Raw genomic sequence first — 72,089 nt, 5'->3', positions numbered from 1 at the left:
TAGAGCTAGGCTCAGATAAATTAAGAATTAAATGGGGTATAAGGGCTAGAAGGTTTGAGGAAAAAAGCTATGGAGGATTACAGATGGGTTAAACTATGTTGGAATGAGAAAAGGAAATTTGGTTGGAATGATCTATATGGAAAAGAGAAAGAAAGATATTATAACAGGAATGGATGGAGTTCGCAGGCTTTAGAAGGTTTAGATGGAGATGTAGATAGGAAAATTGGCAAGGAGTTAGAAGCCAGAGATAAAGATGTACAGGTACAGGAATCGAAAAGTAAATTAAGCGAGGCGAGATATAATAAGAGGTATGCAGTAATTTTGGATAGGAAAATACGGAAGCCAAAGTATATATATATATATATATATATATTTATTACTTCAGCAATTACATGCCAAGAAGGGGACTTGGTTTACATAATATTTCTAACACATTCATTCTTTCATCCGTCCATACATTGAAACCTAACTCCTAACTTATTAAGATTTACATTCTTATCCTAATATCACGGTTTCATCACAGTTGGTTACATACAAACTATTTCCTTAATTTACTTATACCTATAAAAATTCCTTACCTACCACATTATCTAATCTTTTTTTTACACGCTTTAAACGCTTTTTTCTTCTCAAACCAAAATTTTAACAACACCTTTTTTACATCGTCCAAATCATCACATAGTAGCTTATCTATTCTTTCTCTCCTATTTCTGCCTAAGGTTACAAACCATGACCTCGTAATCTCACACTCATCCACAAAATGATTTAAATTATCTTTACCATTGCAACAAAATACGCATTCTCTATCTACCTCGCTTAACCAATATTTATTATCTTCTTCCATGTTGCCGCATCTAAATCTAGCTAACACTCTTATTTCTATACCATTCCTACCGTTATCTACGTGTTTCCTACTTAAATACTTTGGCTTCCGTATTTTCCTATCCAATATTACTGCATACCTCTTATTATATCTCGCCTCGCTTAATTTACTTTCCAATTCCTGTACCTGTACATCTTTATCTCTGGCTTCTAACTCCTTACCAATTTTCCTAGCTACATCCCCATCTAAACCTTCTAAAGCCTGCGTACTCCATCCATTCCTGTTGTAATATCTTTCTCTCTCTTTCCCATACAGATCATTCCAACCAAATTTCCTTTTCTCATTTCAACAAATTTTAACCCATCTGTAATCCTCCATAGCTTTAATTTTTTCCTCAAACCTTCTAGCCCTTATGCCCCATTTAATTCTTAATTTATCTAAGCCTAGCTCTAGCATCATAATATACCCTGGCATGCAAAAATCTATATTGAAGACCCATCTTACGTAATCTAACATTACTTTTTCTAATTCTTTCTTTTCTTCCCAGCCCCAAATTTCTACCCCGTAAGACATAACGCTTTTAATCAAGTAGCAAAATAACATCCATCTCCTACTAAAATCGTTCTTACAAATTCTTTCTCCTAAGCCCCATACCCTATTCGCGGCCAGTCTACCCTTAATACTTAAGTCCTTTATATGATTTCTATAATCCCCTTTTCTATTAAACACGAAACCTAAGTATTTAAACGAACTAACCTCTTCTAATTTTCTACCTTCCCATAACCATTTACCAATCTTTTCCTTTCCATTTCTGTTAAATATCATGACCTTTGTTTTCTCTATATTAAGTTCTAAACCTTTCTCTTTTAGGAATCTTCTAAGCGTATCCATCATGTCCATTAATCCAACTCTATTTTTCGCTAATAACACCATGTCATCTGCGTACGCTAACGACCATATCATATCATTTCTTAATTTAATACCACCTATTCCTCTTTTACTCATATACTTAGCAATGTCCGCAATGTATAAGTTAAAAAGTAGTGGACTCATCACACATCCCTGTCTAACTCCTTTGCACGTGTGGAATTCCTTCGTTACACCATCTTCTGTCTTCACTACCGCCTTCGTCACCTCATACACCTTCTTAAGTCTTCTAGTTGTTTGCTTCTTTATACCGATTTCTTCTAGGATGTGCCATAATTTTTTCCTTTTTATATTATCGAAAGCCGCTTTCAAGTCCACGAATAAAGCGAACACCTTATCCTCCTTCAGTTTCTCTCTTTGTACCACGTGATTCAAAATAAAGATGTTTTCCATCGTTCCTCTTCCTTCTTTAAAACCACCTTGACTTTCCGGCAGCGCTTTCAGCTTCATTGATTCCTCCTCCAGGGATCCTCTTAAGACCGTTGCGTAAATCTTATACGCAGAACAGAGTAGGGAAATACCTCTGTAATTTTCCATTTTTTCCTGATCCCCCTTTTTATATAGAGGTAGGATCACACTTTTCTTCCAATCTTCTGGAATACTATCTCCTAGCCAGATCTTCTTTATTAATATCGTTAATCCTTTCCTAATAGCAGCTCCTCCGTATTTCCATGCCTCCATAGGAATTCCATCCAATCTTGGTGCCTTTTTATTTTTCAGTTTGTCAACTGCTCTTCCTATTAACTCTTCGTTGATCAGCACTCCCTCCTCTTTCTCATTACCCTCCTCTGTCTCCACCTCTTCAGGAGTAACTTCATTTCCTCTTCCGTCCGAGCCCTCCAACAAATTCATGAAATGCCTTTGCCATTCATTCTTTCCTATATTATTTTTTATCTTCTTTCTCCTTCCTTTTCTTTTGTTTATATACTTCCACACCTCAGTTGCATTCCTCAGGTTTTTCAGCTCCAGTTCTTCTTCTTCTTTCCAAATAGCATATCTATTATCCAGGAACTCTTTTAAATTGTTCTTGCACTCCAGGTAGACATCCCTCGTAATTTTACCTTTCTTCCAGCTTTTCAGAGCTCTATGAACTTTTCTCTTCTCCCTAGAGCAGCTCTTGTTCCACCATTCTTTATGTCCTATTTTCCTTCTCTTTCATCTTATTTCTTTTTTCACCAACGTCTCCAGAATCGTCTCCCTTAGATTTTTCCAGATTTCTTTCACAGAGTCATTTTCCAAATTTTCCGTCCATTCAGCTACCTCGGTTTTTTCCTCGTACAGGTGTTTCGATTCCAAATCCCATAGAGTTTTTGTCCTCCTTTCTCCTAAATCTTGTAGATCCTCCTCAATCCGTTCCTCTTCTGAGTCAATCTTCACTGTCAGGGGCATGTGATCCGAGTCCACTCTATCCACTACTCTAAAACTCTTTATCCTATCAATACAATTTTCACATGCAATTACACAATCTATGACCGTATTACCTCTAGCGCCAATGTACGTATATTCTCCTTCCCTGTCGCCTTCAAACGCTCCGTTCAATATATAGCCACCTATGTCATTTACAAACTCTACGAGATCTCTCCTATTATTACCTATTGTCTTATCCTTATTTTTCCTACCTGACTCTAAAGCCTCTTCTTCTATACCTAACTCTCCAATGCTTATATTAAAATCTCCACCTATTAAAAACATATCATTCCTATTCTTTTATACTATCTCTACTATTTTACTTTTAATATCTTCCCATTTACCTTGGTTATAAACTGTAATTATCCACATGCTTTTTTCTCTAAATGCTTTCTCTATCCTAGTAGCTATCCACCCATCACCACTCCTATCTATCAATTTCTTATCCTCTCTCCCCCAATCCTTCTTTTTACCTATTATGAATCCTCCTTTGGCTCTGCCTCTCATTTTGTTCCTCTTTGCGAAACAACATTCCCAGGTATGTGATCCAGGAAGCATATCCTTTATATTATTCCAACCCTTTTCCTCTACCCAAGTTTCACTTAGTCCTATGTAATCATATTCTTTCACAAATTCCCAAAAGTCCCTGTCCTGTCTTCCTAAGCCCGCTACGTTCCAAAATATCAAATTCCTATCCAAATGAGTCCTATGTCTTACATTATTACTAACCTTACTCTTGCCTTTCTTCTTACATATCCTATTATATTTACCATTGCCTTTACCATTAACTATAAATTTACTTCTGCTATTCTCTCTCTTTTCCCTCCCTTCTTGGCACTCACTTAGTTTTCCTTATCTCCTACACTAATTCCTACCTTCGTATTCCCCTCCTCTTTATTCCTATCCGCACTAGCACCAGTATCCTCTCTACCTAATCTTAAATCCCCTGTAACTACCCCTTCTCCTAACTTCCTTCTGGGCAAGTCTACTCTTCTGTCTGTCATCACATTCTCCCACTTAAGCCATATTCCATTAATTTTTACCCTGCCTATTCCTATTTTTACAATTCTACCTCTGTCCTTCTCTTCTTTAACCCACCTTGCTATGTCCCTTTGCGTATTCCTTTCTTCCCATGTCAAATCCTGCTCAATAAATAGCCGTTCTCCCCTAAGTTTATTCTTGTTACACATTATGTCCTTTTTCATATCCTCAGTTTCAAGACTTCCTATTATCACCGACCGCTTATCCACCACTTTGTCACCCTAATTTCCAATCCTAGCTTTTCTCTGATCGTCTCCTCTATCCATCCTTCTTGTATCCTATCTAAATCTTCCTTTCGCAGACCTCTAATTACTATGTTCTTTCTCCTCTCCTCCTTTTCCCTATTCTCTACCCATTTCTTTAATTTTCCTACCTCTCTGTCACTAAGCCCTCCGCTACTATTCTCAAAACTATATCCTGAGCTCGCTCTACTGTATCTACTTTCTCTACTCTCACTTCTCCTTCTTCCTACTGCCACACTTCCTGTGCTATCGCTTTCTTCTGTCCTACTAGCCCTCCCCCCTTCTACTTCCCCTCTCTTTACTATTTCTCCTAATTCTATTATATCTTTTTCCACCCCTATGCATTTAACCTCTAATTCCTTCATTCTTTTCTCCCATAATTCCTGTTCTACCTTTAAAACTCTTAATTCCTGCCTTATCTCATCTTTAAATTCTTTCATTTCTAATGCTATTGCTTTTACTTCTTTCCTTAGCTTAGCTAATCCATTCCTATCTACATTCTCTTTGCCTACCTCCTCCTGTTCCTTAAAACTCACTCTTTTTCCCTGTTTACTACCATCCATCACCAATTTCCTCTGTCCTTCCTCTATACTCCTACCTTTTACTCCTCTCTCTCTTATCTCCTTGGACATTTTCCCGCTCTTTCCTACCCGTGCTTCCTAACCTCCTAACCTATCCGTCTGATTTCCTCTATCTACTACTATAACGCCTTACCTCTCGATGCTTCCTCTAATTACCCTTTGCTCTCGCCTATCTCGCTATCCACCTGACACTAACTATCGCCTCTATCTTACCTCTATTCTCTAAAATACAATATAATTATTCTCACTCACACACCATGCGTCCGCTCGCATTCACACCACTTAACCAAGTCCTACGGAAGCTAAAGTATTTAAGTAGGAAATACGTAGACAGCGGTAGGAATGGTATAGGAAAAAGAGTGTTAGCTAGATTTAGATGCGGCAATATGGAAGAAGATAATAAATACTGGTTAAGCAAGGTAGATAGAGAATGCGTATTTTGTTGCAAAGGTAAAGATAATTTAAATCACTTTGTGGAAGAGTGTGAGATTACGAGGTCATGGTTTGTAACGTTAGGCAGAAATAGGAGAAAAAGAATAGATAAGCTACTATGTGATGATTTCGACGATGTAAAAAGGAAGGTGTTGTTAAAATTTTGGTTTGAGAAGAAAAAAGCGTTTAAAGCGTGTAAAGAAAAAATTAGATAATGTGGTAGGTAAGGAATTTTGTATAAATAAATTAAGGAAATAGTTTGTATGTAACCAGCTGTGATTAAACCGTGATATTAGGATAAGAGTATAAATTTTAATAAGTTAGGTGTTAGGTTTCAGAGCATAGACGGATGAAAGAGTGAATGTGATAGAATTATCATGTAAACCAAGTCCTCTTCTTGGCATGTAATTGCTGAAATAAATAAATATATATATATATACTATATCGCCAACCCTTGAAGTTAAAATACACAAGAAAAAGCAAATAATTAGTGAAAAGAGCATGAGACACATCTCACGCATCACAAAACTCCTATCCGGAGAAATAAGAGCCTCACATGTAAATGGAAGAGTGCAAGGAATTCAAATGAAAATCATAATGGACACAAGAGGTGAGTTCAATGTAATCACTAAAGGAGCAACAAATAAGATAGAAGCACTTACCGACACGTTCAGCAGAACAACGGAATCAAGGAAATACCTGCTTACCTGAAACGAGAAAAGTGGACAACAATCCAAGCTGTAAAGGTAGAAGCGGAAGTTTTTCGAACGAAGATATCAATGGAAGCCATGGAGCTAGACGGCGAAGAATCATGCCTGTTATTAGCGCGATACGCGAGAAAACAATTAGCGAGCAAAGTTCGCGAATTAGCAACGAACAAACCCACGTTAAAAAGATGGGGCAAGACAAAATCAAAAATAATAATGATGCAAATGCAAAAGCAGATATCAATGCTAAATGAAAAGATTAATACTCAAGAAACAATATCGAAGATCAATGTAACCGGAAACGATCGACAAAACGAGTCAATCGACCAATCAAGTTCAATATCTCAAGTGAAAACCAGAGTAACCGGAAACTAACCCGTGGAGGTCAACGTAATGACAAGAGTGCCGAAAAGCAGTTTACTCGACTCGACACACCCAAAAATCCAGAGGTTGTGATAAACAGCGTACTCGATGAAAAGAACCAACCGGAGAATGGAAGAAGGCGAAGTGATACCAGAAGCATCTCATCAGCTGAAACCCTGAAAAACATAAACGAAAAAGGAAAGGATATATCCGACGATGTGATAAGCCTAACAGCAAGCAGCTTCAAATATGCGAAAGAAACACAAAAGTGCAAAGAACAAGATAAAATTACACCCCGAGATGCAGATACGAAGATATCCAAGAATAATGCCAAGTCGGGAAAAGTTGACACAGAAATAACAAGAAATGTCGAAGATTCATGGAAACAAGTCATAAAATGCGATCCGAAGCAAGACGCGTATAAATGGTACATAACGAACAAGAAATATGACCAAAATAACTTACCAAATACCAAAAAGCACATAGAAACGCATAAAACTAACCTAAACGCACGAAGTAACTCCAAAGAACGTGATTCGTCGAGCCGACAACCGACAATCGAAACGATCGACCAATCAAGAACATCCAATGAGAATTCACTAGGATATATAAGACGACATCGAGTTTTCACTCTACAGTCAGAACAGTCTGAGTCTCTCGATCGTAAACACGGCAACAGACAACGCGTACAGTCCGCGCAAGCAAACGAGGCGATAAAACGAGGCAAGAAACGGATCATAGAGTTAGAAAGTGACAAAGAGAAGGCAATGGACAAGGCAATGGCAAGCGTGCTATATGAGAAACTGGCAGACAGGAAGAGACAAAGAATCGAGTTCCTAAAGAGTATTACAATCAAAAACAAAGCCTCTGAGGAAGGATTCGACGCGGATTACGTGCAGCAAATGCTCAATAACAACCGGAAGGAGCGGAATGATATCATGATTTCAATGCTGCAAAACAATTACCAGAGTCGAACTTGGCCATCGAGACGTCACAAATAACCGACGAACAGGGTAAGCCATTTGCTGAAGTTAAAACCATGGTATCGCTTAGGATGTGCGAGCCACATAAGAAAGAGAATCTCACGCCTGTTAGAATCGTGATAGATATTATAAACGGCAATATTAAAGTAACCTCGAGAGACAATGTGGACCTGAGTTGTTATCACAGCCGTCCACAAGTGCAAATACTGTTACCGAAACACAATTGGAAGCAGTCCAGTTGCACTAAACAATCTCGACCAAAGAGCAGCACGAAAACCAATGTCCACCAATCAGAGACCAGTTCGAAGATATCGAACCTGTGGGCGAACCTAAGAAACTAAAGCAGAGCAAGTAAAAAAGCATCGTGTGCTCTCGGCTTTTTTACCTATTTATGTATTATATTATATCAGTTTTGTTATTAACGACGATATATACTACACGTAAATTGTAATTTAAATAGACATAATATCAGAATTTTCAAATTTACATCAATAACACAGGCACACAAAAAAAAGTGGTTGGTCCGGCGGACTATAAACTAGTCAATCCTTATGTATTTCGACCAGCTGAATCCGAATCCAAGGTCAGAATTGCAAAGTTAGCTCGCATTTCCTAACCTCAAAAAAAATTTTTTTTAAATGTTGGTCCGGCGGACCAAACTAGTCTATCCTTATGTATTTTGGTGCCTAAAATACATAAGGATAGACTAGTTTGGTCCGCCGAACCAACATTAAAAAAAAATTTTTTTTGAGGTTAGGAAATGCGAGCTAACTTTGCAATTCTGACCTTGGATTCGGATTCAGCTGGTCGAAATACATAAGGATTGACTAGTCTATAGTCCGCCGGACCAACCACTTTTTTTTGTGTGCCTGTGTTATTGATGTAAATTTGAAAATTCTGATATTATGTCTATTTAAATTACAATTTACGTGTAGTATATATCGTCGTTAATAACAAAACTGATATAATATAATACATAAATAGGTAAAAAAGCCGAGAGCACACGATGCTTTTTTACTTGCTGGATCGCTTGCTCGCGCCTGTGTTGGCAATCTTGCTGACTGTCTTGCAGGATTTTAAATACTTGCTGGTTACTGTGTTGGCTGGTCTGCTGGATTTCCATGATAGAACGAGTGCTATTTTTCCTGCATAATTTTGTGCTTGCTTATAGGGAGGGCCAATCAGGATGCAGTCTTCGCTGATTATGTTTTATGGTGTGGAGCATTCAAAGTAGATCAAGTTGATGCAAGTTTAATCTCGTTAGCAGAGGCATTTGTGTCGCTAACTAAAGAGCACTCGTGGTATACACATAAGAAGTGAAGAAAGATTCCGCGTATTTTCTTTAGAAGGGTTATAACAAAAACTCATAAAAAGCAGACAACAATAAGGACCAGTTGTATTGTAAATATTTTTTTATGTAATATTTTATAACTATAACTTTATTAATAACTTATTCATAACGTATTATTAATAACTTATAATAAATAATTATTAACATTTTTATAATTATATATAAAATTATAATTTTTATAATTATTAATAAAAAATACAACATTTATAACCTTTTATAACCTTTTATTTATATATATTAGAAAAATAAGTATTGTTCATTTAATATGACAACGTGCGGAAACGAAAAGAAAAAATGGACAAGACAAGCTATACTATGCCTTATAGAGGCTTATAAAGAGGAACCTTGTTTATACGCCAAATTATCATAACAAACAACTTCGAAATAATGCAATAAAGAATGTGTGTACTGCTGTTTCAATGTTTCGACCTGGAACTACAGAAAACGATTGTACACAAAAATTTCATAGTTTGCGAACTCAATTTAACGTCGAAAATGCAAAAATAAAATCGTCGATGAAATCTTGAATTGGCACTAATGATGTAAATATAAACAAAGCATTATCCTCCTCCTCTGATTTATGCGTTTACAACTTTAATTTTTTTTTAATAGTTTTACTTTTTAATAGCTTTTTCTTTCAAAATTAATTCTTTTAATATATATATTCACAGGTATATGAACCAAATCTGTGGTACTTTAATAATCTAAAATATTTAGAAACTTATTTTAAACCTCGAAAAAGTCGAAATTCTATAGAAAGAAATTTTGTAGAAGAGTCATTAATTTTAAATCAGGTAATTTATAAATTTAATCAAATTAGTTTAATTGTTAATTCTTTAAAATTGAAAATTGGATAAAATAAATTATTTTTATAATTTAAATTAATAGAATTTTATTTTGTATTTTTTAATTATAATTATTTTATACGCAATTATGTGTTTTTATTGTATTGTAGAATGAAGAATTGTCAAGAACTGAACAACTATCTGAAATGAATGATTATAAAGAAGTTTCTTCTCTTTTGAATGAAGAATGGTTAGACGAAGAATATTTAATGGAGAATTCTACTGATAAATCCATAACTGAATCACATACAACTTCATTTCTTAAACCATCAGAATCAGTTACATCAGTCGATAATCAATTCTCATCAAACAGTCATACTGCTACATTTAAGACTCATGACAGAACGTCTATCTCTACAAATATTCCTCGTCCATCTCCTTCTATTAATCCAGCATCTTCTATCGCGTTTTCATCAGGAAGTAATAACATACGTCGTCCACCGCAAGTCAACACCACAAGAAAACGTAAATTAAGTACAAATACTGACAATGCTTATGCTGAAGCTATTGAAGCATTGGCAGATTCATTAAAACAACCCGTAATCGTAAAGTCAACTGATGCATCTGCAAATAAATCTTTATTATTCAAAAACAATAATGTATCAGATTCTGTGGATGCTTGTATGACGTTTATAGGATTATTATTAAAACAGTTTAAAAATGAAAAGTTTAAATTAGAAGTAATGAATACATTAATTCAAACGGTTATAAATGCTAGCACTGAAAATGTAGAGTAAGTAAGGCATCTAATTTTTTTTTAACAAAGTTTATAAAAACAAGACTATATTTTTAATTTTATAAGTAATAAATTATAAAAACTTAGTTTTCAAAATATATAAGGTAAGCTCCAATAATTATCTTACTATTTTATTCTTTGCAATTTATTAATACATCAAACTTATAAATATAAATTTTGTTCCACGTACTAAATTTAATATTATAAAGTTATAATTAGTTTAGCATTATACGTTCAAGTTAGTATTATATATGTACATTATAAGAGTATCGTACTATGGTATTGTTTGTTTTGTCTGGTCTGGTCTACTCGGAGCAAACCCAAGCAGACCAACGCACTCTAATAGGTTGGCGTCATCGAAATCAACCTATTAGGGCCGATTTCACCAAGTCCGGTTACCTTAACCGGCCGGTTATTTCATTGGAATTGACCAATCGTATTTGTCATTAAGCAAAATTAACAAATGCAATTGGTCAATTCTAATGAAATAACCGCCCGGTTAAGGTAACCGGAGTTGGTGAAATCGGCCCTTAAAGTGCGTTGGTTTGCTTGGGTTTGCTCCGAGTAGACCCAGAACAGACAAAACGAACAAGGCTAATGGTATGTAAGTAAATTACAGTTATTACATTAAGATTTCAGAACGAATTACTAATTGCAAATATCGAAGAGATGCATTCAGTTTTATTTGAGGAGATATTGTTTCTCATTATGTTATTTTTCTTTCCAATGTATGAATAAATAAGAAATAGTTATTTATACTGTTGTACCACATTATGCTGTATTCAACTATAGTCAGAAATATAATTAGTCTTATGTGACTATAGTCAGAAATAGAAGTAGTCTTATGTAACTATAGTCAGAAATATAACTTTCATAATTTCTGTGCAATTACAAAATAAATTTTTCTCACAACTTCTACAAAATTTTATATTTATGTTATAAAATATAATTTTATATCTATTCAAAATAATTTTATGTTTATAAACAAAATGTGTAATTTTACAATTCTTTAGTATATAAGAACATTCTTTATTAAATAAAAGCAAAAATTAAAATGTAGTTTTAAATTAGATTTATTTAAATATAATTAACAGTTTCCTCTGTTCACAGCAATATACTGCCATGGGACATTACCAGTTGTATTAAAGTATGTGGTAAACATGTCTCTTATTTCTGTAGCTGCATTACATGAACGATTTCCACCTTGTTGGCACACACTGTGTAACCCTGACTCATATGTTTCAAAATTTTCTGTTCTATATTGAAAAGGGATATAATATTGTATTCTTTTACTCAAAAGAAAATTATGAAGAAGGACACATGCATATGTTATAATCTCTACCCAGACAACATGCATGTCTAAAAGACATCTTTAAGACGTCTTAAAAGAGACGTCTTTGAGACTTTATTAAAAGACGTCTTTATGACGTCTTAAAATCGTCTTATTTTAGACGTCTCTCTTAAGACGTCTAAAATACGTCTTTTTAAGACATATTCTTTGAGACGCCATTTAGACGTCTTTACGACGTCTGAGAAAGACGTTTTTAAGACGTCGAATGACGCACATAACCAAATCTGCCGTGTGATGCGATCAAGTCGATCGACGTGCTTATCCCGTATCAATTTTTGAACTCTTGCACGTATCGCGTGTGTGTTGGGACGTTTTGTCCCGGTTTGCTGTGTAACGCAGCCGAGTGTGGATACGTTAATACAACACAACTTTTTAACTCTCGTACGTATCGCGTGTGTAGGCTGTTATTGGAAATAATTAACCTTTCTGACAACATTTCTGACAACAGTTTTTGACAATTAATAAACCGGACGATAATAGTGTTGCGCTTAAGTTGCTGTAAAATATGTGACTGAATCCAGTATCTCTGTAAAATTCTGTAATTTCCAATCACGAAAACATGAAATAAAATTCAAATATATAATATAAAATTTTTTATTTATAAAAAACTTATCTTAATAATAAAATAAAAATAATGAAATATAAATATAAAGTATTTTGTTTAAAATAATAAAAAATAAAAAATAATAAACCTAGCTTTTGGAATCCTTGGTGGAAAAATTTTCTACAAAATTCTAAAAAACTACAAAAATTTACAAAAGTGTGTTTCAAATTTAGCATTTTTCTGTAAAAACTACAAAAAAATGCCAGAATTGGAATACTTTTGTAAATTTTTGTAGTTTTTTAGAATTTTGTAGAAATTTTTTTGCCAGGGATGTCTAAAATAATTTTTATATAAGACGTCTCAAAAACGTCATAAATAAAAAAAATTAGACGTCTTTTAGACGTCTTAAAAACGTCTTAAATCGGGTCATAAGACGTCTTAAAGTCGTCTAAAAGACGTCTTTCTGATAGTTTTATAAGACGTCTTATAGAAATATAAGACGTCTTTTAGACGTCTTTAAGACGTCATAATGTTCTCTGGGTACTTTTTCTACAGAGAGTGCTATAGGATTTAAAAGAACTCTAAATTTATTAGCAAGAATACCAAATGCATTTTCAACATTTCTTCGCGCCCTGCTTAATCTATAATTAAATATTCGTTTGTTTTGGGTTAAGTTGCGTTTTGGATACGGTTTGGACAAGGTGGGAGAACAAGAAATTAAAAGAGAAAGAGAGGAAACTTGAAGAAATTTGGAGTGACATAGAAAACAAGGACGATGATAATATTGATTTATTAATAACATTGTACAAATTATCCCAAGTTGTCGATGATAAATGATTTAAAAGATATTTTTTTATTATATTTTTTTAACCAATTACAGGTATCAATATAATCATTGATATCATTATAGTTTAACACGTTGTTTTACCAATTAATAAAAAAAGGAATTTAAATAAAATTATTCGTATCTCTTTTACGTTACATTCCGTTTAAGCAACGAATGACACGTTTCAAATAAAAGCAAAAAATTCCTCGGATGATTGCTTGTTGTCCAGCGAGCGCAGGATCATCATGAGAGTCACGAATATGTATCTGTCGTATGAAACTGCCTCTGCAAGATCGATTAATGGTTTGTATAGAAATAAACTTTAAAAAAATTAATAAGATAATTGTAGAATAAAAACAAAAGACCATACCCGCTAGAATGCACCGAGGAAATAATTCTGAGAAGGTGACATGAATCCTACCACTGGTGACATAAAATTAATAAGTCATCTTATTTACAGCTGTAAATGTCTGGTCTTGCACACAAATATTCCTCCTATTCATCATCATCCTCAACTTTATTGTCTATTTCACCTTCGTCTATAATAAAACTACCAAATATTATATCCTTTTTCTTCTTTTTCCTCGGCCTGTCGTCATCTTCTTCCATCTGCAATCATACAGTACAGGTAAAAACATTACATCCCAGATAGCACAAAATATTTATAAAATATTTATAAAATATTTATAAGAAGAATAAATATTTATGATAAATATTTTGATGTCTGACATATTTTTATGTCAGAGTTTGTCAGATATAAAAAAAATTATGATACACATTTATGAAAATATTTAAAATAAATATTTATACCATTATTATCAAAGAATATAAAAAATATTTCAAGTTTATATACCATAAATATTTTTCAGTACATTTTAAAAATATATTCTATATATTGTTGATAATAATTTTTGTATCATTTCTAAATGGTTTATGAAAATAATTATATAATCTTTAAAAAATATGTTTTGAAAATAAATTTGTAAAATATTTATAAATATTTATGATAATATTTTGTGCTATCTGGGATATAACAAAAATTTATAAAATAATTTGTAAAAAATAAGGTTATTTACTACACTTGTCACAACACTTTATTTCTGTACACACTCTGTACTACTCTGTGCACACTCTTACGCTTCAACAGTGCTGAAACCCTCAAAAAATAAATTTATGGATCCTAGAGATTTTAAGCGTTGCCAACATTATCCTGTCTAGTTTTGTGGATTTTGGCCTCTTACCGGGGGTGCGTTCCGTTTCACGCATAATACGCATGATGCATCGTTCATCCTTGTTGTTTGTCAAACGTTAAACAAGGATGAACAATGCATTATGCGCATCATGCGTTGAAACGGAACGCAGCCCGGTATTCAGCAGCAGCGGCAGCAGCACCAGAAAAAAAAAAGAAAGATTAGACACAGTTATAGGGAAGCGGGAACCGTTCGTGAAATAAGTGATACATAACCTAAAAACTGGAATACGTGTCCTGTGCGACGGTAGCCCAGTGTTGCACATTTCAGAGTTTTGCCACATAGATGTGGCAGGAGAAGGGGTAGCGCACATCAGCGAAACGCTAGAGCGACGTTGCGAGTCGGTTTTGGCCGGTGAGCGCCCTCAGGACATTAACGACGTGGATATGAATTATAACCAGTATCCGAAGGATAACTCATATGCTCAATTCTTAGGTTGCGTTCCGTGCTATGTACACAAAGCGACAGCTGTATGAGAGTGAGCGAGAAGGTAATAAGAGCGAGCGAGACGACAATAAGAGAGCCTGAAGCGCGAACGAGACGGTAATAGGAACGAGCGAGATAAAAATACAAGACGAAAAGTGGGGGAAAGTCTCGAGCCTCGAGTCGCTCGAGCTTCGAGCCTTTTTCTCGTGCTGTTATTCTTATCTCGCTCGTTTCTATTACTGTTTCGCTCGCTCTTTAGACTCTGTGTCGTCTCGCTCGCTTTCATTACTTTCTCGCTCGTTCTCATGTAATTATCGGATTTTCGCGTTACTCTCCGCTCGCTCTTATAATCATATTTACAGACCGACGATTAGAAATTTGTACTATTAAATTATTTATTACACTTATTGTATATAAATTGTATATTATACATATATACTTATACAGTTATTTAATTTATGTATGTCATAATAAAATAACAACTTAATTCTAATGGATCTTGCGAATCTTCCTGCCCTAGGCGTGAGACACTGTCGTGTCTTTTAATTATGATGTATTTAAAAATATAATTGTGTACATATTTCTTTTTTAAAATAAAAATAGCATTATAAATAAAAAAATGTTAAAAAATAACTTAATAATTCTAGTGTTAAGCTAAAAAACGTACACATATGTATACGTACACTCATATACATATATGTGTAGTATATATATACTAGATTAATAATTACTATAGTTAATTACTGAAATTAGCGGAACAAATATGTTACCTGTAATTGTAATCAATTTTATAAAAATAATAATGCAATAAACAAAATACAGATAATTTTTTTACTTTATCAGAAAATATTTTGTTAAAAAACCTTTCTATTAAATAGTATATTTTTATAGGATAAAATAATGCAATATTTTAAACCCTAATTCATTCAACCAGAGTCATTTATGCCTTTTCCCTTTTTTGACGATCGTTACCTCCAAAAGAATATTTGTTATAAAAATATTAAAATAAATAATTTTCAAGTTTTTTTACATTGATTTTTAATCGAAGGTATAAAGAGATTATAAACACTTTTGTGAATTTTTTTGAAGCTATTAACATGATGAAAATCAAACTGGACGTGAAATACTCTAATTGGAGGGATTAGGAATAAACTTTTTTTTTAAAGCAAAAATAAAATTTTAATTGAAAAATTCTTTAAAAATTAGTAGTAATATTTTTCAATAAAAATTTTGTCCATTAATTTTATACATATATTGCGTATATTGTAAATAAGAAATTACTTTGTTTTTTAATCAATAACCATTAGAAAAATACTTTCTTATAATTAATATTTTACAACATATATTTTAATCAACATCTAATGAATCAAATTTTATAAATTTCAACAATTTTTGTTTAGTTTAATAAATTTTAATAATTATTTATATTACATATAGTTTTTGTGCAAAAATGCTATTACTACAATTATAAAACTATATATTTTTTACAAAATATATTTATATATTTTTTTATTTCAAAAAATAATGTTAATTTTATACTACGTTATTTTATTATTTTTTTCATCAGGAAAAAATACTTTTATTTTTTATGAGATGATTATCTCTCGTCATTGGCTACGTTCAGAAAACACAACAGTTGAGTAATTCGCTAATATAATTGATCTAAATTTAGAGATCTAACAGTAAGGACGAATAGAGATTGGAAGATGGCGTGGTTAAGAGTAGAGGTGGCACAGAGAGCTCCGGAGTGAATAGTGTTGTGAGGGTGTAATGTAAGAGAGAGGAGAGAAAGAAGTGGAAAATCGGGAAGAGAAGTTCGGGAAATAAACGGGTAATTGGAGGGAAGTGAAAGGAAGATGGAGGTGAGAAGATATTAGGATGGAGAAGTCGGGGAAAGCATCGGAGTAGCGAGAGAAGAAAGCGGGGAAGATGGAGGCAGGAACGAGAAGAAGAGGTCAGAGAGAGGGCGCTGGAGAGATGTGACGTAGAGGAGAGTTTCGATGGAGAGGAGAAGGGGAAGGACGGAGGGCAGATGGCGGTGCGCGCGGAGATGCGGTGGTGTGAGCGCGAAGAGAGAAGAGGAACGTCATCTGGTGGAAGGAAGGGAATGGCAATATGGGGACAGAGTTAAGTTGGCAAGAGTGCTAGGGCAGGATGGTAGCGTGTTTGGGAACGCGGATTTCCGCACACGTGGTCCATCGATGGCACATGTCGACAGTGTGATTTCGACACAGGAGGCGAAAGAACATTACAGTAAGAAGATAAAGAGAAAGTGCGTAGGGAGAGAAAGTGCTGGATTCAGAGGAGAGAAATTGTGGTGAGAAGAGAGAAGCGAGGGAGGAAGAGAGAATGGAAGAGCTAGGAAGAGAGTTGAAGAAATTGAGGTGGGAAATGACAAGGCGACTGAGGGAAGTCGGAGAGAGACTAAGAGGCTTGGAAGAGAGGTTAGAGGCGCTGGAAGGAGAAGGTCTGAGAAGGGAAGAAGAGATAGCAGGTGAGAGGGAGGAGCTGAGGAGTATGCGGGAAGCGAGAGGAAGAGGCAGTGGAAAAGAGGAAGCGCAAAGGGACAGCGACGAAGAAGGAGAGAGGGAGAAGAAGAGGATCGGACAGGACGACAGGAGAGAGGGTAGGAGAGGGAAAAAGGAACAGTTGGATGGAGAGAAGAGGGAGGAGAGGATGGGGGAAGGCGAGAACGAGAGGAGAAGAGAAAAGAGGGAAGAGGAGGGGAGGGGGCGGAAGGACAGAGACGAGGAGAGCTGGTGGCAGGAGTCGAGAAGAGAAGAAGAGAAGGAGTGGCGAGGGGGCGAGGAGAGAGACGAGGAGGAAGGAAGCAGCCAAGAGGGGAGGAAAGTGAAGGAGGGACAGGCAGGAGGAGCTGGCAGGGAGGAGAGGAAGAGCGCAGAGAGAGCGGAGGAGGAAGAGGGGGAGAGAAATGGGAACGGTGATGGTAAAAGGGGGAGGGGGATAGAGGCATGGAAAAGGGTGGAAAGGGAAATGGAAAGGAGGATGAGGGAGAGAGCAGAGAGAGAGGGGTGGGAAAGGGTGAGGGGGGCGGAAAGGGAGAGAAGAGTAAGGGAGGTGAGAAGAAGAAACATAATATGGAGGGGAGTGGAGGGGAAGGGGGCGATAGAAAGAAAGGCGATAATAGAGGGGATTATGAAGAGGGAAACGGGAAGGGAGGTGGAGTTAGGGATAGTGTCAGAAAGAGTGGGGGAAAGGGGGACGATAGTGGTGATAACGGAGGTGGTGAGAGAGGAGGATAGAGACTGGTTGCTAGAGAGGAGGGCGGAGATAAAGAGTCGCTGGGATGTAAGGTTGGATGAGGATCTGTCAATGGAGGAGAGGAAAATCAGGTGGAGGATGTTAGAAAGGGCAAAAGAGGAGAGAAATAAGGGAAAGAAGGTGTACGTAGGGAATAGAAGCATGTGGGTGGACGGGATAGAATGGGTATGGAATATAAGGAAAGAAAAGTGGGAAATAGGCGAGGGAGAAGGAAAGGAGGAAGGGAATTAAAGGGGAGAGGAGCTGGAGGAGATAATTTATGTCTTATGCTTTATGTTACTAGGAAGAGACGGAGGAGATAAGGAGAGAGACGTGGAAGGGGAGATGAGTGGTGAGAAAGAAGCAGGAGAAGCAGGAGGGAAGGAGAGAAGGAGAGAAAGCCTGAAGAAGATGGAGAAGGTAAAGCAGGGAGAGCAGAGGAAGTCAGGAGAAAAAGAGGAGGAGGAGAGGTCCCAGAAGGAAAAAGGAAGGAGAGGTTTGAAGAGAGGTTGAAGAAAATAATAGAGAAGAAATGAGAAGAGAGAAGGGATGAGTGGAGGAAAAGGGGAGGAAGGGGGTGGGGGTAGGGGGGTAAGGGGCGTGCGAGAGGAGTGGGAGGTAACAGAATGTAAGGGTCGCTTATGGCCAGGTCGGTTTCGGGAGCAGAGGGTTTAAGTATTTGTGAACGGTTCGGGAACGCTCCGTGTAAAAAAAAAGCGCCTTGTAACCCCATTTGGGAAACAATAAATTCTATTCTATTCTATTCAGTAAGGACCAATAATCAATGACCGCTCACTGATCACTTGTGTTTTTTGAACGTAACCAATGTATTTGTCCGTACGGCCCAGGGTGATTAACTCTCTATGTATGTTGACAGCACTGCGCGACTCGCGTTTGTTTTTACGTTGCTCCGTTGGGGGTCTTGTCGCTATTCTGACTTTGCCACGCGAACATTGTCCTTGTGTCTTTCCTCAAAATTTCCGGTACGAAACCTTATTTCTCAGTTTTCCTAATTCCTATTTCTACCTTTCTACCTTTCCTCTTCTTCATCCTTTTCCAGTTGTCTTTATTATATTACTGAATCTTTCCTATTTTTTTACCTTTATTCTATTTTCCGGCGCTTTCGCCAGTTTCCTTCTATTTCTCGACGTTTTCGCCAGTTTCCTTCTATTCGTCGGCGCTTTCGCCAGTTTCCTTCTATATATTCTCCGGCACTTTTGCCTTCTCTTTTTCTTTATTCTCCGTTTTCTTCTAGTTTTTATTTTTTCATACTATTTTTTCCTAATTTTCTCCTAATTATTCAAGATGGAAACGTGTGATGATTCGAAAAAGACATCTAAGCGAAAGTTTTCGGAAACTTGGCTTAGCGATGACCGTTACAAAGATTGGATTAGACCAGTATTAAATGATAATACTGTATTTTATTGTAATGTGTGCAATAAACATTTTTCATGTTCATCGCACGTTTCTAGGCATGTGGATTCTGCGTGCCATAGAAACAATGTCAAAGAAAATGAGATTATTACTGCTTCATGCAGTAATAATCTTATAAGACAAATTAAAAAAGTTAGAAAAACATTTAGACCACAATGGCTAGACATCGAAGAATTTAAATTATGATTACGCAAAACACCAAACGATGAACATTCATTTTTTTGCTTAATTTGTAACAAGTCAATGATTGGAGGTTTGTGTGACATTTACCGACACGTAGAATCCAATATGCATAAATACAAAGAAAGCGACATCAAAACAAATAAATCAAACAAAGATTTGAAAACGCAAATTACTGAGGAATCTCCTTTAACGTTTGATGAGCGAAAAAAATCAGCCGAAATACGATTTGCGGCATTAATTGCAGAAAAAAATATTTTTTATCAAACTGCAAAGGAGATTCTCAGTTTATTTCAAAACATAGGAAAAGATCCTGATGTTTTGAATAGCATGATGATGAATCGAACGAAATGCGCTAATATAATTACAAATGTTTTACACCCAGTTGAGACGGAAAAAATAGTAACTGATATTCAAAATACAAAATTTTCTGTTTACATTGATGAAACATCCGATATTACATTAAACAAATGGATGACATTTCAAGCTCGTTACGTAGATTCAGAAACTCTAGATATTCGGACCCCATTAGTAAAATTAATAGACCTTGATGCAAGAGACTGTAGTGCAGAAAGATTATATAAAGCATTTGAATCGGAAATGTATAAATTTCAGATTCCATTTCAAAATATTCTTGCCCTGTCATGCGACAGTGCATCTGTTATGACAGGAAAACATTTATCTTAAAAAAAAAATTAGAAATAAAATGTAAAAACTTATTAACTTTTCCATGTCCTTGCCATTTAGCCGCATTAGCTGCGCGCGCTGCATGTGCACAAATGCCACAGTTTTGTGAAGAATTTAAAAAAAAAATTGCAAATTATATCAACAGTAGTCCAAAGCGTTCAGCTATTTTCAACGAATTTTGTGAATGCTTTCAAGAGACAAAGCGCAAAATTTTGAAAGTATCTGAAACAAGATGGCTTACACATCATTCGTGCATTGAAAGACTACTTGAATTATGGGATTCTCTAAAGCATTTCTTAACTGAAATGGTTGTGAGCGAAAAAACAAAATATGGTGAATATTTATTGGAGTTAATGCAAAATGTCGACACAAAGGCATATTTTCTATTTTTGAAGTAGGTCTTAAATTTATTTAATTCATTTAATGCATTTTTTCAAGCTGTTGAAACTAATATTCATTTATTACAACCAAAATCTGTTACGTTTCTTGTACGAATATCACAACACTTTTTAAAACTAGAATTACTACATTCGCTCACAAATGTTTCATTTAATGAAAAAGATAATCAAAAATCTATTAATGACATAACGTTAGGATCAGAATGTGACGATTATCTCCGTGAATTAATAAAACAAGGACATGAAGATGTTATTGCTACTGTACGACAAAATTGTTTGTCATTTTATATAACTGCTGCCGAGGAAATTAGAAGAAGATTACCAATTTATAACGTATTTTTTTCTAAATTAAAAGTTTTACAATCACAAACCGCGTTACTTGATAATAATAGAGAAACATCTTTTAATGATGTATCTTTTATCGCGAAAACTTTGAGTGGTTTTGATGGAGACGGTTTAAGGGAAGAATGGCTCGCGTTACATTTAGATTTTACAAGTGAGGGAAAACAATTTCTTGCAACAATGTCTTTTGATGATATGTGGAAAAATATTTTAAAACGTGAACATAATAATAATTTTAAATATCCTAATTTAAGATCTTTGGTCAATGCGATTAGATCGCTTCCACATTTGAATGCAGATGCAGAAAGAACATTTTTGATTTTAACGGATTTAAAAACTGGGAAAAGAAATAAGCTTTCGTCGACTGTCATTAATGCTTCTTGCGTTTTCAAATCTGCATTGAAAACGAGGAAGGACACAGCCTTGAACATGAATATAAATGAAAAACATTTAGAATTAATGTCAACAGATAAATTGTATACATCCGCAGCAAAAAGAAAAAAAAGTTGTATTTTGCCTTTTTCTGTCTTTCTTTCCTAATTATTATTCATGTAATGTATGATATATAATTGAATATATGGGTATTCAAAGTTTTATGATATTTTACATACACACATACACACACAATCAGAGAGGGTTTGGAGTCTCTAAATACTGTGGAAGTGACGAACCACGGGGTCCTGATCTCTGTTGTGATATATACATGCGTACACACACATACACACACACACACACACAGTCAGAGAGGGTTTGGAGTCTCTAAATACTGTGGAAGTGACGAACCACGGGGTCCTGATCTCTGCTGTGCCATATACATGCACATTCACACATATATAAGTGTCTCTTCTTATTCAAAAAATACTTTTAAAAATGCAAGATGCATTAATGACAGTCGATAAAAGCTTATTTCTTTTCTCAGTTTTTAAATCTGTTAAAATCAAAAATGTTCTTTCTGCATCTGCATTCAAATGTGGAAGCGATCTAATCGCATTGACGAAAGATCTTAAATTAGGATATTTAAAATTATTATTATGTTCACGTTTTAAAATATTTTTCCACATATCATCAAAAGACATTGTTGCAAGAAATTGTTTTCCCTCACTTGTAAAATCTAAATGTAACGCGAGCCATTCTTGCCTTAAACCGTCTCCATCAAAACCACTCAAAGTTTTCGCGATAAAAGATACATCATTAAAAGATGTTTCTCTATTATTATCAAGTAACGCTGTTTGTGATTGTAAAACTTTTAATTTAGAAAAAAATACGTTATGAATTGGTAATCTTCTTCTAATTTCCTCGGCAGCAGTTATATAAAATGACAAACAATTTTGTCGTACAGTAGCAATAACATCTTCATGTCCTTGTTTTATTAATTCACGGAGATAATCGTCACATTCTGATCCTAACGTTATGTCATTAATAGATTTTTGATTATCTTTTTCATTAAATGAAACATTTGTGAGCGAATGTAGTAATTCTAGTTTTAAAAAGTGTTGTGATATTCGTACAAGAAACGTAACAGATTTTGGTTGTAATAAATGAATATTACCCAGCAAACACAAAGTTACATGTAACGTGCCTGTTAGTTATAATTTCCCACTCAACAATGTAATTGTAATATAACACGTGTGTTATATTACAATTACATTGTTGAGTGGGAAATTATAACTAACAGGCACGTTACATGTAACTTTGTGTTTGCTGGGTAGTTTCAACAGCTTGAAAAAATGCATTAAATGAATTAAATCAATTTAAGACCTACTTCAAAAATAGAAAATATGCCTTTGTGTCGACATTTTGCATTAACTCCAATAAATATTCACCATATTTTGTTTTTTCGCTCACAACCATTTCAGTTAAGAAATGCTTTAGAGAATCCCATAATTCAAGTAGTCTTTCAATGCACGAATGATGTGTAAGCCATCTTGTTTCAGATACTTTCAAAATTTTGCGCTTTGTCTCTTGAAAGCATTCACAAAATTCGTTGAAAATAGCTGAACGCTTTGGACTACTGTTGATATAATTTGCAATTTTTTTTTTAAATTCTTCACAAAACTGTGGCATTTGTGCACATGCAGCGCGCGCAGCTAATGCGGCTAAATGGCAAGGACATGGAAAAGTTAATAAGTTTTTACATTTTATTTCTAATTTTTTTTTTAAGATAAATGTTTTCCTGTCATAACAGATGCACTGTCGCATGACAGGGCAAGAATATTTTGAAATGGAATCTGAAATTTATACATTTCCGATTCAAATGCTTTATATAATCTTTCTGCACTACAGTCTCTTGCATCAAGGTCTATTAATTTTACTAATGGGGTCCGAATATCTAGAGTTTCTGAATCTACGTAACGAGCTTGAAATGTCATCCATTTGTTTAATGTAATATCGGATGTTTCATCAATGTAAACAGAAAATTTTGTATTTTGAATATCAGTTACTATTTTTTCCGTCTCAACTGGGTGTAAAACATTTGTAATTATATTAGCGCATTTCGTTCGATTCATCATCATGCTATTCAAAACATCAGGATCTTTTCCTATGTTTTGAAATAAACTGAGAATCTCCTTTGCAGTTTGATAAAAAATATTTTTTTCTGCAATTAATGCCGCAAATCGTATTTCGGCTGATTTTTTTCGCTCATCAAACGTTAAAGGAGATTCCTCAGTAATTTGCGTTTTCAAATCTTTGTTTGATTTATTTGTTTTGATGTCGCTTTCTTTGTATTTATGCATATTGGATTCTACGTGTCGGTAAATGTCACACAAACCTCCAATCATTGACTTGTTACAAATTAAGCAAAAAAATGAATGTTCATCGTTTGGTGTTTTGCGTAATCATAATTTAAATTCTTCGATGTCTAGCCATTGTGGTCTAAATGTTTTTCTAACTTTTTTAATTTGTCTTATAAGATTATTACTGCATGAAGCAGTAATAATCTCATTTTCTTTGACATTGTTTCTATGGCACGCAGAATCCACATGCCTAGAAACGTGCGATGAACATGAAAAATGTTTATTGCACACATTACAATAAAATACAGTATTATCATTTAATACTGGTCTAATCCAATCTTTGTAACGGTCATCGCTAAGCCAAGTTTCCGAAAACTTTCGCTTAGATGTCTTTTTCGAATCATCACACGTTTCCATCTTGAATAATTAGGAGAAAATTAGGAAAAAATAGTATGAAAAAATAAAAACTAGAAGAAAACGGAGAATAAAGAAAAAGAGAAGGCAAAAGTGCCGGAGAATATATAGAAGGAAACTGGCGAAAGCGCCGACGAATAGAAGGAAACTGGCGAAAACGTCGAGAAATAGAAGGAAACTGGCGAAAGCGCCGGAAAATAGAATAAAGGTAAAAAAATAGGAAAGATTCAGTAATATAATAAAGACAACTGGAAAAGGATGAAGAAGAGGAAAGGTAGAAAGGTAGAAATAGGAATTAGGAAAACTGAGAAATAAGGTTTCGTACCGGAAATTTTGAGGAAAGACACAAGGACAATGTTCGCGTGGCAAAGTCAGAATAGCGACAAGACCCCCAACGGAGCAACGTAAAAACAAACGCGAGTCGCGCAGTGCTGTCAACATACATAGAGAGTTAATCACCCTGGGCCGTACGGACAAATACATTGGTTACGTTCAAAAAACACAAGTGATCAGTGAGCGGTCATTGATTATTGGTCCTTACTGAATAGAATAGAATAGAATTTATTGTTTCCCAAATGGGGTTACAAGGCGCTTTTTTTTTACACGGAGCGTTCCCGAACCGTTCACAAATACTTAAACCCTCTGCTCCCGAAACCGACCTGGCCATAAGCGACCCTTACATTCTGTTACCTCCCACTCCTCTCGCACGCCCCTTACCCCCCTACCCCCACCCCCTTCCTCCCCTTTTCCTCCACTCATCCCTTCTCTCTTCTCATTTCTTCTCTATTATTTTCTTCAACCTCTCTTCAAACCTCTCCTTCCTTTTTCCTTCTGGGACCTCTCCTCCTCCTCTTTTTCTCCTGACTTCCTCTGCTCTCCCTGCTTTACCTTCTCCATCTTCTTCAGGCTTTCTCTCCTTCTCTCCTTCCCTCCTGCTTCTCCTGCTTCTTTCTCACCACTCATCTCCCCTTCCACGTCTCTCTCCTTATCTCCTCCGTCTCTTCCTAGTAACATAAAGCATAAGACATAAATTATCTCCTCCAGCTCCTCTCCCCTTTAATTCCCTTCCTCCTTTCCTTCTCCCTCGCCTATTTCCCACTTTTCTTTCCTTATATTCCATACCCATTCTATCCCGTCCACCCACATGCTTCTATTCCCTACGTACACCTTCTTTCCCTTATTTCTCTCCTCTTTTGCCCTTTCTAACATCCTCCACCTGATTTTCCTCTCCTCCATTGACAGATCCTCATCCAACCTTACATCCCAGCGACTCTTTATCTCCGCCCTCCTCTCTAGCAACCAGTCTCTATCCTCCTCTCTCACCACCTCCGTTATCACCACTATCGTCCCCCTTTCCCCCACTCTTTCTGACACTATCCCTAACTCCACCTCCCTTCCCGTTTCCCTCTTCATAATCCCCTCTATTATCGCCTTTCTTTCTATCGCCCCCTTCCCCTCCACTCCCCTCCATATTATGTTTCTTCTTCTCACCTCCCTTACTCTTCTCTCCCTTTCCGCCCCCCTCACCCTTTCCCACCCCTCTCTCTCTGCTCTCTCCCTCATCCTCCTTTCCATTTCCCTTTCCACCCTTTTCCATGCCTCTATCCCCCTCCCCCTTTTACCATCACCGTTCCCATTTCTCTCCCCCTCTTCCTCCTCCGCTCTCTCTGCGCTCTTCCTCTCCTCCCTGCCAGCTCCTCCTGCCTGTCCCTCCTTCACTTTCCTCCCCTCTTGGCTGCTTCCTTCCTCCTCGTCTCTCTCCTCGCCCCCTCGCCACTCCTTCTCTTCTTCTCTTCTCGACTCCTGCCACCAGCTCTCCTCGTCTCTGTCCTTCCGCCCCCTCCCCTCCTCTTCCCTCTTTTCTCTTCTCCTCTCGTTCTCGCCTTCCCCCATCCTCTCCTCCCTCTTCTCTCCATCCAACTGTTCCTTTTTCCCTCTCCTACCCTCTCTCCTGTCGTCCTGTCCGATCCTCTTCTTCTCCCTCTCTCCTTCTTCGTCGCTGTCCCTTTGCGCTTCCTCTTTTCCACTGCCTCTTCCTCTCGCTTCCCGCATACTCCTCAGCTCCTCCCTCTCACCTGCTACCTCTTCTTCCCTTCTCAGACCTTCTCCTTCCAGCGCCTCTAACCTCTCTTCCAAGCCTCTTAGTCTCTCTCCGACTTCCCTCAGTCGCCTTGTCATTTCCCACCTCAATTTTTTCAACTCTCTTCCTAGCTCTTCCATTCTCTCTTCCTCCCTCGCTTCTCTCTTCTCACCACAATTTCTCTCCTCTGAATTCAGCACTTTCTCTCCCTACGCACTTTCTCTTTATCTTCTTACTGTAATGTTCTTTCGCCTCCTGTGTCGAAATCACACTGTCGACATGTGCCATCGATGGACCACGTGTGCGGAAATCCGCGTTCCCAAACATGCTACCATCCTGCCCTAGCACTCTTGCCAACTTAACTCTGTCCCCATATTGCCATTCCCTTCCTTCCACCAGATGACGTTCCTCTTCTCTCTTCGCGCTCACACCACCGCATCTCCGCGCGCACCGCCATCTGCCCTCCGTCCTTCCCCTTCTCCTCTCCATCGAAACTCTCCTCTACGTCACATCTCTCCAGCGCCCTCTCTCTGACCTCTTCTTCTCGTTCCTGCCTCCATCTTCCCCGCTTTCTTCTCTCGCTACTCCGATGCTTTCCCCGACTTCTCCATCCTAATATCTTCTCACCTCCATCTTCCTTTCACTTCCCTCCAATTACCCGTTTATTTCCCGAACTTCTCTTCCCGATTTTCCACTTCTTTCTCTCCTCTCTCTTACATTACACCCTCACAACACTATTCACTCCGGAGCTCTCTGTGCCACCTCTACTCTTAACCACGCCATCTTCCAATCTCTATTCGTCCTTACTGTTAGATCTCTAAATTTAGATCAATTATATTAACGAATTACTCAACTGTTGTGTTTTCTGAACGTAGCCAATGACGAGAGATAATCATCTCATAAAAAATAAAAGTATTTTTTCCTGATGAAAAAAATAATAAAATAACGTAGTATAAAATTAACATTATTTTTTGAAATAAAAAAATATATAAATATATTTTGTAAAAAATATATAGTTTTATAATTGTAGTAATAGCATTTTTGCACAAAAACTATATGTAATATAAATAATTATTAAAATTTATTAAACTAAACAAAAATTGTTGAAATTTATAAAATTTAATTCATTAGATGTTGATTAAAATATATGTTGTAAAATATTAATTATAAGAAAGTATTTTTCTAATGGTTATTGATTAAAAAACAAAGTAATTTCTTATTTACAATATACGCAATATATGTATAAAATTAATGGACAAAATTTTTATTGAAAAATATTACTACTAATTTTTAAAGAATTTTTCAATTAAAATTTTATTTTTGCTTTAAAAAAAAAGTTTATTCCTAATCCCTCCAATTAGAGTATTTCACGTCCAGTTTGATTTTCATCATGTTAATAGCTTCAAAAAAATTCACAAAAGTGTTTATAATCTCTTTATACCTTCGATTAAAAATCAATGTAAAAAAACTTGAAAATTATTTATTTTAATATTTTTATAACAAATATTCTTTTGGAGGTAACGATCGTCAAAAAAGGGAAAAGGCATAAATGACTCTGGTTGAATGAATTAGGGTTTAAAATATTGCATTATTTTATCCTATAAAAATATACTATTTAATAGAAAGGTTTTTTAACAAAATATTTTCTGATAAAGTAAAAAAATTATCTGTATTTTGTTTATTGCATTATTATTTTTATAAAATTGATTACAATTACAGGTAACATATTTGTTCCGCTAATTTCAGTAATTAACTATAGTAATTATTAATCTAGTATATATATACTACACATATATGTATATGAGTGTACGTATACATATGTGTACGTTTTTTAGCTTAACACTAGAATTATTAAGTTATTTTTTAACATTTTTTTATTTATAATGCTATTTTTATTTTAAAAAAGAAATATGTACACAATTATATTTTTAAATACATCATAATTAAAAGACACGACAGTGTCTCACGCCTAGGGCAGGAAGATTCGCAAGATCCATTAGAATTAAGTTGTTATTTTATTATGACATACATAAATTAAATAACTGTATAAGTATATATGTATAATATACAATTTATATACAATAAGTGTAATAAATAATTTAATAGTACAAATTTCTAATCGTCGGTCTGTAAATATGATTATAAGAGCGAGCGGAGAGTAACGCGAAAATCCGATAATTACATGAGAACGAGCGAGAAAGTAATGAAAGCGAGCGAGACGACACAGAGTCTAAAGAGCGAGCGAAACAGTAATAGAAACGAGCGAGATAAGAATAACAGCACGAGAAAAAGGCTCGAAGCTCGAGCGACTCGAGGCTCGAGACTTTCCCCCACTTTTCGTCTTGTATTTTTATCTCGCTCGTTCCTATTACCGTCTCGTTCGCGCTTCAGGCTCTCTTATTGTCGTCTCGCTCGCTCTTATTACCTTCTCGCTCACTCTCATACAGCTGTCGCTTTGTGTACATAGCACGGAACGCAACCTAAGAATTGAGCATATGAGTTATCCTTCGGATACTGGTTATAATTCATATCCACGTCGTTAATGTCCTGAGGGCGCTCACCGGCCAAAACCGACTCGCAACGTCGCTCTAGCGTTTCGCTGATGTGCGCTACCCCTTCTCCTGCCACATCTATGTGGCAAAACTCTGAAATGTGCAACACTGCGGCAGCCTGCAGTGTATCCCGAGCGTTCCGGCAGTACGAGAGACGACTCGGAGGCACAGAACCTTGTTCCTGGGATGGAGAAGGGAACTGGCGACCGAGATTAGCGATCGGATCGACAAGACAACAAAGGTCTGTTCGCATTCAATATCCGAAGCGTACTTTTTCTTTAGTTTAACCCGGTCACAACCTAACCTTGAAACCGCCCCCCCAGGGATCAATCAACCACTGCACCATCCGGGGACAAGGCGGAGGAACCAGCGAGCATGAGGAAGTACACGGCCACGAGGACAGAGACCAGAAAGATTAATGGCAAGAGCGTACTGACCGTTCGACTGGAGAGGTCACAGGACCCGGCGCAGGCAGAGGCGGGCACTCAGTGACAGTGGCGGCGCGCTGACACCGCGTTTCGCGAAAAGATTTTTGCGTTTTTTCTTTCCTTTTTATTATTATCACTGTGTTAGTTTTTATTTTAAGTTCGCTAATCATTGTTGGCATGCCCGCATAAAGTGGTGTGGATACTCATTAATAATCAGTGTTGGGTAAGATACTTTTAAAATGTATCTCGATACAGATACAGATACATATGAAAAAATGTATCTAGATACAGATACAGATACATAAATCAAAATGTATATAGATACAGATATTCAGATACTTTAAAAGTATCTCAGATACGTATCAGATACTTTTAAATTATTTAAATAAAAAAATCGGAAAAATTCAAATGTTTATGCGCAACACGAAAAGCGCATTATAAAATAAATAAATACATTTTTGTGTTGCGCACAAATAGCTGTCGCTGAACTCTTACTATCTTTTTCGAATTTTTATTTGTTTGTTGAGTCGTTGAGTGAACTTGCGTTAAATTATATTTTATTGTAATAATGATAATAATATTAATAATGTAATATGCACAAAATATAATGAATAATCTTTTATTAATTTTTTTGTTTACATTAAGATTTTTATTTTATTTGTTATTAGTAATATTAGTTTTACACACCAAAAATGCTTCAAACATATCATCGCTCAATCTGTTTCGTCGCGGTACCAAAATTTGACCACCAGTGCTAAATAATCTTTCAACCGGTGCTGATGAAGGTAGAATTGTGTTAAATTTTAAAAATAAGTGCTTTATGTGCGGAAAACGTGTGATTGATCCGATATCTTTTTGTTTATCTGAAATAAGAGAGAACTTCCATTCCAATAGTATTGTCAGATGTTATTTTTGTATGGTCTTGATCTTGATCCTTTAGAAATTTGAAAAATTGGTCATCTTCTACGGAAGATGCCGAAGAAACATCAGGAGATATTTTATTTTTATTTTTTAAAGCCGCACACTTTTTGGCTTCTGTCATAAGCAAGTTTTTGCAATATTCATGATCCACGATAGTTTTGGGAAAAATTTCTGCTTCTAATATCAAGTTTAGCCATGTCAGTTTAAGTTTAGGAACAGTCAAGGATGAAATGATGTAAGGTTTGCTACATGCACTGTCAAAATTAAATATACTATTCCTGAATCTTTTATTGATGCCATCTATTAGAGCATTCTTTAAGGGTTCGCAATTAGACAAATCGCGAAGAGTCTGTAAATTAATTTTAAGTTGTAGCAAAGCTGGCAAAACGTATCCTAAAAAACAATAGTTTTCTCCCTGTAGCAAATCAATGGTACATGCTAAACTCTTCATTACCATGAGATATTCTTCAAAAAACTCGATCTCGCTCATTTTAAATCTTGGTTTATTTAAACGGTCACAAATTTCATTTAAATGATTTTTAATCAATAGCAATTTACAAACTGCATCATAACTTGAATTCCAACGAGTTGGACAAGGAATTTGTAATTTAGTATGTGCAATTTCTTCAACAATATCTGCTGCCTTTGTTGATCTGTGTACTGTATTCCATAGTGCATTTGCTTTAGAAAATGAAGAATTATATAATTTCTTATATTTAATATTAGATAAGGCTGCACGTGCATCAGTAGTTGCAATTAAATTCAATGTGTGTGACATACACTTATATTGAGTTGGCAAAGCAAATTCTTCGTCTGAATCATCGTCAAAATTATTTCGAAGTTCAAATTCAGATATAACAATGTCATCTTCGGTTTGTAAATATTCTAGCTCTTCAATTTCGTCTATATCGAGTGAAAATATACAAAATGCTTTTCCAAAATTTGTAGCATTATCCGTGACTGTTCCTACAATCTTATCAACAGATAAGTTAAATTTTTGATGAACATTATTTAGCATTTTTGCTATTTCGATGTACGTATGAGCAAATTTCATACGACGACATGCCAGAACACAGGAATTTCTTTTTAAATTGTCATCAAGATAATGGCAAGTAATGCCCATAAAACTTCGGTTTGTACAACTCCAAATGTCTGCAGTAGTACAAACAAATTGGGCTTTAGAAATCCGGACTTTTATTTCAGCAATTGTTGATTCAAATAATTCTTCCACTTTTTTCTTTAAAGTTTTTCGTGTTGGTAACTCAACATTTGATATACCCGATATAAGAGCTTTGAATGAAGGTTTCTCAACGGTTGAAAGTGGTCTCATTTCATTAATTATATAAGATAACACAAGTTTAATAACCTAAAAACAAAAATACAACAATTTTTATTTATATAATTGTATAATTCTATGTTGAGTATAATTTTGCAAACCTGTTCTTTTAAGACCGTGTTTTTCACTAACATGTTTGTTAGTTTTGGTTGCTTTGTAGGTATTGAATTCGGATCACACGAAGATGCTCTTTTATGTTTTGCTTCTTTTTTTTGTAAAGCTTTTTTTAATAAAGCTGGATGTTTTCTCTGCATTAGAAAAAGAAAAATATATATATAGACATTATTAAGTTATTAATAAATAAAACGTCACAATAAACATGTGAGACATTATCTAGCTATCATTCCTAAATAAGATTTCAACCATGTATGTCATTAGAATATTATAATAGCAATTATTTATATACTTTTGTATATTAATTATGTTAGTTTATAAATCATTGCTTTATCAGATTTTGTTAATAAATAATTATTGCTATATCTTGAATAAATATTATATTATACGTTCCTACAACGTGTTATTTAATTATGAAAATTGTTTTGTATTATTAGAATTTAAAATAAAAAACACGATTAAGACACGAGATACGATTAAAAATTTTTTAAGAACAAAGAACATATACTTAGCAACTAGCAACATTATTTAATTAGACTTTTGGAGAAAATAATACACTAATTGCTTTCCAGTAAGTGATACAAGTCGACACAAGAGCTTTGTCTTTGTCGCTCACTGAATATCACGCAAAAAACAGAATGATTCCTGTGTCGACTTGTCTCTTGCTGGAAAGTAACCTTTGTAAATTTCTATATTATTATCTTAAAAAGATACTTGCCTTAATATGCGTATAAAAATTTCCGGTAGCATTCAATGCACCATTATACTTATGTCCACATACCGTACATTCAGCACTTATTTTTGTCGAATTTACATTCGTATCCTCAGAAACATTGGAAATTATTTTAAATAATTCTCCATCTAAGATTCCAGGAGTTATAGACATTTTTTGTAATTAATTTGCAATGTTTTTAACAATTATTAGGTTATAAACCACGTTCAATATGTTGTTTATAAAGGTGGCATTACGTGTGCTTTCTAGCAAGCGACACAGCTGACACAAGGTGCGTTCCACTTGGCGCTCGTGTCACTGGCGACTAGAGACCCTGAAAAGGGAGACTGGCATATCAGTGTCTCACTCACGCTAGTGACACTATTACACTATGGCTGTGTTTCAAAATTGCTGTCAATACTGAAAATCTATATGAATAGTGTACGTAACAAAAACTATAAATTCTCAGTACTGACAGCAATTTTGAAACACAGCCTATATCTTGCTGGAAAGCATACCTAATTACTTACGTCCATAACTATAGACTAGATAGTCGAAATATTTAGTTATTTTATACATAAATGCTATTTGCGCAAATTTAAATAAAGCTACCGACAGTATTAGCAAATCAATAATGACCATCAAAAAGAAACATTTTTTCCCACTAAAGACAAAAAGTACGTGAAAATGTATTTGAAAATGTATCTGAAAATGTATCTGAAAAGCACTGTTCAGATACAGTATTTTGTATCTAGATACAGATACAAATACTCCAATTCAAATGTATCTCAGATACAGGTCAGATACACAAAATGTATCTCTATACATGTATCTAGATCCCAGCAAACACCAAATATAAATGCAATATAACGTGAGAGTAACATGTAATATAACAGACGTTACACTCTATTTATATTATAGTTACGAAACTTTACTACATATATGTGATGTAACAAAGTTATGAAGCTATAATATTACTTCGTTATTTGTATGTTACAATAACCAGACAGTGATGTAACCACAATGTTGCGTGGTTACACAACAATTGTTTTACTTATGTTATATAAATATTATAAAATTTGAATCTTGTGAGACTCTAACCTCAATCGCACAACGTACATCTCGTGCATTAGGCGCGCTTTCCCCTAGTGGATGCTATAATGACGAAAGAGAGACGTTGTTTTCTTGCAACTTGACTTTAATCAGGTAATCCTTTATGTTTTTTAAGTCAACATTTATTAAAGATTATATAAAAAGGTGTAGAAAATGTTGCTGCATTTAATTAACATATATTAATTTTCTTATATATAATATACATCATAGATAACTTATTATAATCTTTCCTACATGTTTTGTAGGTTATGTTTAGTCAGCAACAACAATATAGATTTATAAGTTATAACCGCCTTTATATATTTTTTATTTTTGATATTACATGTTAATTCGATGCAACATGTATTGTGGAATTGACGGTACATTGATAATTATACAATTTAGATCCATCATACAATTTCGATAAAATTGTATACGCTGCTTATTCAATGCATTTTTGCACAAAATAAACAAAAAAGTATGGCAGATAAAAGTTCTACTCTATCTTGCGAAGCAATAAATTTATCGTTAAAGTTAAAACTAACAGATATGTATATTATCAAACCTATTATTGACAAAATGTATAGCGATATGTTTCTTGTTTTGATCTGCACAACTACATATTTTCATATTTAAATAATGTATTTCTTAAGTAAATTTAAAGATAATTTATTATTCGGGCTGCTAGTTTTACATTTCTGCAAAAGTCATAGCATATGTGTAAATCATACAATATATAAAGGCAGTTATAAACTTATAAATATAATTTATAAAGACGTATCATATTAAAACTAATTTTATATTACAGGATTCTGCCAATTATTCTTACATCATTCGGACAACTGTTCTTCTTAAAATTTAAAAGAACGTAAAGAATAACTGAAGTTTATAAAAGTTGAAGAAATTTTCACAAGGATTAGAACAGGTAAGAATAAATTATAGCCATTATATGTTTTTAGAATAAAACCCAGCAAATTAGAGATAGGAATAATCAAATGTTCCTTCTCAAGTTCCACTTTTGTGCACATTTCCAGAATAATCATACGCACATTCACTGGTCATTCTTAAATTATTCTATAAATAAAAATATCTTATTTTGTCTTTCGTCTCATATATGCCTATTTTGTAGTCTTTCGTCTTATATATGCCTCAATTTACAAACAATTAAGTTAGAGAATCAAAAATATAAATAAAAATTCTGAATGTGATCATTGTGAATGTATGAAAAGAATTGTATTAATTAGAATAAATTATTTTGGGAACAACAGAGTATTTAAATACTTACTTTTTAGTTTTTAATGTAACTAAGAGCTTTATCAGTATAATTCTGAGGCGTATATCTGGCTGACACAAAATGCATAACAGTTACTAAATGACTAAGACCTACAGATAATCTTTGACATTCATAAACATATTTCCTATATTACAGCCTGCGACCACATCATCGGCAGGTTAGTTGAGTGACATTAGTCTGTATACTTTGTTGTAATTGTTTCAGATCAGATTTCGCTTTTTATTTATTTCAGTAATCTAAAAAAGATGGTTGTACGATACCTTTAAGAGTCACATAGTTGCAATACAATATTAAAATAAAATTATAACATTTGTCATTATTCTCTTACCTAGCCTGCCATAAGATAATGACATACTTGAAGAACTAGGAGGTACACCTTTGGATAATCCTTTTGATATGAATTGCTCTGCCAATTCTTTATATAATGGTTCGCTAAGCTTAAACAGAGACAAACTTCGGTGAATTTTTTATCAATAGCATACACCAGCTTACAAGAAAGAGAATTTTGGTGTAACAGCCAACAATTTTTTAATAATGTATTAATAAAATTTCTTACTGCTTCTCTTTAAAATTCGAATAATAAATATGATAATAATGATAATCTCATCAAATTGCTTGTTCTTTATTAAATCTTTTGCGAAGGTTTTCTCGAAACAAGTTAGATTGTAATATAGATATTTTCTCACACAAAAAAATAAACTGTTCACTTCATCCTATAACTTTTTTGGTAAAATTATGTTATTTGATACCTTCAAGGTCCACATATTCTGTTCGGCACACTGTAAATTCCAAGCTGTGAGGTTAATCTCTCTTTTATATCTTTCTTTCCTTACTCGTCTACTCTTTCTTCTACTTTACGCTCAAATAAAGTGTTTCTTCCTTTCTTGCTTATAATATAACTAAAAATAAAACATAACACAAAGTATTAATCTTATCTCAGAATACTTACTCCATACAAAAAAATAAAAATTTTGTGAGACTTATCTGATTATACAACCCATTGTGTTAGACTAAACTTCAAATTAAGCACAGTCGTATTTTCCTTCACGATGTAAAATATGCAAATTATGCATAAAACTAAAAACTGACTCGCTGCTAACCTCGCGCACGTCATCATGTTGCGGCGTTGCGTCGGTTGCGCGTGCACCAGCGTGCAAAATAGCGAGATGCGTACATGCGCATGACGGTTTATTCGTACCAATCCTCGAATATTCTAAATACGTATTTAATGTTCTATATATGAATTAGTGTATTGGTGAGCGTTATATAATATTATTTATTATTTTCTTTTTACAGAAAACTGAACTCAAATGGAAGCGCTTGCACTCATGTCACTATCATGTCCTGACAATTTCGGATTTTATAAAACTATAGGAGACGTGATTGACGTTGAGATTGTAATTGACAGCTGGAGCAAAGCTATAATTTAGTTCAACATTACGTGAAGTTTATTTAATGTTTTTCTCTTATTTTCCCTCGTTTTTTATGTTTTTAAAAATTATTTTTAAAATATATTTACTAATAATCATAAAGTATAATATGTATACATTTGTTTAGATATAAGTTTATTTTGTTGACAAATATATGTGTTAAATATATTAAGAAGTTTATTGAAAAGACTATTTTTAATGTTATCTTTTTCCTTTATAATTATATCTATCCTTTATAATTTTAGAACTTACAATTTTCAGGAAGTCAAGTTCTTAAATTAATTTTACATAAAACAACGAAATTGCATTCAAAAGTATTTTTTGTTTTATGTAAACTTAATTTAAGTACTTAACCTCCTGGGAATTATGTGCTAAAATATATACATGTACATATATAACAACACTGTAATTATTTTTTATAACAGCAATATAATAGTTTATATTGCCATTACAAAACATCTCGGTTATAGTTATATAACAGTTCAGTTCTACGCTATATTTATGTTATGTAACTACAACATCACATGAGTAGGAAATTATAACTAACAGGAATGTTACATGTAACGTTCATGTAATATTACCTGTTACATTCCGTTTTATTGCAGCAATGTAATGGTTATATATTGGTGTTTGCTGGGATACATGTATAGAGATACTACCCAACACTGTTAATAATTATAACCTCTTATTCTAGTTTGATAATAGCTTAATGTTGTGTAACTTGAACGCGCGAGACGCACAAGTGTTCTTATATATATATTTTTTTTTCATTGAATATTACTTCTAGTTAAGACCTAGTCATAAGCGGCGCATATAAAACGCTACGCGACCGAAGTTTATTTTTAGGTTAAAAAACCTGTCATATTTGAGTGTCAGCTTAACGGCACCGATAGCCTATTAATTATATTTACTTACGTTGCATGATAATCAATAAATATAAGTTTATTCGTACAACTGTTTCCATGTGTTACCTTAGAAATGTACGAGCTAGAAAAAAAACTCGTCGCATATCTATTATTCTCAAGAATAGTTATCCAATTGCGTTTAAACATCTCATTTTTAGTTTCTTATGCATTTACTTTGTGGTTCACGATTTTATAAAAAATTATGTATTATCAATTATTAATATTTTGCCTCAAGTCCTTTAAGATAGGAAAAACAAGTTTATACATCATTTACATAAACTTATAAAATTTTAAGTTATTGCACTTAAGTGCAAACATCTGCACTTTTAAGTGCAATGCGATAAGAACAAAAGATACAACGCTAAGGCTGGATCCTCATGCAGACACCGGCGCTTTAGCACCAGCGCTCAAGCGCTGTTTCAAATGTTGAGCAACAGCCAATGAAAGTTGTCAAATTGAGAACAATCAAAGCGATAGTTTTTATCCAATTTTCTAAATAAGCTCCTAACTTTATTGTGTTTCTTTATTATGTTTTTTTGTATTAAATGATATGCAAATCTATTTGATTTTACATGTTTTTCACAAAATTAAAAAATTCGACTCTCGAGCGGCCACAACAATTGTCTAGTGACATTCTAATGACAATAGCGTGCCCAAAGTTCGACCGAGTCCAACTTTTTCAGACAGCGCAAATTCTTTGACACAAGTACATACATATATATAATGAAAGATAAAATGGCTAGATAATATAATAAGTATAGGCCATTGTTTATTTGTGATTGAACAAGTGCAAGGATGAAATGGCTAACTTTCAAATAAGTACTTCAGTAAATATCTTTTTTAATAAAATTCCGCAGTATATTATAGAAATAAATGTGTATAAATAATAAATATAATTGCACATTTCATGTTATTTAATAGTGTAATAAAATTCTGAAGAATTACATTATGTTATTTGTTAACATAAAGTAATTACAGGGAACAACGTTACGTTATTGATAACTGAACGAATTTTTAAGAAATCATGTAATTTTATTAAATATCCTCACGAAACACAAATAAAATTCTAATTTGATAATAGTTCCACTACATGGATGGCATCCCATAGTTAAACCTTCCAGGGCTTATTATTGCTATATTTATACAAGTTAACATATAAATTTTTTTGTAGGAAAACATCTGTGCATTATGTGATACGGTAATTAATATAGACATTGTGATGGACCATAGCTGTTACGAAGGTTTCAATAAAATCCATGTTGATGACGCAGGCTACGTGTATCCACAGCTTGGTAAGTTTCATCTTTTGTATCGCAATTATTAAAAATATGAAAGATTATTTGAAAATGAATTGTACAAAATCATTATTACAAGTTTTATTTTCTTAGTATATTAAACAAAAGGTTACACATTCAATAAAACGAATTTATTAATATTTTTCCATACACATTTTTTGATTTTTTAGACATTTTTATGTATCAATTGCTTATTTGACAACAGTATAACTTTCACTTCAAGTAGCAGTAGTACTTTTACTTTAAGAATTAAAATATTTCCAAATAAGCCTGAACCTACCAGCATAAATAATATTTCGTGTGATTTTCAAGTTAAACGTATGTTAACATCTTTTTATTCATTATTCATAATATTCAATATTGACAAATTTATACGTTTTTTATTCTTTCCTCATGGTTTTCTACATTTAAAACAAATAAATTTTCTTTGTAATTGTAATTTTTTTTTATGGGACCTCAACGCGCGATTTGTCCCTGCTTTATAGGCTGCGGCTGCTAGCTCGCGTTGCTAGTTTCAGCCTCATTGTTTTTAATAATTTTGAGTTAATAATATTAGGTTTTCTAATTATATATTTGTATCTATATTTCTTTAATAATATACATGAGTTTAAAACTATATTAAAATAACCTCATATCATGTACAGCTTCAAAAAACATTTCCACCAAATATACAAGCAATACGAATAAAATATTTATATATAATTTGAGAATTTTAGCTATCTTACGAATTTCAATTAGTAGCATTTAAAACTTTAGACCGTTTAGGATTTTCCCTACCTTATATTGAATTTGCAGATGATGGAATGATTGTCGATCCAATAAATGAGAGTCAAGAGGAATCATTGACAGAAGTTCTCCGCAATGAAATGTTGATCGGCGAAATTCAAAAGCGGGAACCTTTGTGGAATTTTAAAATTGCTGTTGCCGAAAGGGGCAGAACTACTGTTCAAAAGTTGTGGGAAGAGGTAGTGTCTGCTATGAACGGTATGTTAGTTAAGTACAACTGTATTTCTTTATATAAAATATTCTTGAAACAATAATGAGTTTGCAATTTATTTTACAGGTAACGTCAAGGATGTCAACGAGGCGAAGAACATATGGAAGAAAATGCGCTACAATTATAGCCGAATTGTAACACGGGAGAATAGTGCCAAAAAAGCGGTTCGGCTGGTAGTAGTATGAAAAAAAATAAATGGCCGTACTATGAAATGATGGCCTTCACTAAGGATCTTTTCATCGACAATCGAAAGTAAATAATACAATCATACATGTAACACATGGTTTTTAAATAAATAATGCGTTTCTAATCTATGTATTTTATCAATTATTTATAGAAGAAGTTCTAATATACCAACAGTAAATCTTTCGACGAACGATGACTCGGTTGCATCAACCAGTTCATCTTCATCAGCACCACCCCCAGAGATAGGGCTGAAAAGAAAACGTAAGTCGATATTTTGATGTTTAGCAAGATTTGGGGAAGGATTGTTAGAAAATGGAGAAAAGTTGTATTGAAAACTCTTTTACATTGACAATACAACAAATAAAAGAAAAAAAATTTTTTTAATTACTTAAAGAAAAATAAGATAACTCAGGTGCTAATTTAAGAGATACTTTTGTCGCATGCGCGCATACAAATTTTGTACCAAAGAATTCAGTTACTTGTCAAAAAGTTGTTCTATTAAGTTCATGTACTTTTATAGAACTGTAAAGAACCTCTTCCGAATAAGAAAAGTTTCGAAACGTTAATGTCGAAATACAAAATTTATAATACTGTTTTTTTTTTTTCCAAGAAAGAATAGTTCTAAAAGAGAAACTTCATTAAACCTTATTTTTTCCAGAACGGATAAGTTTAGATAGATAAAACTCATAATACTACTTCTTTCAAAGGTACAATTTTTTTTAGAAAAAGTACGTAGTTTTATAAATTTTATTTAAAATATTTTGTTTCATAAAAGCTACGGTCTGGTGAATTATATTTCGGAATTTTTCCTTTTCGGAAAAAGGGAGCATTTCCGTGTTGTTAACTTTTAATTATAAGTCGAAAATAATCTAACCTTTTTTGGTATAATATAAACATTGTTACAGGTCGCTCAACCGAGTCAAATAATGCAATGCTGACAAAACTTACTGCTATGTTGGACGTACCTGCACCGACATTGCCTGAACTGGTCTTACCACCATTACCTGTTATGCCACCGCAAAATGACGAAATGGAAAACGTGATAGGTCTAGTCCGGGCATCATTAAACAGAATACCTCTTTCGAAAAGACATCACTTTATTTTAGAGCTGCTTACATTTTTATATTCGCACGAAGATTCTTATAAATAATTAAATTCTTATAAGTAGATTATATAACATATATATATATATATTAGATTTTTATAAGTAGATTGTATAAGATAAGTTATATAAGATAAGATTCTTATAAATAAAAAATAAGTAACTATTTTATAACACTCATTTCAAACTTATTTTAAAAAATTGTTATCTTTAAATTTTATTAATAATCGTACTAGAACTTGATTTAATTAAAAATTGTTAAACTCACACAGCTCTAAAAATAATATATATTTATACAAAAATTAATTATTGAATTTCAGCCTTGTGTTTCAAACTTTTGAAAACTGCCAATTAACAGCACCTTCTTCATTGAAATACATCATAAATTCATCTCTCACATAAGCAGCTTCACGTGAGTGCGTATTTGATCCAAGACGACATACGTTTCGCATTCCACCTAAATTGCTCATTGTATCATAATTATCACTTAATTCTATTTCGCAGTTTTTATTATCGGCGTCCGCATCCCGTATAAAATTATGCAAGCAAACGCAAGCTTCAATTATTTTATGTACATTTTCGACGTTTGCAATGATAGGTTTTCTAAAAATCCTCCACTGTGACACAAGAATGCCAAACGTACTCTCAATCATTCTCCGTGCCCTGCTTAATCGATAATTAAAAATCCTTTGATCCACACTTAGTCCGCCTCTTCCAGGATATGGACGCATCATAAAGGTCGTTAATGGAAATGCTTCATCGTCTACCAAAATATGTGGTAGTATAGGACCATCTTCGTAAATTTGTTTAGCTGGTGGCAAATCTGCTTCCCCGTTAATTAATGCCTGCCCAATAGATGATTTTTTAAAAATTCCTCCATCGCTTTGACGTCCTTCAGCGCCAATGTCAACTACGATGAATTTGTAGTTTGCATCGCATATGGCTAATAATACTAAGCTATGACTGCCTTTATAATTGTAGTATGTCGAACCCGAATGTTGTGGTGCCTACAAAATATATACATTAATATATGTGATGACGGTCGCGAAACCATACCTTAAGTCGAAAAAATATTTTTTTTTTGACGGGGTAGAAAATTATCTTTTTAGCACAAAACAAAAAAAAATAGTTCAAACTAACAATTCAATTTTTTAATACATTTTCAAAGTTTGAATAATAGATAAGCTGTTTCAAGTTATTTGCATTATTTAATCGATAAAAGACAACAATATAGTTTATCAGGATGAGAATTATACTTATGTCACAGATTTTACCTAGAATGCCGACCAAATTCTGAGTTTTGTAATTATTAAAACTTACCTGAATTACTACATGTTTTCCATCAATAGCATCCACACAGTTTGGAAAATTCCATTTATGTCTGAAATTGTTTCCACTTTTTTCCCAATCTTTTGATTTTGGTACTGGCAGAACCAGAGGAGCTAATTTTGTCCACAGTGCTTTACAAGTTTCCGAAATTATTTGAGATACTGTTCTTGTTCCAACACCAAATTCATATGACATAGACACTTGACTGTCACCTGATGCTAAGTACCTATTCATTAAATAAAATAATGTAAGTAATATTTAAAAATAATTGATTTCAAGTTGTGATAAAAACCCTGCTTTTTAAAATTATTTAAATCAGATTTTTAAAAATAAAATTGAATTGATATACACAAATATTTTTGTCAAACACAACATACCATGATAATATTTATGGATGTGTATAGCTTTAGATGGAAAACTAATTTTTTTCTCGATATATTTAGTGATAAGAAATAAATTAATAATAAAGATTTAAATAAGCATAATTGTTAGAGATTGTGGAATGCCTTAAAAAAAAACCACGAATTGAATCATACCAATTCTGATTTCTCTAATTTGCACATTTAAAAATTACAAACGTTAAGTACCTTAATGTCAATAACAGACGCTCTTCGGGTGAGATTGGTATCCGTATCGCATCCTGTTTAATAATTATTGGAGCAAGCAGTGCTAATAGATTTTCGAATTGTTCTTTGGTCAGGCGACAGTAATTTCTGAACATTGTTGAATCATTTAAAATGATAGGGTACACTTTATAAAAAGCGCCAAAATCTTGTCTATTCTGACACAATTCCGATATCCAAAAGCGTTTTCGTTTGTATTTGTTTGTTTCCTTTATAATACTTAACGCAGCTATTATAGCCAGTAATTTACGTCGTTGTAAGATTTGTTCATTATACATGTAATAATCTCGTTTATATTTGAGTATTGCTATTTGCACTTGATAATGATAAAGACTCTTTGGATCCATAACTAATCAAAAAAGAAAAAGGTATAATTATTTGTTCTTCAAAGGGCTTCTCAATAGCGATGAATGCAACATATATAATTAGAATCACAATTCAAAAATAAATTAAAAATTTATTACTTGTTAACCATGATCGACCTTTACATAACAATAGAAAATTCAAGAAGTATAAAATCATGTAATCAGAGATAGGCTGAAAGATAGATTATGCTAAAGGATTTCTTGACTACGGCAGTTTTTTACTTTCTATAACTCCATACAGGACCACGCTCACAATTTCATAAAAATCATGAGTTTGTGTATGCGCATGGCGCCCATGTACATAAATGAGAAAACAGCTTTGCTGTGGAGTCGTAGAAAAATGTAGAAAGTAAAAAACTGTTGCAGTCAAGACTTTCTTTGGCATGATCTATCTCCCTACTCATCTTTGATATAATATGATCTAGTATTTTTTTATTATTTACGTGTATTTTATGCTAACAACACTTGAATGGCGTTAGACAATCAGCACGTATCTCCTTGAAGAACGACCTATTTAGCAGGCACAAGCACAACAAACGTAGTATACTTCTGGCTCAAACTCTGGAGAAGAATCGACAAATCGTGCTGTACGAGGAGCGCGTGGTTGAGGGACATAACGAGATTAATCGCTACTGTCCGAATGCCTAAAAAATAAGTTGAGCATTTTTGGTAGGTTATTGTCAAATATTTAATAAAACTTTTAATTTCATATAATTCCACTTTCGTAATTGTAATTTTTTAGAATTAATTGACCAATTAACTTATTTATATCTGTAAGCGATCTTTTCGATATGTACATATACATATATAATTTTTACACTAAAAATACAAAACTTGCTCAAATTTGTTGAATAATCGAGTAGTCCACAAGAAAAATTTAGAAAAATGTGAGTACCTATATTTATGATGGCACATTACACACACACTTTGGCGTTTAAACGCCAAAAAATCATGAAAAATTTAATCCTCATGACAGCGCCGTTGCTTTAGCGCTGTTTTCTTGCTATTTACCACCACCACCCGTTTTTCACCAATTAGCGCTCGGTGTCAAAGCGCCGGTGTCTGCATGAGGATCCAGCCTAAGTCCAGAAGGGCAGCTCCAATGTACCATTTCCACCCCAGAGTGCACCTCCATGATTGGCTGAAGGCTCGAGAGTGGGGGAGACGTACCGGCATCCGCACCACGGCAGCGTCGCATAGCGCCAATTTGTCCAAGTCAGAGGAGAGGGGGAAGACGCGTATGCCGCGCGCCCGAAAACCGACGCCACGCGTGATTGGCGGAGCGATGCGAGTTGGAGGAATCCCCACACTGGTACTTAAGCGAGCGGTGGGAGCTCTCGTGAGCTTTCGCGCGCGAGAGATTGAACGTACAACATCCACGTTACATTGTGGCGCGTTCACAGCGACTATTCTCGAATGCGAGTAGAGAAGACAGTCGTCCCGTGCGATCGTTCCGTGCCTCGCACGTAAAAAGCAAGCGTCCGCGCGTTAATTAAGTGCGCGCGACGAAGAGGCAATGAAGCTTCACGCAATAAAATTGCGAACACATCACATCGTTTACCCGTTTGTGAATCAAGCGTCGTGAACGAGCGTGTGTACAAAACTCGTGCGTTTAAACAATCGCGGAGACACACGAAGACTCGTACATGTGGCGTGACGCTAAGAGGGAGTGATTTTGTGTTAACAGTAACCTGAAATAAAAAATATTTGTTATTGTTTATAAAAAACATAAAGTGTTGTTCACTCACCTCATTTCTCGTGTGAGCCCTTTCCCGACGGCATCATCCTGGGCCTGTAGAAAAGCATCTCGCGAACCAGCGGGACCGCGGATATCACATAACCTCAAATTTACTTACCCGACGGCGTTCCCGTGCGACGATCCGGATCCTAGCAATGACCTGGAGGGACAGCAGCGGCAGCAGCACCTGAAACAAAAAGAAAAAAGGAAACTAGTAAGCAATTAATACGCGTAGTGACCCGCTCGAGACACAGTGCCGACATAACCTGCACAGCGTGTGAAGTGTTCTCCGACGGCGGCGTTCCAGGGCAGCGATCATGTAACTTTTCCCCTAGAGCGGAAACGTGAAAAATGAAAAGTTTCACGTGAACTTTATGATTCCGCGCGATCATAAAACTTTCCGCGCGATCATAAAACTCTCTGAACAGCGCAAATGTGAAGCTTTTCACGTGAATTTTTTCGCTATGGAACTTGCTGGCGGAAAAGCGGAAAAGGGAATTATTAAATATACTTCGGCATGTTAATAAACGTGGTACCAATGATACATTTGTATTGCATTGCAGTTATAAGGTTATATACGTATAAGTTTGTAGACTTTGTGATATAAGTATAATAATTATATATTATTTTTATAATATTGTTACGCATAAAAGTATGGCTCTGGCATGGTGGGTTATGCAAATTGCTAATAATGAAGAAAGAAATTTATTAAGGACACAAAGAAGAACTCTACATGATGCAGTTAACCCTTTTGAAATTCCAGAATCACAATTTTGTTCTTTATATCGGTAAATAAAAACTTTAGCAAGTAACGTTAAAAATAAAGAAGGAAAGCATAAATGTAAATTACGTAAATAATATATTTTATATATTTTAAAATAAAAGCAATTTATATGTATAGAATTTTGAATTCATGCATGCATTGTAGTTTTTGTCTATTATATACTTTGTTTATTATTTTGTTTTATGTAAAATATATATGTATAAATAAAGATATTTTTTATAAATATTGTTACGTCCGGTGGACTTAACATTTTTCTTCTCGTTGTCCTTGTAAAGATAATAATTAAGTAAGAGAAATCGTATTCTAACGGTCGCCGAGAGCAAGAAATGTTTGCAGAGGATCGCTCTATCGTCACGCACAAGTTCGTGAGATATAGCGACAATTTTAAATTTTATTTTTTGAGGAATAATAAATACATAAACTGAAGGAAATAGTCATCAAACAAATGCATAGTTCCCCATCTGTAAACTATTTTGAGAGCGACCGTTAGATATAATTTTATTCTTTCGGGAAGTCTGGACAATGTCGAGTCTAGAATAAAAAAAGAATAAATAATAACTTTATTACCGAACATTACTCTGACAATGCCCTGGATCGGTACCCGACGCTAAGCAAAGGAAAAGGGAAATATTGAAACTCAATAAAAATTAAAATCTTCAAACAGGGAACTTCCGGAAACTATAAAAATTTATTATTCACAGCAAAAACGCTGTCCGTGCTCAATCAATAAAAGTATGTTCTTACTAAAATTCTACAGGAAGACATAAAGACCCTTTTTTTGCTTGCTTGTTGTTTGAGTGACCTAAAGATAAGAGGAGCGAAAATTATAAACATCCCTCTCCTATACTCAAAACCAAAACCAAATCGGGCGGAGACGAGAAGAGATGGACCAATAACTGATCATCTTTACGAAATAATAATTTCACGAGTTCCCAATAGACAAGCTCCAAATTTGGTGGTTTTAAAAGGGCCCACCAATCCAAGAATGACACCGCCTACACCTTAACCCTTCCCTTCGGAAAATTGAGTATAAAATCGCGATCCCAAAGACCGCGAGCAGCTTTTTCCGCTTTTTACTCTTGACCGAGTGCGAGTCCAAGAATTTTCGTCGCGAGTTTCACGATTGCTCGAGTGCGAGTCGGGACAAATATTAACAAAAAGCGAACCGCAAGTGAAGTGAGTGCACTGGTGTACTTCCGTGGGTTATCACTCTCCAGTTCCACCAGCCTAGAGTCCTGACGGACTGACTTGTTCCGGCCAACCGAGAACCGCCCGAGTATCCAGAGACCGGCACTCCGGATTACGCTCCCCCAAAGGAAACATCCCGACAAGTAGTAAGTCTCTAGACATAAATTTTCACCGGGTCCCGATTTCCGTTATGTAAAGTAAAACTTAAAATTGTAGTGGACAATAGTTTCTTCCATCGTAATCGGTCGAACTTAAAAAGAAACGGAGACGGGCGATCAGGCGGGCTCGCGCTTATTCGGACCCTACCACGCTCACTTCGCATTCAGACGACTGTTCACCTTCGACGGGAAACGGGGACTTCGACCCTGCCCTTCGAGAGTCCGACCGGCTGATCCGGTGCGCGGATTCAGAGACGGTCATTCGAGAGTCCGACCGAGCGTTCCGGTGCGCGGATTCAGAGACCGTCGCTCGAGAGTCCGACCGGCAGATCCGGTGCGCGGATTCAGAGGCGGTCATCGTCCAAACATCCGAAGATAGCGCCCACAACACTCGTAATTTCGCCACGGTCTCGGATTCTAGCAATAAACAATTTTCTTCACCTCCTCCTCCCTCACCTCACTATTCCCCTATCAGTTCTCCCGAACCAGAAAAGGTTCCTCCGCCACCTTCACCCACATCATCCCTTGAGTTTTTAGCCGAATTCCCCCTCCTACCACCCCGTCTAAGATATTACTATTACGATGGCACCCAAACCTCCTTATCAGAAATTTTAGAGCAGTTTCCTCTCAAATTAGATCCTTTTCTCCACCATTTCCGAGACCTTACAATTAATCCGGAAGCAATTGATCCGGAAGTCCTTCTAGACATACTACCCGCCCTCGCTCCTAACGATCCTATTTTGGTATTTACACCGTACTATTTCGATCCTTTTGCTATCCCCGCCGACTTTTTCTATAACTTCTTTCCCCCTTCATACGCCACAGTAGAAGAATTACCTTGACATACAAATCTCCTCCCGATTTAAAAAAAAAAGAAAAGATAATTGTATTAGCTTTTTAGCCGATCTTAATAATTATTTTGTAATTATAATATCTAAATTTTATATTATTCTAACTATGTTAGCCGATCTTTTGAATTATTATTATTATATCTAATCTTCCATTATCTGTGATTATGTTAGCCGATCTTTCGAATTATTTTTGTAATCATGCTAGCCGATTTATAAACTATTATTATTATGTATGTTGCCCTATTCATTCAAATTATTATTCTGTCACCTTTTTCATTTTTTAATATTAAATTTCTTATTTATCATTATGTTAATCAGCATGAAAATTATTATTGTATCCATGCAAATCTACCCAATATTATACCGGCAGAATTAATAGTATTTTTATAAAACATGATTTCAGCGCCAATTCTAATGTACTAAAACGTTCAAATAAATTCTTTATATGTAGTTTTAAATAATTTTTGTTAACTATTTAATTTCAAAAACCACCCCCGGATCTCCAATCCCCAATCAAAGATTGCACCAGGTCCAGTCCCGAGTTAAAGTGATTCAATTCACTGACTCAAAACTTGGACCACGAGCGCATGACACAGAAACCGGGTTATAACGGGCTTGAAATGGCACGCTGACCCATATTCTGCGTTGTAAAAAGTGCGTTCGACCCAAGGCACCTACCCTCTTTTATTGTGTGCCTACGGGAATTCTATGAGTTTGTTGCGTTCTTCCTTGCCTTACCTTCGTATCCGAAACAGATTAAATTTCTTAAGGCTGGACGTAACAATATTAATGCATAGGTTATCAAAAGATGCAACGTTAGCTTTGTGTGAAAATATACAACCTTATGTGCAAAGATCTGTAAGGCCAACAGCAATCCCATTAGAGTTAAAGGTAAAATATGATCTTAAATTAAAAATGAATTTATTATGTTGAAATATATATATGTATATTTGTGTGTGTGTAGTTATATGATACAAATAATAATTTGTTAAATTATTATAATCATATATTAAATATTTCTTTTTTAATTATAAAGGTTTTAGCTACGCTAAGTTTTATAAGTTCAGGATCTTATCAAAGAAGAGTTGGACAAGATTTTTTAAGCTGTATGTGCCAGGCATCTATTAGTGGAGCAATACACGAAATAGTACATGCGATAAATGCCATAATGCCACAATAGATAAAGTTTCCTGTGCAAGCTAATGAAATTGAAGCAATCCAACAACAGTTAGTAGCTTACAATTTATTATCAATTTAAACTAATATTAAATTAATATTAACAAATTTATTTTTTATTTTGTAAACATTAAAACAATTTATTTTTTGTTGTTCAATTTTTATTATGAATATTTATAATTTCAGAAATGTCTTATATTATAAACATTAAAATATATGCTTATATTTCAGATTCTGGATTAATTCCAATTTCCCAAATGTAATAGGAGCCATTGATGGAACACATATTGCGATATGGCCACCTGATAAGAGAAGAGAACATTTATATATAAACCGAAAACTATATCATTCTTTAAATGTCATGATAGTAAGTAAAAATTTAATTAAATAAAATTAATAAAAAATGAACACGGCAAGGAGCGACATAACATTGTAGCATGGAAAAATACAATTTTAATAATATATAAAATAATTGGAAACATCTTTACAACTCCAATGTAATAATCTATAATAAATCCTCCAAATATTATCTATATAATATATTATTTAAACTGTAAAAGATCTTTTATAATAGAGAGCAAGTAAAGCCTCACACAATTTTCTTGTTTACTTAATTAAGATATATATAAATATAAATATTAAAAATTTCTATTGTTAATTTTTTAAATTAATTTTACATTTTAGGGTAGTGATTACAATGGCATAATATCAGTAGTAACAAATCATGGAGGTCGAACACATGATGCCAGGGTTTAGAATTCATCTCGGTTATCAAGGCACATGTTAGAATATGAAAATGGAAGGAAAATGTATGGTTGTTGGGTAAGGCCTCTCCATCAACACACACATACACACACATACACGCGCACACGCGTATACATATACCCAGCAAGCAAAATGCTAGCAGCTTGCCGGCAATATGCCAGCAAACTCGAGCATGATATCGCAGCAGATTTTAATCTGCTGCTTCCTCATTAAGCTTAGTTTCTAACAGCACAGATTATCAACATAAAATATTGATAGAAATACAGCAAAAATCGAATATTATCTGCTACCATAACATGACAGCAAATTCATAGTAAATATCGAACACAATCTGACAAATTAAACAAACGCAGAAAGACAGCACAAACGAAGCATGAAATGCTATCACGCTGCGACACCAGAAACGCGGCGAAGATACAGCACGATGTGTCACATGAAGTACTGACAGCAAAAATGCAGCAGAAATCGAGCAGAGTCTGCCATCATGACATGCCGGCGAAAACGCAGCAGATATAGAACGCGATCTGCTTTATCGGTTGTGACGGCAAAAACATAGCAGAAATCGAACATCAAGCTGTCGTCACAAGTAATCGCAAAAATATAGCAAAAATTTAACACGATATGACGTATTATTAATAATTTTTAATTAGTAAAATAAATAATTAATGTATGCAATGTACATATGTTTATTAATATTATTATTACATTTAATTTACATTATATAATTTTATAAATTTGATGATATTTAATTTACATATACATTACGAATTATATATTTTATGATTATATACTTAAATTTAAATGTGGCGTTTTCGACTGACTGCAGAGAGTTAATTAAATCCAAGATGATATCACATGCAAGAACCGTCCAATTTGAACTTTTTTTTATATGAAGGTGAAATCTTTGAGAAGACTTCTGGGAGGATCAGGCCCGGGAAGTGTGGGATTCGACGGGAGACACGTCGGGCGATCAATCTTACTACCGCCTACTCATTAAAATCTATTATAGAGGATTCATGGCTCCTGCACACAGGACGCGGCAAAGCGGCATCGCGGTGGCCAATCACCGTCTTGCTTTTTTATTAATACATATATGTGTTATATGTATTAATAAAAAAGCGAACCCGCGATTCCGCTTTGCCGCGTTTCTAGCTACATTTTATTAATTTAATGTGACATCATGACATATCTGTTTTTTTATTTAATTTTTAGTGATATATTGTGTCAACACACAATGTCTGATTTTTGTTTTGTTAATGTCTTTAAATTTTGTTGTACTTTTGTTGCATTTTTGGGGGCACATTGTGACGCAAAGTCTACTCGATTTTTGTCGTGTTTCTGTTAATGTTAGTTGAAACGGCAAACTGTAATTGCTTGCTGTCCAACTTTTGCCAGCATAATATGTGTCAAAATTTTTCAGTTCGTGCTCTCGGCAGGTTTGGCTATCTGGGTAGTTTATATAATTTTTCACAAATTTTTTACTGACATAAGATTTATATTTATTATGTAGGTATAGATATTTCTTAATTTTTGAACTTGTTTTCTTTTTTAGGAGATTCGGGATATCCATTGTTACCTTTTTTAATGACGCCAAAATTAAATAAATTGCCAAGGTCTCCAGGAGCGTCATATACAGATGCTCATGTTAGAGCGTGATGCTCTGTAGAGAGAACAATAGGAGTATTGAAAGGGCGCTGGAGATGTTTACATAAAGAAAGAGGTTTACATTATTCTCCAGAATTTGCAGGTAATGTTATTCGTTTATATAATTTATTTATAAAAGAATATCTTTAAAATTACTGTAGAAATTTATTATTATCTTTATTTCAGCACTTATAGTAAATGCGGCTTGTGTACTACATAACATTGCCAAACAGTATAACGTTCCTGATGCTGAAATATATAGAGATGATTTCGAAGAGGAAAATATTGAAGATGACGACATACTTGCAAGAGATATGCGTGCAAGAGGAAATCTCGTACGAGAGACAATAATCCAAAGATATTTTACATAAGCACTATTTTATTCAATTTTATTATTTTGTATATTATTTTACATATTATAAAATAAAAACTTAAAATAATATCACACATATTTTATTAAAAACTAATATCACATTTTATTTATGTGTGTAATGAAAATATATTCAATAAAATAATCAAAAATAAAACAAAAAAAATATAAGTAACTCAAAATTAGATTAATATTGCATATATAAAATATATATATGTGCAAACTGTTGCAAAATAACATTTAAATTCTTATCTAAATATTTTGGAATCTTAAAGTATTTCTTGTTTTTCATATTAAAGTCTCAGTTCCAGCCTATGATTTCAAAGCTGTTTTGATTCCTATTAGCTCGGATAAAATATTTTTTTGTACTTAATTTCTTTTTCTTAAGTTTTACTTCCTTTTTCTTTAATCTTACTTTTATTTCTTGTAATTTTAACATATTATGTGACATTTTTTGCATTATATTTCCTATAATTTAAAATTAATATTTATTAAATTAGAATTTATAAGATTTTTTAAGTAAGATATATACATATATTAATATGTATAAGAAAATTTTTATAACATAGATTACCTCGTATTGTATTATTTATTTTAGGTGTATTAACTTTTTCTCTTTTTTCTATATTGTGTGATGGTATATTTTCAGAATTCTCTTCATTTCCATTGTCTTCATTTATCATGTTATGATTATTTTGCATGTCTTGTTCCGTTTCATTATTTTTTATTTGTATTGTGTCTTCTAAAATAGGATTTTCTTCTGTATTTCTTAAATTCCACCTTCTGGAATGTTTTCTAGTCCGGCTGCCTCCGGTGTCAACAATTGTACAACTTCCTCTTCAAAAGGTGAGAAAGCTATTTTAGGAGATGGACCACCACCACTTGTACGTAACTGCGTCTCTTTGCTTCTTTTTTTAAAATATAGTTTTTCATATCTTTCCATGTCTATAAAAGTATGTTAACAAAATTATGTTTTATAATAAATATATTTGTTATTTAATGTTATAAAACTAAATAATACAAATATTATATAACCTTTGCCCATTCTTTACTATTTTTTTGAGGACCTTCATGAATTGAATTAATGCCTTGTGCAATTTCATCCCACAATTTAGCCTAAAAATGTTTTTAATCGTTATTATTTTTGTAGAATTAATTATTTTGATAACTGAGTGTATAATTTGTATTGATCTATGTCGATCCATGGTGTAAAAATATCAGATGAACCATTGCGCATAATGCCGTGACGTCAGTATACGTCACGTATTAGTGAGCCAATAAAAAGATGACCCAAAATGCAAGCGCAAAATTGAAACGCTGAATTAATTGCGTAACATAGGCTACGTTCCGAAACTTATTGCAATAACACAGTCATATATTTTATAAAAATGTATATTTACAGATCTTATAGTGTTTTTTATGTGGTTTGTAGCTTTGCTTACAAAGTTATCACGCACAAAAACACTCTGAAATATATAGACACTTAACCTCTTTTGCTACATACATCTTATACAATAACACAGCCTTATTTTTTATAAAATTACTTACAGATCTTACAATATGTTTTTAACATTGTTTGTAGTTTTGCTCAATAACGCAGGCTATCGCACAAGACACTGTGATTATCGCACAGAAATACTTAGGCTATCGCATAGGAATGCTCAGGGACACGATGCATTGAGTGCGGCCATTTTGGATTCATGCATTTTGGGTCAATTGCTAATTGGTTGTTACTTTGGCTACTGCGCATCCACGGGAATGGTTCACCTGGTATTCTTACACCATGTGTCGATCTATGATTGTATTTAAAAAATGATGTTAACTATTGTCATCTTCGAATAACTGTCTACTACTTTAGATTGTTAATGTCCTTTAAATAAATTAAATCACGGACTTTTAAAACACGTTATTCATATATAAATATATATTAAAAACCAACAATTTCTTAAATAATTATTTTTTAACATAATTATTTATTATTTTGTAACGAGCCGTTCCTCCGCCACGTTAAGCCATATAGATACGAGGCCGTTACCCTCCTACCTCTTGTAGTCCCCTCCGCTTATCTCGGTCTCCCCGCACATCTCCGCTCCTCTTATCACCAAACGGGGGCTATAAAAGCCCTCCGCTGGTGATAAGAAAGCAGATCTCCCCGGTCTAGCGAAGTGAGCCGACCGATCCTCTCAGCGAATTGAGCTGAGCCTCCAGAGCACGCACTGAGTGCCGAACATAACCGCAAACCCGGTTTCCTTCACTGAGCGCTTCCTCGCGCCACGCAGTGAGTGGCAGAACACCGCCCCGCTCGTCACCCGGATCCCAGTACGCGTACTGAGCTACCAATCCCGACCGCACACGGAGACCCCGCACTGAGGGGAAACCGCCGACGCGGAGGATCATCCACGCGGGATGATCCACGACGATAACAACAGCTGATCGACGAACAGCTGATCACCGTGGCTGTCGAGCCGAGCTCCGCGCCGTACCGCGCAGTCGCGCACCGCTGCGACCAACCATAACGCCGCACCGACCGACTCGGCGAATAGGAGCGCCGCGCCGCACCGCGCGGCCGCGACCGTAACGCCGCAGCCAATCCGGCTACCGCCGTGACCGATGTGAACGCCGCCTCGCACTACACCGCCGAGACTACACCGCCACGAACGCCGTAATCGTCAAGAACGGCCGCTACCGCCGATCGACACACCGACCGACCGATACACGGGCCGTACGCCCGCCGCAGCCAATCCGGCACCGAATACTCAACGCGCACATGCGCACCGCGACACACGTCGCCACAGCGAATCACCCGCGACTCGTATAGCGAGATCTTAGGCTAAGTTGTACATATTAGAGCAGGGACACTGTAAATATTAGTTAGGCTTAGAACATAATAAATACTACATGTTAACTATATACCGCATGCCTCCGTTATTCATTCAACCAGCCCGCCGCCCGAACCCTGGATTGCCCGCGGCTATCCGTAGCCCATCATATTTGAAAATTCACGGTTACAATTTTTTAAATAATTATTTATATGATATATATTTTTTAATAACATTACCAATTTTAGTCGACTCTCGCATTTTCTATCTATTCTACCCGTTACTAATTCGGGATTGTTTTAAGTAATTCAATAAAGCTTCCTTTTGTTTTATTGTCACATTCATGTTTAATTATAACAGGATAAAATATTATTCTCTTACAGATTAAACAAGCCGGAAAATAGGTTATGTATATGCTTTCCAGGCATCCAAGCCACATACGTAATTGCCATGCGTGAAAAGTTTCACGCGAAATCTAGATAAGTGAAAAATGAAAAGGGAAAAGGAAAAATGAAAAGTGAAAAGTGAAAAATGAAAAGTGAAAAGGTTCACGTGAAAGTTCATGATCGATACCCAGAGCGTAACAGCGGGCGTTCTAAAGAAGGACGAGCATCCACATTATCATCCTTGCTCCTGGGAAGGTGAAAGGAGCTGGCGACCGAAAGAAAAGAGCGAACAAAGGTACGTGAGTCCAAGTTCTCGCATGGTAAGTGGTTTACGCCAATCGAATTTCCGGTCACAACCTAACCTTGAGACCGACCCCCAGGGAAGACGAAGCCGCCGCACCATCCACTACGAGGCTGGAGAAATCAGCAAGCATAAGGAGATACACGGCCACCAAGACCGAATCCAAGAGGGTCAACGGAAAAAATACGCTCAGCATCAGGCTCGAGAGGACCCTGGACCTGGAACAAGGATAGCCGCGCCCAGCTAACGCGCTCGGTCGAGTGTGCCCGCATGCACAGAACATTGTTGCTATATTTTTATTTACGTTTATATATCGTTATAGTTTGCATCCTTTTACATGTATATATATAATCATGCTAAGAATATCTAAAATTAAACATAACCTTTCATACGCATCTTATTATATAATTAGCATTAGCACACATCACACATTAAGCTAGCGATCGTGCGTTCCTCGTTAATGTATGATACCCGGGACGAGGAAAGGTCCGTTAGTTTATTTTTGTATTTGACAACAAAAGCGTTTATTTTAACATTTTTTCTACGCTCACCGTGACTGCCCTAGCATATACATATACAGCTTTGTTTGTGTGCCACACCTTTAAATATTACATTTTGTATTTAATAAATATAAGTTTATTCATTAAATTAAGTTCCATAAGCTTCCTTAAAAATGTACGAGCTCGGAAAGAGACTCGGCGCGTATTTGTTAGTTACAACCTTAACGATTCAATTTCGTTTAAACATCTCATTTCTAATTTCCTACGCATTTACTTTGTGGTTTACTATAACATAAAAAATTATGTATTTTCAATTATTAATATTCTGTTTAAAATTCCTTGAGATAAGTAAAACAAGTTTTCATATCGTTTACATAAATTTATATAACTTTAAGTTATTGCACTTAAGTGCAAACATCTGCACTTTTAAGTGCAATGCGCTAAGAACAAAGGAAACAACGCTAATTCCAGATAGAGCACTAGAAAAGTAGGTATTCTCACGTCCGCCATTTTTCTTCAAACTAGGAAAGTAACTAGCATGAAAAGTTAGGTATGTTTTGAATATATATATACGTCAATAATTTTTACAGTCTCGACGTCATAAATATCATGTCTTCGTTTCATCGCATAAAGTTTGATGCTTTTAAAATGCCTGGCTGCGTTGCATTAAACTGCAGTAATCACAGTAGAAATGAATTTCGACTTTTTGCAATTCCAACAAATGTAGATCAACAAAAAAAGTGGCTTCAAAATCTTCGCCGTGAACAGTGGATACCATCCAAGTCAGCCTGTGTCTGCGAAGTACGTCCAACACTGTTAGAACATGATTTGTGCCTCATTGAAATGAAAATTAATTGTTTTTCTTATTACAGGTACACTTTGATGATTCACAATTCGAAAAGAGACGTGCCGATGGCTGGATAAAATTAAAGCCAAATGCGGTTCCTACTATATTTGATATTTATAATTCATCTCTCGGAATTGATCCACCTCCAAAAAAGTTGCTAAACAAACTAACAGAAAAAAATAAAGTTGCTGCCACATGTGTACAAGAAGTTCCAATTATTCCAGAAATGGTAATATTATTTAATACATTTTTAGTTCTTAATAAACATTGTTAATTTTTATTCAAAAAACTTTAATATTGTTCAAAATGTTGCAGAACATCGATTATGCTGCCCAATTAAACCATGATGTTTTAAACGAAGTATCCAGTGTGTGAAAAAGTTTGCAGCCATCTGATAGCAGACAGACTGCTAAAGAAAACAAAGTACGCCATTCATTTTCTAAATATTTCTTGTGAATGACAAATGGCATATATATTAGAGTTTGAATCGCGTGAAATTATATTAATATTTTTATATTATCTCGTAGTCTTAACTTTCCATTGCAAAATTTAAGTTTGCATATTAATTTGTAGGTTATCGAGGAAAGCAATACGTTACAAAGGGAAAACGAATATTTACAAAACAAGCTGCAATCTACTCAGGTAGTAGTCGGTTCATCTTTAAAAAAGGAAAATGAAATGCTGAGCAGCCAAATAGACAATCTGAAAACTGCAATAAAGGAACATTTTAACAGTGAGCAGATCACATGTTACAAGAAGGGAAACTTTCGCATTGGTCTAATGAAAATATAATCAAAGGCCTGAAATTTCGGAGTGCTCTGTCTGTTCATGGGTACAATTACCTGCGAAGTACTGGCTATCCTTTGCCTGCTTATAGTACGCTCTCCCGACGAATCCAGAATTTCAAATTAAACTTTGGAATTTTTGAGGATGTTCTGGAACTTCTGAAATTCAAAGTCGAAACGATGGATTTCATGGACAGATATTGCATATTGTCTTACGATGAAATGGTTATATCAGCTCAACAGGATTATGATAAAAGCAATGGTATATTTTCGGGCTATGTAACTTTAGGACAGAATAAGGATGTTCTTGGTGAGAAAATTTATTTAGTTTTAATTCGAGGAGTAAAAATCATTGGAAGCAAATACTTGCTTGCCACGTGACTCAAAAAGAAAGCATTGATCCTAAAATTGTTAAAAAATTTATCGAAGAATGTATTGTATGTGTCGAAAAGTGCGGTCTGTATGTCTTAGCGTTATCTTCAGATTTGGATGCTAGAAATAGGAGTTTATGGTCTTCTATGGGCATAACCATTATGAAAGATGTATCCCATGTAAATTCATTCCATTTCAACGGACACGACATTTACGCAATACCTGATGTTTGTCACATTTTGAAGAATTTAAAAGCTGCACTCTTAAGATAGGAGGTGTTTTTACCAGAGGCATATGTGGAACAAGAAAAGCTTCCATCAAACGTTGTAAGAGGGTCGTACGTCAAAATGTTGTGGGAAAAAGAGATTCACGAGGGGAGAGAAGTTCGACGCTTGTATCATTTACGCTTCGAAGATGTCAATCCGACCACATTTGATAAAATGAATGTAGGAGCGGCAGTTCGTTTTTTCTCTTTACAAACTAAAACCGCGTTGAAAATGGCAGTTGCCGAAAAAGAACTTCCGGAAGAAGCTTTAACAACAGCTGCCTTTATTGGAGCTGCCTTAATTAAAGAGTGGTTTTCTCTTGTATCGTCCAAAATCCGAAAAGCATCAATAACTTTAAGAAACTGCGATCAAAAATATATTTTTCTTTATAAAATTAACGTTTTGTTTGAAAATATTGTTTTTCAAAAAAATTGGAAGCCGCTAAATTATGCCATGATTCTGGCAACTTTGTCTCTTGTTGATATGGCTGAGTTTTTGTTTAAAAACAAATTCGAATTTGTTTTGGGTCATCGTTTTACTCAAGATGCAACCGAGAACATTTTTTTTTTAATTCGTAGAAAAGAGGGCCAGATGCCCACTGCGTTGCAATGTCTGCGAGCCATTAAAATGATCTCAGTTTCTCAATTTATGTCCGATGTGAAAAGTTCTAATTATTTTAATGATTCTGATATGTTTTTGTTAGATTTTTGTCAAACAAAAAAACAATCTATCTCAAAAGAAGCGTCTGATACTGCGGCTGTCGATTCAACAAATAATTATGTCGAGCTCAAGGTGCACACTATACCGTTTAATTATTTTTCTGACATTGTAAGCGAATACGACGCAAAGAATTTATTTCACTTGGCTGGAAGTACAACGAATGCAGTTGGAAAGCATATTTGCGAAGAATGTATTGCATTTTCGTTAAATAAAAATTTACCAACAAATGCATTCATAGAAAAAGCTAAATTATACACAAAAGCATTAAACTTAGGTGCCTTAAAAGAGCCTTGTTTTGAAACTTTTTATTTAATTTTACATGCGGATCATTATTACAAAATCTATAAAGATTTCATTTAAAAAAATGGGAATTCGAGAATTACTGAATACATTAATGAAAATGTTAATATAATTTTTCCTACATGTTGTCAATTAAAAAGGAAAATTATTAAACATTATTTTACTATACGTTCATTTTGTACAAGAAACTTTTCAGAAAGTACCAAAAAACGAAAATATGTTTATGGGTCTGCAAACTTAAAAATGTTAAGAGTTTAATAAGCACATACTTTACTTTTTTACTTTGTAACACTTTGTAAATATTATTAAGTAATAAATATTTTTTATAAAATAAGATATTGTTTGTAAAAATTAAAACTCTAAACCAATTTCTGAAGATATATTGTGAGCATAAATTTTTATTAGTCAACGTATATTAATAGTATAAAATTGCAGTATTATTTTTGAAATAACAATTTTTTAGAAAATCGTATTTTATTTTTTAGTTTTTACAGTATAATCTTAATAATACATTAATTATTTGACATTGTCTTCTTGTAAATATTTAGCAATTTTTGGATAATGAGAGAACATTTTTAAAATAGAATGCATCCGTTCCAGCTTACTCTTTAGGTAGAGATTTTCGACCAACAAGCTATCAATTTTTTCATCTGTGTAATATTCTTGCAGCTTAGGGTCCTAAAATAAATAGATATATATTAAATATAATAAATGGAGCATTAAATTAATAAACAAAAGAAAAATTTAGAAAATGTAACAATTACCTCTACATTTGGAAATGGAAATTCAAGGCTTGCTCCAGAATGCAACATACTTGGATTTTTTTTATTGCTATTGTTTTCCTCGATAATCTACAAATTAATATGCAAACTTAAATTTTGCAATGGAAAGTTAAGACTACGAGATAATATATAAATATTGATATAATTTCACGCGATTCAAACTCTAACATAATTGCAATTTGTCATTCACATAAAATATTTAGAAAATGAATGGCTTACTTTGTTCTCTAGCAGTTTGTCTGCTATCAGATGGCTGCAAACTTTTTGACACACTGGATACTTCGTTTAAAACATCATGGTTCGATTGGGCAGCATAATCGATATTCTGCAACATTTTGAACAATATTAAAGTTTTTTGAATAAAAATTAACAATGTTTATTAAGAACTAAAAATGTATTGAATAATATTACTATTTCTGGAATAATTGGAACTTCTTGTACACATGTGGCAGCAACTTTATTTTTTTTTTTTGTTAGTTTGTTTAGCAATTTTTTTGGAGGTGGATCAATCCCGAGAGGTGAATTATAAATATTAAATATAGTAGGAACCGCATTTGGCTTCAATTTTATCCAGCCATCGGCACGTCTCTTTTCGAATTGTGAATCATCAAAGTGTACTTGTAATAAGAAAAACAATTAATTTTAACTTCAATGAGGCACAAATCATGTTCTAACAGTGTTGGACGTACTTCGCAGACACAGGCTGACTTGGATGGTATCCACTGTTCACGGCGAAGGTTTTGAAGCCACTTTTTTCTTCGCTCTACATTTGTTGGAATTGCAAAAAGTCGAAATCCATTTTTACTGTGATTGTTGCAGTTTAATGCAACGTAGCCAGGCATTTTAAAAGCACCAAACTTTATGGGACGATGAAACGAAGACGCGATATTTATGACGTCGAGAGGTTATTGGACAGGACGTCGTAAAGGTTATTGCGACGTATTATATATATATAAAACATACCTAATCTTTTATGCTAGTTACTTTCCTAGTTTGAAGAAAAATGGCGAACGTGAGAATACTCACTTTTATAATACCTTAGTCCAGAGGGGTAGCTCCATCTCCACCCCAGAGTGCACCTCCATGATTGGCTGAAGGCTCGAGAGTGGGGGAGACGTACCGCACCACAGCAGCGTCGCACAGCGCCGATTCGTCCAAGTCGGAGGAGAGGGGGAAGACGCGTATGCCGCGCGCCTGAAAACCGACGCCACGCGTGATTGGCGGAGCGATGCGAGTGGAGAGAATCCCCGCACTGGTACTTAAGCGAGCGGCGGGAGCTCTCGTGAGCTTTCGCGCGCGAGAGATTGAACGTACAACATCCACGTTACATTGTGGCGCGTTCACAGCGACTATTCTCGAATGCGAGTAGAGAAGACAGTCGTCCCGTGCGATCGTTCCGTGCCTCGCACGTAAAAAGCGATCGTCCGCGCGTTAATTAAGTGCGTGCGACGAAGAAGCAGTGAAGCCTCACGCAATAAAATTACGAACACATCACATCGTTTACCCGTTTGTGACTCAAGCGTCGCGAACGGGCGTGTGTACAAAACTCGTGCGTTTAAACAATCGCGGAGACACACGAAGACTCATACATGTGGCGTGACGCTAAGAGGGAGTGATTTTGTGTTAAAAGTAACCTGAAATAAAGGATATTTGTTATTGTTTATGAAAAACCTAAAGTGTTGTTCACTCACCTCGTGTGAGCCTCTTCCCGACGGTATCATCCTGGGCCTGTAACAAAGCATCTCGCGAACCAGCGGGACCGCGGGTATCACATAACCTCAAATTCACTTACCCGACGGCGTTCTCGTGCGACGATCCGGATCCTGGCGATGACCTGGAGGGACAGCAGCAGCAGCAGCACCTGAAGCAAAAAGAAAAAGGAAGTAGTGATAGTTGAATACGTGTAGTGGCCCGCGTGAGGCACCGTGCCTACATAACCTGGAAAGGCGCAAGTAGTTAATACTAAGACAGTTCTAACCCAGGTCCTCCGAGGGGGGAGCGGGTGTGCGGGGGGTACCCGTGGGCGCGGGGGCATGACGTCACGCGGGGAGGGAGATCTCGCGGTGCGGAAATTGCTGCCGCGGGATTTTCGAGTCCGCGGTCGCGGTGCGGGAATTGCTGACGCAGGATTTTCGGGTCCGCGATCGGTAGAGGGGAAATCGGGGTCCGCGATCGCCGCCGCCGCCGCCCGCCGCCGCTGCTGTAGCAGCCATCGCCGCGGTGCTCGCTCTTTCCCTTTATTGCGAATCTATTTCTCTCGCCCGTACGCGATCTCTTTCAGCAACCATCGCCGCGGTGCTCTTACCACCGGGATCATGTTTCACAGGCACGTTCCACAGCTGTGGTCGTCACCATGAAACGGTTGAACAAAATAGCACATACGAATATGAGAGAAAGAGAGTGAGAACAGTATGTGTGTGAGTTAGAGCGAGACCAAAGTGTGAAAAAGAACAATGAGTATAATAAAATAATAAAATAATCACTCACCAGGGAAGCAGCCCCATGCCTTAGTTCATAAAATCGAGTTTATAAAACTACACTAGTAACTACAAGAATACTAAAACTATAACTACACTATGACTACATAAAAACTACTTGTAATTAATGTCACTCCTCCCCCTCCTCGGAAGAGTCATTATCTCCCTCCTCATCCTCTTCCTCAAAGTCTGATACCCCCATGTAGTCCATATTGGGGACCGCAAGGGGTTAGAGGACTTCGCGGGGATTAAATTTTAGCTCATCATCCCCGCTGGAATCGTCATTGTCACTATTACTATCACTGTGACTGTCACTGTTACTGTCACTGTCATTCTCTTCCCGATCTTCCGGAGACTTCGCGAAGGTCTGCAAATTCGTCCACTACTTCTCCCGCATCTTCATCAGCGTCTACAATTGCCAAAATGCCCGGAATGGGCGATGCGGGGGGTAATGGAATATATACATGCATGATATACACAACGTGATGCACACCATAAAAAACAGTAGACGACTAACATAGAGAACTGAGAAGACCGTACGACAGTCGCGAGAGAGCTTAAAAGAGTTGACTTATCAAAATGATGATAGGCTTCAAAGAACGCAGGATCACATATCTCAATCATGACACGACAGCTCACCTTAATCACCTCGTATACCTGCATACACCTTAACGAAGGACTACGTTTACGAATATGTCTATGAAATTACATTGCATGCAATGGTAATGAACTGCTATCAAACCGCATAGTACAGATAAAGAACCGTTATCAAACTGCTTCATACAGCCATCGAACCGAACTATCACTTGTGAAATGAATTGAAAAATGTTGTGTTAGCTTCATGGAATTTTTTATCTATACATCATCATGATTTATCAACGAGATTGTCTTATATGAGTTATCTCGGTCAACGTCTTAGTCGAAGAGCATATTAAACGTATCATATTCCACTTTATACATCTATATATCTTATATGTACAGGAAAGGGTAAAAAAACATTTTATTGCGTTTTATTTTTCCTTATTTTGAAAAAATTTTACAATTATTTTGGTGTTGCAACCACCAGTTATATATTTTAAATACATTTTGTAATGCACAATTCTTAACATGTTTTTCACATCGTACAGTATTACTAACATCTAGATTATTTAAAGATTTAATGTTTTCGTAATCCACATCCAATGTCTTGATATATATCCCATCATCGGTATCGAGTATGTTTGTCAACCATTCTCGTTTCTGAAATCCCTTAACGTATATGATAGTATTGCTGTCATCCGTATTACACACAGCAGATGTAATCAGACATTTCGCCATGCTGTACGGTATCATCCCGTCTTTCCATTGCAATCCATGATGATATGCAATCAACCAAGAAGCGCAAGACTTGTCGGATTTTGTAAGAACACGCCATGGCATGGGGCTAGCAAAAATGTAATGCGTGAGAACGAATCCTTTTCTCAGTACCGCCACTTCCTTTACGATAAATTTTTTATCGACAATGAATCCATGCAGATCCACAAATGTCGGTACGATCATTATGAGTAACTCTTCAAGACTCTACTTTAATACCAAATATTTCAGTTTTTATAAGTTTGATGTTACATGATTTTGCGCACTACGTTGGACAACGGACAATATTCAATTACACGATCATGTAAAATGAGACAATAAGCGGTAGTATTCGCGGGAAAATTTTCTTTGCAATCAAATTCTATGCGCACATCTACGGTAGCACTCTTGACGGATTCGTTTTGTCGCGAACAGTCAATGACCGCAAAAGGCCCTTTTTCCAGGAATGTGATTACGTTGAGCAGCGTTTCACACTCATATCCATAATAAGATTTACCAAAACGTCGATACATGTCATACAGAATTGCATATCTAGATTTACGAAAGTCTAAATTCATATCGTCATACGGATAAAATTCGGAGTTTAGATAAAGTTTTACGTTGGTCAAATTACAGTCGATAAAGATTGTAACATCTTGAGACATGATATTTTTTCGACCAGTCTGCAGTGCGAAGATAACGAAACGCGGTTTCTCGAGTTGAATTGCAGTTTTAACAACTCATGAATGTTTCGTCGTACTCTGCAGCAAAGGGTACTCGTACAGATCCCAGGAGCGAAAACTCATACTTAGACATTGTCCACTCTCCAAAGCTCGCAGCAAAGATAATTTGTTGATTTCGTTTAACGTAACATGCGGCATTCGCCATTGCACTTTAAATAATTCAATTTCCGGTTGAGCCGTAGAATTTCCGACAATAGAATTGTTATCGTTGCGCGCTCGTATCAAGATCAATTCGTGACGAGCGTTAACAATCATGCGTTTGTGATCTTCGCAAAAGCCCAATAATACACTAAGCGGTACGCAAAAGTTGAAGTATCCTTCTGGTAGGTTATACGAAAATTCCCATCCTGCATTCTGCATAATTACTGCTTTGTCATATGATAACGATACATAGTTCTTGAGGGTGCTGGTTATTCCAACGTTTCTGTTGCGATCAATTTCCACACCGTTGAGTTCGTATCGAATTTCATCAAACGCCACGCAATTATTTCCGAGATTTATCTCATCCTTATCCTTATCGTCTTTCTTCTTCATCACCAATCTTCCTTCGACGTAGAGAAAACTTTCACATGGTAACGTGTATAAATCCTGTTGTTGTGGGTATCCTTATTTCATCGCTGTATCCAAAAGTGGTATTGGCGTACGGATTGTACGTGTGAGTCTCAATTTTGACGATGCTGTCGTAAAAGATCGGCTCGCCTCCAATGTTCAAGATGTTAGACATCTTAGATATTTTGTACGACAAATCCCAATGATTTTAAAAATTCAACGTTTGACGCGGAGAGTTTCTTTTTATCAGACGATCGAATATTTTTAACTGTCGTACAATTTATGTCACACAGTCGAATATTCTTGATTGGTGTAAAAATTTTGTCCTTCACCTGCTCATTCAACACGAGCATCTCACGTTATCGTCTTCGTACGTGTAATCTAACGGTAATTTCCTCTCCGCGAAAATCGGGTAATGATCCACAATGCGAATCGTTAAATCAGTAATGCTCCGTGCGACGATTGGAAGGTAAATGATCTGCGCAGGTATTTCCGATATCTTATATTCTGGTGGCACTCTCGGCGAAAATTCGTGTATCGTGTGTACGCACTTGTCGTTGCTGTACGTACCCGCAGTCACGTTACATTCTATGCGAATAATGTTCACGTTTATGATATTTATAGGTGCATCCGATTCATGCCACATTCGCGATTCAAGAATACGACGCGATGAAAATCCCAACAGCGATCCAATGTTGTTAGGTTTAATGAAATTTATCCGATAAGCACACATAATCTCGCTCTTCATTGTATTATTGTTAGCACGAATCACCAGTGGATATTCGCTCTCGTCTTCATCTTCTTTGCGAAACGTCCTCTTTCCCGCAACATCGGGATGAGATTGTAAAATTGTGCGTTTCAAATATCTATCTATATCACGCAATTCATACGATCCTTCGAGAATCATAATTTCCTTGTTGTCTTTGTCATAGTAAAAATTGTAATTCGACGAATTTACATCAGGTATGGTATAGTATGTTTCAAAATCTGTGAGGCCGAGCTCGTAATCGCCATCGCTTAAATCTACGGCTGGAAAATAGCTTACCGCGAAGATGCTACTCTTGCCGGTTAGCGTAAACGTCAGTGACATGTTGAAACGAATACTGAGTTAAATTGCACAATGTTAGCCTTTAAATTGATTATTAACTGTTTGGAGAAAATGCAAACACAGTTGGCCGCAGTTGCTTTGATCGTAACGTTGATAAGGCGTGTAATTGTACTCGATCCGCGTTACATCTAAATATTGCACCAGTTTTTTCGGTGGTCTAAGATTGCCGAAACTATCAAAGTATATAGCGCGATTTCCTTTCTTTGCGTATGCCACCCAGTGTGTACCTGATCCTTCAGCGTTATCTGAATTTACAATACCGCTCTCGTTTCGATATGCTCCACCCGTTGGTAATGCTGTACGCATAAAAATTCCTCTAAAGTGTGGAATGCGCATACGTTTCGCTAACTGTAATAATTGTGTGTTGGTAGTTGCACCTTTTGGCATTTTTAACGTCTTTTTGACATTTTTTTTTCGTCGACACTCCTTGTCTACGCTTATATGGAGCGAGATAAACTTCATGACCTTCCATGACACGATTATGACGTTTCAATTCGTTCAACTGACGCTGCGCTGCCTTGTTATTCACAACCTTCGCAACTCCCGCCGCTCCACCGACCAACGACCCAAGAACGCCCAACAGCGGTAGAATGGGTAAAACACCGCCGCGTTTCGCTACCGGAAGTATTCGTTTACTCGCTTTCTTCTTTTTATCACTTTTTTCTTTTTCAAACCCATACCGATTTTCGTCTTAGTTTTCATAGCTGCCCAAACGGCTGCTGCAGCAGCTCTTTCTCCGAAAGTCGAATCGTTCGCTGTAATGCGTTTCCGCGCTTCCACAGCGAGTATATTATCAGCTGCGTGTCTATCGGTGAGTTCGTTGCTCCGGGAGTACGCAATGTCGTGTTCGCGACACGCCGCGTCCAACGGATTAATACCCCGATCACCTCTGGCCAATCGCTTTTTCAGCCTAGTACTTGGACCGCAAAATTGATATCCTGGTATGTGCAGTTCGAAAGGAAGCGCATTTATCGCACGATTTAACAAGCCGCGACCTACTGCTGGCATTCGCGACAATTCTTTATCAACGGTACGGGGCCGTCGATATGCGTCTGGTGCAACGATTGATTGTAATGTTCGTAGCAACGACGATAGCTTTGAATCTCCGTATCAGTCTTTATATTGTTACGTCCGGCAGACTCCACGATTTCCCTTCGTCAGAGGAACAAATAATTTTACAAAAGAAATTCCGTTTCAACGGTCTCCGATAATTTTTATGTGTCTAGGATTAGTCTGTTAGAAACGTAATAACAAACATAGATGGACGAAACGACCAAGTAGATAATTCCGACTCCTTTGAATATTGAGTCAACAAATAATAAATTCTGAAGATAGAAATTCAAAAAACAACCATGGGATCTAAGCAAAGTTTCACGTTTGCTCACAAAAAATGAGCAATAAAGTATCTAAACATAAGCAAAAAATAAATAACCGTTTCCTCCATCTGCAACCCATACCGTAGCGCGTCTAGCACAATAGAAAAAATTATTTATCTCTTAAACCCAAAGGGAAGATAACCTACGCGATAGGTCGGATCCCTTCGATAAAATTGAAAGAATGTGGGAGGAAACAGAGAAACTTTCGACAGATTACTTAACGTATGATTGGGCAAAAAGGAAAAACTATTTCTCCAATAAGAAAACTTAGAATTCACCCACCACACAATCCTGAAAAAGAATCCTACCAATTAGAATATTTGAACCACCTATCTCTGGATCCTCCCTTTGTAAGACTCTATATATATATAATACCAAATCTTGAAGGGAGTCAGTTGTTTTTTTATACCAGTTAGTAATAGTAGGCAATAGTAGTCAGTAATGAAAGTACCAGTAATAAGAGTTTAGCAGTCAGTAATAGATAGTCAGTAATAGTAATGGAGAGTAAAGTTTTAGAGTTACGTTTTTAGAGTTAGTTAGTTAGTAATCATGTAGAATCAGTGCGCAAGTAGACTTTAGTGCCGTTCCATCCGGGCAAGAAATCTATTCGATTCCGACAAATTTGCTCGAGAACCAACAATGAGTAAGTCCCACAATCATAATTTCTTTGGTTTTTACGTTACTCATGGTAACATCTCCCTTCCATTTTAATTCTTTAAGACACCCTCCTATTATTTATCAATAATTCTCTCTTAGAGTTTTTTGTCCCCCTTCTTTACTCGGTTTGCGGATGCGAGCCCGGCAGCTCGAGAGTCCGACCGGTCGTTCCGGTGCGCGGATTCAGAGACGGTCATTCGAGAGTCCGACCGGCCGTTCCGGTGCGCGGATTCAGAGGCTGTTGCTCGAGAATCCGACCGGCCGTTCCGGTGCGCGGATTCAGAGGCTGTTGCTCGAGAGTCCGACCGGGCGTTCCGGTATGCGAATTCCGCCCTTAGTGTTCGAAAGTCCAAACAACAATTCACGGTTTTAATTTTCAAGAGTCTGCACTTTCCTAACCTTCTCTCTCCGAATTACTTAACATATAATGTAACTCACAAACAAAAAGCTGCCCATTAGTTTTACACTTCCGAAATTTATATTAATAACCTTTGTGTTTTTTTTTTTTTATTAATAACCCTTTGTTAAACTTTTAAAACTTTTGTAAACTCAATCGAAAATCTATTTTTATAACCCTTTGCGTATTTTTAAACTTTGTAAACTCTTGCGAAATTTATTTAGAACCATTTTTATAATTTAATCTTTATAAATTCATAGCCAACAAATTATGTTAAATCACGACTTCAGCACCTATTTATATTCTTATAACAATTTGGAAAATTTAGAATAAATACTTTGTTTTTTTTTTCTGTTACATAAATTTTATCATTTATTTAAATCTATAACTACCCCTCCTCATCCCGAACAAAGACTGCACCTGGTCCGATCCCGAGTTAAAGCGATTCAATTCGTTGACTCGAAACTTGGACCGACGAACGTACGACTCGAAACGGGTTATAGCGGGCCTATCGACACGTTGACCTATATTTTTGAGTCATAAAAAGTGCGTTCGACCCGAGGCACATACCCTCTCTTAAACTGTGTGCCTACGGGAATTCTATACGTTTTGTTACGTTCTTCCCTGCCTTACCTGTTCTCCCTGAAATATCCTTCCTACCGAATAAAGAGTAAAATCCCATAAGGCTGGACGTAACAGAACAATTAAAATTTTTGGGGGCTCGTCCGGGATAAATAGGTGTTGTCTTTGAGAAGGAATAAGATGAGGTCAATTTTGAAATAATGCTGAAGTCGATAATTTATATAAAATCACTTTAGAAAATTAAACCCAGACAATATCCAACTATATACTTTCGTTCCTAATAAATAATTCCCTGAATTAATTATTTTCTTTTTTCAGTAGACAAAATTGCATGTGAAAATTGCATTAAACTGAATTTTTATTAATATGTATATTTTCGACAACCTTGAAAGAGTAATGATTCAGTCAGTGCATGAAACTAGATATATTTATGAGCGTAAACAAATTAAAATAATATCGAATTCAAATTTTTTGCTATATTGTAATTCATTGTGATGGCCATTCCTTTATTTATCGGCCAAAATATATAATCAAATTTTACCGGAAAAAGGGGTAAAATCTATCCCGGCTGTAGAGGTCAAATTTTAATTTACACAAAATTAGTAGAACAAAAGAATTATAAGCAAAGTGCGTGTTATCCAAAATGAAAATTTCGATAACTCGCCCAAATAACAAAATATTTAGAGCTAAATAACGATTTATCTAAAAACTTTTACAAAGAAAACTAGGTTGCATTTATAAAAAAAAAAACATTATCTTCGTAAATCGAGTAAAAATCACGCAAACAGTAAAACTATCATATAAAATTTCAAAAATGTTCTTTTCCTCAAAATATTAAAACGTCGTGAATGAATGTTTTATTAAAAAATTAAAGTTAAAAATTAAACCAGAAATAAAAAAATTTTAGACGCTTGAATAACCATAGCCGATATCTCGTAAATAGAAAGAGAGCTTCGCACAATGGCATATTTACGACCAGGACAGAATGATATTTCAGGTAGAAATCAAAGTATTAACCGGTTATGGGAAAATTGCCAGTTCTGTTATAAGAAGGGGCATTTAGCCTCTAATTGTAGAACGCAAATCCAATGTCAAATTTGTAAAATCCACGGGCATGCAGCCGACAAGTGTTACTTCCGCGATGCTCAATCTCAACAACCCGTTAATGTAGTACAAGAAAATTACGTCATTTGCCAGTTATGTTCTAAATCTGGTCACCATGCTAAATTTTGTAAAATTTATAAAACTAATGAACAAAATAAGCCTTACGTAATCTGTCAATGGTGTGATAAACCGGGTCACACGGCTAATAATTGTTGGAAAAAGCAAAATAAACAATATAACATAAATAAAAAATCAAAAATTGCATGCCAAATTTGTTATAACTTTGGGCATATAGCTAAAGATTGTCGATCTAAATTAGAGCAAACCGCAGTATCTGTAGATTCATTATTCTGTCACTATTGTAAGAAACGAGGGCATCTTCTTAAGAATTGTAAACTACGTATCACAAGTAATAATTATATGAATGAGCCGGAAAACTCCGATGGCTTCTTCGAAGTCAGGTATACAATTGGGGACCGAACGAGTTCCACATCCATGGGCGTCACAGAAAATGTTAACCAAAACGCTTGGGAACCCCGACCCGTAATGATAAACCTCGACAAACACAGTCGTCCGCCTACTGTTCAGATAAAAATTTGTGAATCAACTTCTCCTATAACTTTCGCGTTAGATACAGGTTATGAAATAAATTTAATTAAAGAAAATTTTGTGCCCAAAAATAAAACAATCAATTACGACAACATATTAGAATTAAATGGTATTTACGATTATCCAACTTACACTCTAGGAGAAATTAATTTACTTCTTTACGGAAAGGAAATAACTTTTCACATTGTAACTAACGACTTTCCGATCTTACAACCAAGTATATTAGGCAATGATTTTTTTTATCAAACTTCCGCAAAAATAAATTATGCAAAGGGACATTTAGACGTTTTTGGAATTAATCTACCCTTCTTTTCACCTGAAATGATTATAGTAGCACCACGATTAAAATCGCCATTTTATATTAGAGTAGAGAACCCTGAAATAAGAATCGGGGATATACCTAGATTAAAAATAGCGCATGGAATTTATGCGATAGAAACTATAGCGGAAGTTAGCTCAGGAAAGGCGTATATAGATGTTGTAAGTAACTTGGACGAAGAAATAGAAGTCCAGGTACCAACCCTACGTCTTAAATCCTTCTCAATTGTTGATCAAGAAGTCTCTAATAAAATTTATGAGGATGAAATAAAAGAAAATATTAACAATAAAGATAAAACAAACAACAATTGTAACGTAAATTTGAAAATCGATGAAGACAAAATTATAAATAAAAATAAAAACATAATAGAAGAAGAGAATAAAACAATAAATAAAGAAATTCAGATGTTAAATAAAAAAGAAGGGATAATTGAAAACAAATCCGAAGACGAAATTGAAATTAAAGAAAAAGATAAACATACACTAACACAAAAAAATAAAAATTTGAAGGAAAAATCTATTCTAGAACAAAAATCAGGCTCCTATGCCTCTCCCGAAGTTCTAGATTCCCGAATTGGAGGGGGAAATTACCAAACCCCTCGTGAATTAAGTAGTGATCCAAAAGTCCTTGGAAATGAGGATTTCCATATCTCTCCTGGATTGCCCAGAGATCCAAGAATTCTTGAGGAGGGAAGTTACCAAACCTCTCTTGAATTGACCAGAGATCCAAAAATCCATGAGGGAGGAGATTTTCAAACATTCCTCGGGCTGCCCAGGGATCCAGAAATCCTTGGAGGGGGAAGTTACCAAACCTCTCCTGTTTTAATTGATGATCCAGAAATCCTTGGAGGGGGAAGTTACCAAACCCCTCGTAAATCAATAAATAATTCTGAAATCTTAAAGGGAAAGGAATATCAAATCCCCCTTAAAAATTATGATACAATAAAGGAAGATCTCCAAAATTCTATAATGTATTCTTCAGTCGATTGCAAGGAGGGAAGCAACCAAACCTCACTATGTAACACGACACGATTTTTC

The 72,089-nt window shown here is 35.2% G+C and overlaps 6 protein-coding genes and 2 long non-coding RNA genes across 21 annotated transcripts in view; 4 read left to right on the top strand and 4 right to left on the bottom strand.

The window, feature by feature from the left end:
• Positions 1–13,104: 13,104 nt before the first annotated feature.
• On the bottom strand, positions 13,105–15,378 carry LOC105829076. Its single transcript, XR_001138458.3, has 3 exons — positions 14,236–15,378; positions 13,530–13,768; positions 13,105–13,444 (listed from the first exon to the last, which is right to left on the bottom strand). It is a non-coding gene; the product is annotated as an uncharacterized LOC105829076 (long non-coding RNA).
• Positions 15,379–17,184: 1,806 nt separating this feature from the next.
• LOC118646947 (cilia- and flagella-associated protein 251-like) lies at positions 17,185–18,609 on the top strand. The gene is made up of 2 exons (XM_036290905.1): positions 17,185–17,782; positions 18,401–18,609. The coding sequence occupies exons 1-2, from the start codon at positions 17,185–17,187 to the stop codon at positions 18,607–18,609; spliced, it is 807 nt and encodes a 268-aa protein (XP_036146798.1).
• Positions 18,610–25,081: 6,472 nt separating this feature from the next.
• Positions 25,082–26,464, bottom strand: LOC118646942 (cilia- and flagella-associated protein 251-like). The gene is made up of 2 exons (XM_036290895.1): positions 25,909–26,464; positions 25,082–25,290 (listed from the first exon to the last, which is right to left on the bottom strand). The coding sequence occupies exons 1-2, from the start codon at positions 26,462–26,464 to the stop codon at positions 25,082–25,084; spliced, it is 765 nt and encodes a 254-aa protein (XP_036146788.1).
• A 1,836-nt stretch (positions 26,465–28,300) lies between these two features.
• On the top strand, positions 28,301–32,082 carry LOC105841078. Its single transcript, XM_012688195.3, has 2 exons — positions 28,301–29,159; positions 29,242–32,082. Exons 1-2 carry the CDS (start codon positions 28,969–28,971, stop codon positions 29,408–29,410), a joined length of 360 nt encoding a protein of 119 aa, XP_012543649.1. The 5' UTR covers positions 28,301–28,968; the 3' UTR covers positions 29,411–32,082.
• Positions 32,083–33,472: 1,390 nt separating this feature from the next.
• LOC118645558 lies at positions 33,473–36,385 on the top strand. Of its 6 annotated transcripts, none has more exons than XR_004963269.1 (5): positions 33,476–33,635; positions 34,330–34,446; positions 34,951–34,972; positions 35,148–35,325; positions 36,112–36,385. It is a non-coding gene; the product is annotated as an uncharacterized LOC118645558 (long non-coding RNA). The 6 variants fall into 6 exon arrangements; XR_004963273.1 differs by having other exon boundaries at positions 33,489–33,635; positions 35,148–35,185; XR_004963268.1 differs by having other exon boundaries at positions 33,473–33,635; positions 34,951–35,325.
• A 16-nt stretch (positions 36,386–36,401) lies between these two features.
• Positions 36,402–40,667, top strand: LOC105841016. Of its 2 annotated transcripts, XR_003625527.2 has the most exons (4): positions 36,402–38,442; positions 39,241–39,429; positions 39,509–39,694; positions 39,780–40,667. XR_003625527.2 is itself a non-coding variant. In XM_028189772.2 (3 exons), the coding sequence occupies exons 1-3, from the start codon at positions 38,370–38,372 to the stop codon at positions 39,625–39,627; spliced, it is 381 nt and encodes a 126-aa protein (XP_028045573.1). In that variant the 5' UTR covers positions 36,402–38,369; the 3' UTR covers positions 39,628–40,667. The 2 variants fall into 2 exon arrangements, 1 of the variants encoding a protein (XP_028045573.1); XM_028189772.2 differs by having other exon boundaries at positions 39,509–40,667.
• Positions 40,668–40,848: 181 nt separating this feature from the next.
• Positions 40,849–47,001, bottom strand: LOC105841014 (protein ANTAGONIST OF LIKE HETEROCHROMATIN PROTEIN 1). 3 transcript variants are annotated; one of them, XM_036286850.1, is made up of 5 exons: positions 43,943–47,001; positions 43,491–43,691; positions 42,647–43,031; positions 42,051–42,285; positions 40,849–41,737 (listed from the first exon to the last, which is right to left on the bottom strand). In XM_036286850.1, exons 3-5 carry the CDS (start codon positions 43,027–43,029, stop codon positions 41,060–41,062), a joined length of 1,296 nt encoding a protein of 431 aa, XP_036142743.1. In that variant the 5' UTR covers positions 43,030–43,031; positions 43,491–43,691; positions 43,943–47,001; the 3' UTR covers positions 40,849–41,059. The 3 variants fall into 3 exon arrangements, with proteins under 3 accessions (XP_036142743.1, XP_028045572.1, XP_012543571.1); XM_028189771.2 differs by having other exon boundaries at positions 43,491–47,001; XM_012688117.3 differs by having other exon boundaries at positions 42,647–47,001.
• A 12,501-nt stretch (positions 47,002–59,502) lies between these two features.
• The window catches only part of LOC118645711, a 23,087-nt gene continuing 10,500 nt past the window's right edge, over positions 59,503–72,089 (bottom strand). Inside the window, exons 4-5 of one of the 6 annotated variants that reach the window (XR_004963395.1) lie at positions 59,782–61,660; positions 59,503–59,695 (exon numbers count right to left, since the gene is read on the bottom strand). Coding sequence is in view for 1 of the 6 variants with exons in the window: in XM_036287393.1 (XP_036143286.1) it covers positions 61,584–61,660 (77 nt within the window). In the remaining 5 variants the exon portion in view is untranslated. Of the gene's footprint in view, positions 61,661–72,089 lie in introns of all 6 variants that reach the window. The other 5 variants (XR_004963398.1, XR_004963396.1, XR_004963397.1 and 2 more) reach the window with 5 other exon arrangements.

The sequence above is a fragment of the Monomorium pharaonis genome, chromosome 1, assembly GCF_013373865.1.
Source record: "Monomorium pharaonis isolate MP-MQ-018 chromosome 1, ASM1337386v2, whole genome shotgun sequence".
In the NCBI taxonomy this organism is placed as follows: Eukaryota; Metazoa; Arthropoda; class Insecta; order Hymenoptera; family Formicidae; genus Monomorium; species Monomorium pharaonis.
This window is presented reverse-complemented; position numbering and strand designations above follow the sequence as displayed.

Bases quoted from the DNA above. Each gene is read 5' to 3' on its own strand.
- LOC118646947 (XM_036290905.1), top strand. From the start codon at position 17,185: ATGGAAGAGCTAGGAAGAGAGTTGAAGAAATTGAGGTGGGAAATGACA. The intron at 17,783-18,400 runs GTAAAAGGGGGA...TTATGTTACTAG, and splicing joins GAGAAATGGGAACGGTGATG to GAAGAGACGGAGGAGATAAG.
- LOC105841078 (XM_012688195.3), top strand. From the start codon at position 28,969: ATGTGCGCTACCCCTTCTCCTGCCACATCTATGTGGCAAAACTCTGAA. The intron at 29,160-29,241 runs GTCTGTTCGCAT...CCGCCCCCCCAG, and splicing joins GGATCGACAAGACAACAAAG to GGATCAATCAACCACTGCAC.
- LOC105841016 (XM_028189772.2), top strand. From the start codon at position 38,370: ATGGACCATAGCTGTTACGAAGGTTTCAATAAAATCCATGTTGATGAC. The intron at 38,443-39,240 runs GTAAGTTTCATC...TTGAATTTGCAG, and splicing joins CTACGTGTATCCACAGCTTG to ATGATGGAATGATTGTCGAT. The intron at 39,430-39,508 runs GTATGTTAGTTA...TTTATTTTACAG, and splicing joins GGTAGTGTCTGCTATGAACG to GTAACGTCAAGGATGTCAAC.
- LOC105841014 (XM_012688117.3), bottom strand. From the start codon at position 43,029: ATGGATCCAAAGAGTCTTTATCATTATCAAGTGCAAATAGCAATACTC. The intron at 42,286-42,646 runs GTACTTAACGTT...TTTAATGAATAG, and splicing joins CGTCTGTTATTGACATTAAG to GTACTTAGCATCAGGTGACA. The intron at 41,738-42,050 runs GTAAGTTTTAAT...TATATTTTGTAG, and splicing joins GAAAACATGTAGTAATTCAG to GCACCACAACATTCGGGTTC.
- LOC118646942 (XM_036290895.1), bottom strand. From the start codon at position 26,464: ATGACAAGGCGACTGAGGGAAGTCGGAGAGAGACTAAGAGGCTTGGAA. The intron at 25,291-25,908 runs GTAAAAGGGGGA...TTATGTTACTAG, and splicing joins GAGAAATGGGAACGGTGATG to GAAGAGACGGAGGAGATAAG.